Here is a 72,089-nt window from a genome sequence, read left to right as displayed (position 1 = left end):
ATTTTACCCTTGATTTTTAACAAAATATAGTTTAAGTACATGACTTTGATTAACGAAGTTCATAAGTAATAAAGACCTTAGTCAACTAATGACTAAGTTAAAGCATTTAAAAATTTGTTTAACATGTGTTTACAACCCATACACAAAGACTTCAAAAGATCTAAAACATTGCGGAAGCTTCAAAATGGAGTGTTCGGTTCTTCATTTAATCACTTGATCGCCACCCGTAAGATCTACCAAATTACCTATGATCAAAACCGTTAAAATCATTAGTTTTAACGTTGTTATATAATATAATCCCAAGGTTTAACATCACATTAGAAATAACAAAAATATAAAAGTTATTCTGGATCCACCGTAAATTACGGTATCACCGTAATTTACGGTGAGACCTGGAAATGTTTGGTCACCGTAACCCAGGAGACCCACGCCGTAACATATATGATCTTTACCGTAAATTACGGTACTACCGTAATTTACGGTAGTACCTGGAAATTCCATGTCTTGTTTGTTTTGTTCATTTCACTCAAACCCAACTCTTGGAATTTACTTTTCTAACAAACCACTACATCAAATTCTAGTAATTCAAATATGTTATATATTAAGCAATATCAAAGAACAATCCATCATATTCCGGAGCCTTAATCATGTTTTACTTGATTATTTGACCCGTTTGGCTCGTCTAAGGAATCCTCCTCTATGATGACTACCAACGAGTACCAACCTAATTTAATCAATCAATCAATATACGACTTCATCGCTTAATTCAAAACAACTCTTATTCAAAGATTCAATTATACATTAGAATCATCAAACCTAATAAATGTAACGGGTCAAGTTACATACCTTTAGTGCACTCCCTTCGAACGCAATTCGCCACCGGCTTGTCCACTTGGAGCTCCGGTATCCTTTCCTATTGAGTTCAACGGAAACACGTTTAGAACTCCTTTTAATTCACAATTCGCATATTTTGCCTAGATATCACAATCATACGGTTTAACTCAAATTTTCAAATTTAAGTCTTCTTTGAGGCATTTATGCGAACACCTAATGGGCAGAATCTTATATCATTCATATTTCAAGTTCATAGTTTGCTATTTAGCTAAACTTATTCATCAATAAAGCTTTCATGTAACTTTTAGACATCATAATTTCAGAAATTGCTTTCTATAACCAAATCACACTAGAATAATCCTTCTAAACCCTAGTGTTTACTAATTTTCCACAAAACCCATGAATCATTTTCATGGTGTTCATGAGAATTTCAGGAATTAGCCATAATTTCACATGTTGTTGTCTAGGTTTTTACTCCTAGACACTGTATCATCCCTAATCAAACCAAATAACCAACATGCATTCACAAATTTCAGAATTCCCAACTTCATGAGAATTTCAAGTAGGAGATTTTCAACAAATTTTACATACCTTATAACCCCCTTGCTATGAGGATCAATAATCTAAGCTCAGACTTCGATTTGGAACAAGTATTAGCCTTCAATTGATCAATTTTGTGAGGTTAGGGTTTTTGAGAGAGTGGGGATCGCCCCCTGTGGTTCTTGTACGATCAGGCACCCTCTTTTGGGGGTGTTTGGTTTATTTTTAATCAAGTTTCAGATTTTAACAACTAAGGTCCCTCTATTTTGTTCCACATGTAGTTTAGTAGCTTTTAATCACCTCATAAGCTATTTCTAGTCTATTAACTAACTAGGTTAAAAGTTTCTAGTTAGTAATTTTTTTTCCCGATTATTTATACTCTATAATTTCTCATATAACGTTTTATATTTTTCGGGGTGTTACAAATGCACTTCTTTATCAAGAACATATAAATCCTAACCTAAGATAAGGCATAATTGCACATAACCATTTCGCAAAGTCAAATTTTACCATCACTCGACAATTTACGAATTCAAAACAAATGCAAGACAATTATCAAAGGTTTCAAATACTAAATAACTTGTCACAAAATCAAACTAAACATAAATGTATAAACCCTAGAAAATCTTGCAACAATCTACACCGGGGTGAACCTGAGGAGACTAGCCGCTCATGGTTGAAGGAACGCGGTCACCGGATGATGATGCGAACACGAAGCCATGATCTTGAGTCTTGGAGGAATAATGAAGGTTAGAGTTAGGGTTTTTATGGTGAGTGTGGATGGATGAAGATGATGGTGGATGATGATGGTGGAATGGGTGAGGGTTAGAGATGGTGGAGGTTCGGTTAGGGTTAGAGAGGTTAGAGGTGAAGGAGATGACGTCCCCCACTCAAAAAATGTGTAACTCCGTTTCAAGACCCAAAAAATGGCTATATAACTCGTTCATAACATTCAAACCAACAAATCAGCATCATACATACAGAAGAGGAGTCGGCGACGGCCTGTGGTTCGTCAAAATGCTCCCGACAGCCTAAAAAGCTGTCTACGAACATATCCACCCGACGGGGTTTTCTGAAGGGCGTCGCCGACTAGCAAATAGGGCGTCAGTGACTACCTCTCTAAAACCTGTTTTTCTGATTTCTTTGTTTTGTGTTCCCGGTTGATCTCGTTCGCTCCCCGATGCTCCATAAAGCTCCCGAATAGCTCCTTAAACTCCGTTAGACCTAAAAAACACAATTCCAATCAAAAGTAGGCTACTCGAAACTAAAAGTTATGTAAAAACATAAACTTAAACATACTAGAACACCGGTTTTCGACCACGCATCACATCCCCACACTTGTCTTTTGCTTGCTCTCAAGCAAATTTGTTTTTCACTTTCACGTGGGTCGAACGAAAAACACACTTCCCATTCTTGAGACTTAAGCTAAGGTCTAATGTCATGCCCGGTTCACACTTTTTACAATTGTCGGAATAATTAGCGGTAAAGCGATTAATCACATAAATATGGTTACCCAAGATTAACCCACCTTGAAACTAACAAATAATACACATTCCTCATAGTGTTCTCTCCACTCGGTTTAAAAATTGGCTAATCAATGATGCATTAGCACTTTTGAAGTAATCACTCAAACCCGATTAGAACACGTACCCGTTTAGGCTTGCAACTCAATCATTCTCCACCACTGAACACAAATACTAAGCACAATTCAAAAGGTCTTTAAAAGGGGTGTAAAGGGGCTAGGCTAAGGGTGTGGAATAGGATATTTCAAAGTGGCTAAGTTGACGAAAACTCAATTTTTATTAGAAAACTAACTACTCTAACACGACTAACTATGAATCAATAAGCTAAGAGGCAAAAGCTTTCGACTTTTATTCAACAAACTATCACACATCTTTTTGTGCTTTTTCTCAACAATTTTCTGCTCTTTTTCATGATATTTTCTGAATTTTTGATTTTTTTTTTCAAATATAAACCGAAACTATACAAAACAAACTAGTCCTAAAATCGAATTTTCATCACACGGGTTAAAAATAAAAGGTTTAACGGTTAAAGGCTAAATGGGTTGGTCAAACGAAAGGTTTAGGCTCAAAGTTGGCGACTAAAGGATTGATTTTGGGTAATGATAAGATAAATGGTGTAAAGAGAAAATGTTTAACTAATGCCTTAATCATTCTTGTGCTCGTATTCGGTCTATGGTCCCAAACGCATCAAAAGTTGCAAGTTCTACAGTACGCGACTAATGGCCCACTCAAACAAAGATATATATATATATATATATATATATATATATATATATATATATATATATATATATATATATATATATATATATGATGTGTAAAATTGGCTCAAAATCTCACAACAAAGAAATATATATATCTATGATGTGTAAAAATGGCTCAAAGTCTCACGTACAAAGGATATGATATGTGATATGTGATATGCATAATATATTAGTTTCTTAAGTGGATTATTCCCAAATAACCACCCGCTAAATACCCGTCATGTTACTAATTCAAACTTGACCATGACAAAAGACCAAATGTGTTGTGCCATCCCTCATTGACTTAGTTACTTGTGCTTTTTAGATTGCTCAAACAAGGACATTTTGAAAAATTTTCCCCCATCCCCACACTTGAGGTCAACATTGTACTCAATGTGTAGTGTTTAAATGAACAGGTCAAAATATAACTTTTTTCTCCCCATCCCCACACTTGAGGTTAACATTGTCCTAAATGTGTAGGAATGAGAGCTTTTAAAATGCATAAGGGATGTGACACGACCAACCTCCCAAATTTCACGCCGGTCAATAATGTACAAAATACAATCCACTTATTTACTAACTAATAATCAAAGAAAAAGAAACGTATGCACCTGGCTTGTTCATTTTTCATGTGCTCCTCGATCCTTCATGCAAATGGTCGTCTACATGAACATGAAATTACCTACAAGTCTCAACAAACGTGTAGAAGCAAGCTTCTCACAAAAATCAACACCCGTTAGCTAATCCATTTTTACCTTTTTTATAAAAGATTTACCAAGTTATTCGTTATTTCACTTTGATTTTGTGGAAAAATATTTTACAACAACAAGAATCCTAACTCACTTTTGTAGGAATCATGACGGCATTTAGCACATGCACGCAAGCCCTTTAAACCTCCCGATGGCTTGTGAGGACGAGTAGGTTTCGTGAGGGTTATATAGGGAACACACCCACAACATTCATTTATCTAAGAAAACGGATAAAATAAAAATAAAACGAATAATAATACAAAAATACAACAGTCATACCTGATTTGCCTCTCATGGTGGTCTAAGTGAACATTTGCCTACCGAGTTTCCAACGTACGCTCGGTAGTTGGCATGTCGAATCCACTCTTTTTTTTCTTTTACTCGGCATACATATTGCACAATTTTGGGGTCGTTTCTTAACAAATTGTCCAATGTCTTGCAATGCCACCTTACGAACCCTTATCACCGGCCCCTCATCCCCAACATTGTTGGTTGGAGTAATAAACATGGGTAAAGGATAGAGATGAACTTGGGCTTCTTTCCGCTCTGACTCATTTTGCTGTGGTATGTCTTCAATTCGGTTCAAACATTCAGTTTCTTGCTCTGGAAGATCCATAACCTCTTCCACCGCATCACCATCAACGATGGTACCATTAGCCAACACCTCTTGGTCTCGTCTAAGTTGAGCCAGTTCTTCGGCTAGTTGACCCACTTGCTTTACCAATGCCTCGTGCGACTTGTCTCGCACCTCGAACTCCTTCTTTATATCAAGCTTTATCTTATTCTTTGAATCTTTTATTGCAATCATAATTGCATCAAGCTTGGAAATTATTGAATCTTGAGGCTCCTCGTATGCCAATTGAGGGTATTCATGATAGTAATCATCATACTCCTCCCATAACTTGAGAAATGTGGCAATTCGGGTTCATAGTTGTTGTAACCCCGCTCTTGCTCATAGTGGTAATCCATCTCTGAATAGTAGTATTCTTGATAATTTGGTGGTGGTGGTTTAACCTATGGATAATGTGAGGATGGACCTTTGAGATCTTCATAATCCGCCCTCCCATATCCGTACCATCCGATGAGGGAGTCTTTCCAATCCTTGTATGCTTGAACCTTCTCATATAGCACAGAGCATTCCTGCAATAGATGTTCTTGGCTCCCGCAACATTCACACGGGTCATCATCTACCCAATTCATAATAAAAGAAGGTGCCTGCAAAACATGTAAATGTACAGACAAGCTCGACTGCCCAAAGTATAATCCAAGAAATATAAGAAAGAAAACTAAATACTAAATCTAACTTTTTCTAAAAAAAACTACTCAATATGAACAAATCGAACAAGAAATGAAACACTAAGTGCACTAGCTCCCCGACAACGACGCCATTTTGACAGACCATGTTGTCCCGATCAGTCAAAAACCCAATTAACCTAGGTAGCTAGGGAAAGTCGAGTATCGTATCCATGAAGAACATGTGGTCAGTATCACACTACTTTGATTTATTTAAACTATTTACATAAATGTACAAAGTAATTAGGAAGCTTGCTAATTTTGTTTGTTTGTTTGGTTGGTTGAAAAAGGTGTCTGCGTAAACCGACAAGTTGCTATTAACTATAAAAGAATTGATTACGTTAATTATTGCAAAAAACTATATTACTTGATTGAAAGCAAGAATTGGGAACAATGATCACACCCGGTTCGATAATTGCAAAACCTAGGGTTTCTACACGTTTTAACATGATTCAATTGCATATAGTGATTAACAAATTTAGTATCACGTGGCTTAGGTGCCAAAAGCTATCAATGTCATAGACAACGGACCGCAATGCACTTCTTTACCAAGAACATGTAAATCCTAACCTAAGATAAGGCATAATTGCACATAACTATTTCGCAAAGTCAATTTTTATCATCACTCGACAATTTACGAATTCGAAATAAATGCAAGACAATTATCAAAGGTTTCAAATACTAAACAACTTGTCACAAAATCAAACTAAACATAAATGTATAAACCCTGGAAAATCTTACAACAATCTACATCGGGGTGAACCCGAGGAGACTAGCAGCTCATGGTTGAAGGAACGCAATCACCGGATGATGATGTGAACACGGAGCCATGATCTTGAGTCTTGGAGGAATGATGATGGTTAGAGTTAAGGTTTTGAAGGTGAGTGTAGATGGATGAAGATGATGGTGGAATGGGTGAGGGTTAGAGATGATGGAGGTTCGGTTAGGGTTAGAGAGGTTAGAGGAAGGTTAGAGGTGAAGGAGATGATGTCCCCCACTCAAAAAATGCGTAACTCCTTTTCAAGACCCAAAAACGGCTTTATAACTCGGTCATAACATTCAAACCAACAAATTAGCATCATACACACAGAAGAGGCGTCAGCGATGGCCCAGGATGGCGTCGGCGACGACCCGTGGTTCGTCAAAATACTCCCGACGGCCTAAAAAGCTGTCTGCGAACAAATCCACCCGACGGGGTTTTCTGGAGGGCGTCTCCGGCTAGCAAGTAGGGCATCAGCGACTACCTCTCTAAGACTTGTTTTTCTGATTTCTTTGTTTCGCATTCCTGGTTGATCTCGTTCGCTCCCCGATGCTCCGTAAAGCTCTCGAATAGCTCCTTAAACTCCGTTAGACCTACAAAACACAATTCCAATCAAAAGTAGGCTATTCAAAACTAAAAGTTATGTAAAACATAAACTTAAACATACTAGAACATCGGTTTTTAACCACGTGTTACTTGTTAGACCGGTGGGTACAAATATGAACGTGGTCAAGAATTGGGACCCGATAATTAAAAACTTCCTGCAACGTTTATCTCTTTGGAAGGTGAAGCACTTATTGTTTGGTAGGCGAATAACTCCTCTAAAATCAATGTTGTGCGCCTTGCTGACGTATTACTTCTAGCTATAACGTACATCGGTTCAAGTATTAAATAAATTAAAGGCGTTAAGAATGACTTTTTGGGGTGGGAATGATGAGAAATCTAAGCTACTTGCAGCGCAAAATGTGTCGTCTCCTATGGATTTTGGGGGTCTTGCTCTAGGTTCTCTTAGGGATACAAACATATCCATGCTCGGAAATGGTGGTGGCGTTTCAAGTTGGGCTATCCATAGTAGTTTAAGAGGGTGGAATCCTATTCTGGTAAAGCTTACTCAAAGGGTCCGTGGAAACAGGTTTTTTGTGTTGCGTAAGAGCTGAACCTATGTGACATCGATTTGGGAAGATGGTTAAAGGGGTGCTCGGGCATAGGCTGTGTATCATGTTTTCGGTCGAGGTCTTGATAGGTTGAGACTCTTTGCCAGCAAGGCTCATTGCCTTGTTTTCCTTAGAATGATATAAAAGCTGCCCTATTGCCGATTTATAAAATATGGAGAATGCTGTAGTTAGACTATGCTGGGATTAGAGACAAATGGGCATGTAGTAGGCGGAGGTTATGGAATTGAACAAGTTAATCCGGGTATTGAGGGATGTTAGGATTTCCGAGACCCCAGATCGATGAGGGTAGGTTCTAGTAGGGTTGTCCAAAAAGCTCCTGGCTCGGAGCTCGCTCGGATTTAGTTTGGAAAAAGCTCGCTCGATATGGCTCAGTTTGAAACGAAGCCGAGCCGGCTCGACTCGGTTAGAAAGTGAGCCTAGCTCAGCTCATAACGAGACGGATTTGCTCAGTTTGGCTCGCTTGGTAGCTCGGCTCGCCTTAGCTCACATTTATTATACTTGTAATAAATTTTATTTTTATATACATTATAATATATTACAAAAAAATGATTATTACTTACATATATTTTGGAGTATAACTTGATATCAATGGCATCTTTGACGGTTGATTATCATGCTAATGAACGGATTTTGTATTTCATTGAAATTTAAAACTTATTTTCAATTGTCGAACTTGATTTTGGCTTGTAGTGTATTAGGTTGAACTTATTTTTAATATGTTCTTTTGAACTAGTAAATAATACTTTTAGACTACTGAATTTTTAGAGCTATGCATTAGTTTTCTTTTTAGAATCAAGCCAAACCAAGTTGAGCTGAGCCAACTCGGTTTGAAACCAAGCCAAGCCAGAGCTTAGATTTTCAGCTCGGTTTCAAATTTGAGCTGGGTCGAGCCAGCTCGGTTTATAATCGACTGTGCCCAAGCTTGGCCTGACTCGGCTCGGCTCATGAACAACCCTAGACTCTAGAGGGGACGCGGCATTTCACGGTTAAAAGTATAAAAAGGAGGATGCACTTTTTTAATCGCGAGAAACCAGACTTTGTTTTTTTTTGGGGAGAGGGAATAATCGGGGCGAGTATTGTCACATGGCGCGCTGAGCTTGATAGGCTGCCCATGACCTCGACTCTGTCAAAGAGGAATATTTCATTGTAGTGTGGTTTGTGTACGTTTCGCAGGGGTCACAATTTTCAAAGTAAAATTTATTTGAGATTTTTGTTACAGTTTTAGAATCTATATATATTTTTGTGCCACTTAGGTTATAGCCTAGTGGTCAAGAGGAATTATCTCTTGTGGAAGGGTTCAATCCTTGGGAGATGTAAGTATTTAAGGGGGGAAAGTTATTCGTTAAATATATATATATATATATATATATATATATATATATATATATAGGGTAGGGTTCATGCGAGAACCACCTTTATTGCGAGAACCGCGAGAACCAACGTGAACAAGGGGCATTACAGTAAATACGTAATAAAAATTTAATCAGCTGCCTCCTCCTCCTCCTGGACTTCAAACATCAGATTAAACCATCTTTTATATTCAGTTCACATCCGGATCCAATCTCTACACAATTCGTCATCTCAGTTCACGTCACACTCTAAATCCCCCAAAATTCGTCATCTCGATCTTATAGTTCATCATGTATTCGTCATATATTCAAATTAGGGCTATAAAAAAAGAATCATCGATCATATATTCATCATATATCCGAAATTAGGGCAATAATAACATAATCATTGAAGATTATTGCACAAATCAGCTGCCTCCTCATCCTCCTGGACTTCAAACATCAGATTAAACCATCGTAACATGATGCTACACAGTTCTGTGAATTTGTAAGTTTATACAATTTGTTTTTGCACTTTCATATGTTAACATGATGCTTATTTGTCGATTTAGATCTTTTAAATTGTAGTTTCATATCTGAATTAGCGAAAATGGTTTGATGTATATGATGTTTAAGGGATTCGAGGTGATTATTGTGATACACCGACTTGTAATGTGGTAGGTATGTGTATGTTTTTTTTTGTATGTAGGTTTTGTTACTGAATGATTTTAAATATATTTGGTGGTAATACAGAATTTAAGTTGGTAATGGTTAGGTTGTTTGATTGAAGCAAACCTTACATGTTGATACTGTCAGTCATGTTAATGCACATGTGCATAGTTAATATGGTGATGATAAAGTTGACGCATAGGTTGTTAACAAGGTCGTTTATGTTGATGCACATGTGCATAGTTAATATAGTGATAATAAAGTTGATGCATAGTTTGTTAACAAGGTCATTTATGTTGATGCACATGTGCATAGTGTATATGGTGATGATAAAGTTAATGCTAATGCATATATTCAATGATAATTTATGTTTATTGATCTTATTTTTTATTATTTTATTATTTTTTGTTGGTGTTTTAGTTCATTGTGGAAGAAATTGTGTTCTTTTTATCATTGATGATTTGCTGTATGTATGAATTGTTGATTTGAAGTTGTTTCAGAAGTTAGGGCTTGGATTAGAGTTAGGAAACGATGAGTCGGTTCAAAGAGGAAGAGAGAAACGAGAAAGCCATAAGGAATCTGCTTAAACTTCCAGAGAATAGGATGTGTATTAACTGCAACAGTTTGGTAATTTTCCACTTGTTTCATTGCCTTTTTGTTGAGTCTTATTGTACTAGATCGGCATATATACAAAATTTTATTACCAATATTCCTAATATATCTCATGTTGTTTACTAAATAGGGACCACAATATGTATGCACACACTTCTGGACATTCGTTTGCACTACTTGCAGTGGAATCCAATAAGTACTTACATGTTTTTTAGAAACTAAGTGCATTAACTGTTACGTCGGCCGAAAGAAGCTTTTCTCAAATTATTTTTTTTTTCGGGAAAAAGGCCACAAGCTTCTAATTCGTCTTAGGCCACCAAAATGGTTGAGTCGAAACTGGTAATATGTTTACTGCACATGTGCATACATGAAATAATTGATGTAATATATGTAATGTATGCAGGAAAAAAATATTCGAAACTGCTCATGGATTGACAACAAGGACATATTTGATTAATACGTTGACCGATGAAAAATATCAGGGAAATGATAGACGAATAGGCGTTGAAAAAGGAGGAATGTTGGAAGATGGTAAGTAAATGGAAAGATAATCAGAAGGTGTGAGGTTGTGAACTAATGCGAATGTTATATGTAGGTAGTTTGTGGATATGCAATTCATAAAGACAATGTTTTTTGTTGTCTTGATGTCTTTTGATGATAATATGTGGGTAATTTTTACGATAACGGTTGATATAAGAATTTTGACGTTTACGATGACTTATATGGTGGCTGATGGGTTAAAAATATATTTGATTGTTCAAGTATATTTGTAATGTATAACGTATTACGGATGATCATATTTGTTAATATATGATGTATTATGTTGTTTGGTAGAGGAAATGTTGGTATTGCACATGTGCGAAGTTTGATATAACATATCATATTACGTATGTGGTACCCTGTTATGTATGGGGTACCACAATGCATATCAGTATATGTAAAGGAAAACGTATTATATGCAGTTAAGATATTCATGTATGCACATGTGCATTGCTCGAAACAATAACAATATGTAGTGAAACGTTAAACATGTATGCACATGTGCATTGTTCGAAACAATAACAATATGTAGTGAAACATTAAACATGTATGCACATGTGCATTGCTCGAAACAATAACCATGTGAATTGAAACAGTAAACATGTATGCACATGTGCAATTTTCAAAACAGTAACCATGTTGGTAATATATATTAGGTGGTCAATAATGAAATTACATACGCTTATGTCTAATAAGTAATTGATATCAAAGTATCATGATCGCAATCATAACCTATGAATACGTATACAGACAGTGCAAAATGATTATAAACAAAAAGAATAATGCTCAGAAACTGTTTATCATTATATATAGAATAATCAAGAATCGTTGAATTATTTATGACGCCTGGATGAACGTCTACGAGGTTGATCAGGTTCATATATATATATATATATATATATATATATGCAGGATCTTTAGCATCATCATCAACATCTTCGTCAGTATCATTGGAATCAATGTCATACCAACTGTTAAACGTAATGTTTATAATACGGATGTATTCAGCATCAACATCGGGTATCCAATATGGTGTGCCATTAGGTGTATAAATCGTAATTGTTCCTGTATAAAGAAAAAGAAAAGCATATAAAATTGTGACTAATATGGTATATGGTGTGTATACGCACAATGTATAAATGTTTAACATTTTTTTTGGTGATGAGTATGGGGTGTTGGTAATGTGATGCACATGTGCATAATTATGTACTGATGGTTAACAGTTTATATGGATGATTATGGATTGTTGGCAACATAATGCATATGTGCAGAATTATGCAATGTATGGAAATAAAAGTAATGCATGTAAAAAAACAGTGATTTGTTTAATGCTTATTAGTGATGAATATGGGGTGTTGGTAATGTGATATACATGTATATGTTGGCAATGCACATGTGCATAATGTATACGTTGCAATGTACAACAGGTGTGTTGAAAATGGAGTACATGTAGTTAAAACATAATGACATTAAAAACTATGCATCGATAATTTTAGATGGTATGGTTTCCATGTTGAAAACGGTGCGGACATTATGCAAACAAACAATAATTGATGAAGATAAAGAACGGTGCGGGCTTACCAATTGGGTTGACGTTACCTCAGTAGGTCTCAGGTGGAGGATGCACAAGAGGATCACCGTATACCTCTGAGGTTGAGGTAAGCAAAATCCTATAAAGAGAAAGTTTAACATCATATATAAACATGAATCTGAAATACCAAGATAATCCAAAGTTCTAAAATTACAGAACAATCTTTGAACCTTGCGCCAACTCTCTTTGCAAGACCAAGCATATTTAGCGTGCCAATCACGTTCGTCTTTATTGTCTGTCAAGAATTACACATTCATTAAGGTTCCGTTATAATCATTTTTTGGAGGCATTAAGTGAAATGGACATAACAAATTGTTGTAGTTACTAGATGCAATGAAGATGAGGATGGAACCTTTACAATAGAAAATCAGTGATCGGGGCATGCAAGATGGTATATCTGTTCGACCTCAACTAGCAATGGTTCTGTGACATCTGCAACAGTGTATATAATATGATTACTTTTTTAAGTAATAAAGATCTTGTATCAAGACAAAAATCGTATGATTTATGTATATATTTCAGAAATTATGTCATATGAAATACTTAAAACATAATGACCAAAATGGGCAAGAAGAACAGTACTACAACATGTAAATAAAAATTTACCATGACGAATAAGCTCGAATCTTGGATGACCAATCCACTTTCTCAGTTTGTCTTTCTAGCCAGTGAAATAATTATCAGCAACAATCACATGTGATAATAAGACATAGAAGTAATGAATGTAAACAAACAGTGATTTGTTTAATGCTTATTAGTGTTGAATATGGGATGTTGGTAATGAGATACACATTATATGTTGGCAATGCACATGTGCATGTTCATGTTAATGATGGTTAACAATTTACGGATAACGAGTATTGGTGTTAATAACATAACGCACATGTGCATGATCGTTGTATTGATCAAGCAGATAAACAAAAAAAATGAACAATTTATATAAACAATGATACAGGAACATAGAGTAGCCATGCAAATGTTAAATAAACAATGATATAATAACATAGAGTAATAAAGCATGTAATAAAAATAAACAATGAACAATGATAAATAAGCACTGATATAGGAACATAGAGTTATCAAGCATGTAAAAACTATTTTTGTATAATACCTTTAGTCTCATATCGTATAAATTGTAATTGTTGTTGGTCCAGATTTGTGGGTGCTGTAGCATTCGATGTTGAAGTATTGTCTTGAGTATTTAGCGGAAATTGAGTGTTACACAAGCTCTCATCATGATATCTACTCCTGTACTGATATCGTGAACAAATTATTGTTGATGATTATAGGGTAATGGTAACGTGCTGACATGTGCAGTATGTAGATGATTAGTGATGGTTATATGGTAATGGTAAAGTGTTGCACATGTGCAGGATGGTGTATTTATAGGGTAATGGTAAAGTGCTGCACATGTGCAAGATGGTGTATTTATACAAAAATCACGTCCGACACTCGAATTGCATCAACAATTCTCAATTCTCAGGAATCATCAGTTCTCAGTAGTTCGTCTTCATCCCGATTACATTATTTACAAAAAAAGTAATACAATAATTCACTTGTGCATAAACTCAGATTTAATTACTAAAAAAATAATAATACTACTAAATAATCAACAGCTTCTAACCTTTTTGTTTAACATTCACATATTCGTCTTCCGTTGCACATGTGCAGGATGGTGTATTTACACAAAAACCATGTCCGACACTCGAATTGCATCAACAATTCTCAGTTCACAGGCATCAGCAGTTCTCAGTAGTTCGTCTTCGTCCCGATTACATCAGTAGTTCGTCTTTGTCATATCGATAGCAACACACCATAAACCGTTCTTCATATCGATTTCACCATCTGATATTCAAAAATTCATCGTATAATTAAAATTAGTGCTCTAAAATTCGTATTATAATCGATATTATTGCAGTAAGAACGTAATCATAGACCATATATTCTTCATCCATTCGTAATCGAGTATTCCATTTGTAATTAGGGAAACACGATCAGAATCATCAGAAACATTTAGGAGTGTGGTGTGATTAGGGTTACAGGAGGAACAATGATGGGAGTAATGGTGGTGAGGAAGCACGACGGTGATTCTGGTCGCCGTGACCAACGTAGACGGTGGCGATTCTGGTCGCTGGAACTAACTTAGGGTTACACGACGGTGAGAAGTATGCGTGTTATTAGAAAAGTTTAATATAATTACAAAAATGCCATGTGTTCATACTGGTTCTCGCGGTTCTCACAATATAGGATGGTTCCTAACGGATCCTTCTATATATATATATATATAGTACAATGCCAATACTACACTGGTAAAATGCACAATCCCACTCACAAGTCCTATTATACACTCATTTATGGCTGGTAATTCTGACATGAACACGATAACACGACACGAACCTACGAAGTTAACAGGGTTCGTGTTTAACCTTAACAGATTTTGTTTTTATAACAGGTCGACACAATAAAACCTGTTAAAATTCGTGTCGTGTTCGTGTTTACCTATTTCGTGTTCGTGTCTTATCGTTTTCGTGTCTTAACAGGTCGTGTTAAGACTTAAGACTTAAGACCATTATACAATACATGTTAATGGCTAAATATCAAACATGTAGTAACAGGTTGTGTTCATGTCTTAACAGGTCGTTTCGTGTCTTAACAGGTTGTATGATAAGTTGGTAAAATTTCCTTGTCTTACCAGGTCTTTTCGTGTAACTTGTTTATTATCAGGTTCGTGTCCGTTTTACCTGTTTCGGATTAATGTCTTGTCGTGTTCGGGTCTTAATAGGTCGGGTTGACATGATATGCCCGTTCTACACTCATATAGTAGCTAATAAGGACGGATGGTCTGACTTAACTAGCCCACCATTTAACTAGCATAGTGTGGTTTAAAGCCCCTCCCCGAGTCATTTCCTAATATCGTTTTCAATTTAGTTTTAATTTATTTTAATTTTATTCCTTTATTTAAAAATACTAATAACCTTTAAAAATCCACACAAAAAATATATTAACATTCTAGAAATTAATTTTGCCAAACAAATTACAATAAAATAAACTCCAAATGCCCTTTCAATAGACCATCAATTCTTTACCACTCTGAATGCTCATTCGATATCTTTTATCGCTAACTCATGTATTTGTTTTATTTTAGGTTTTATCCATTCCCTATCAGACATTCAAACCCTCGAAAATCAACCGTCGACGCTCAAATCCTTCACCTGCAACCTGCCGACGCTCAAACCCTCCGCATCCTTTTACCGAAGAACCAATTTCGTAGTATTTGACGAATGAAGAATGAAATTGGGCATTCGAGTAAGTGTAAATGTCACACTTCAACTGATGGCGAAATCATCAGGGTGCGGCACTAGGCGAATCAGATTGCTCAAGAGAATCCATAACAACTAAATTGTGATAGTATTTAATGCGTTCATTATCCCATACTAATAAACAATTACAATCACATAAGCTGTCACGAATTTCATGTTCTCCCAAACAATACAAATCCGACAACCTAGATTTTAGGTGAGTTTCTAGACTTCCTAGCTTGATTTGATGTAGACTGCGACTAAACCTGCAACATACGTTAAAACAACGTCAATACAAAAGTATTGGCGAGTATACAAGTTTTGATAGCGTAGCGTAAAATAATTAAAAGTGCTGCGAATTACCAAATACATACATATAAGATAGATACTACCAGCTAAGTCATTCGAGCTGCGATTGCGACTGCTATTCATCCTAACTAGACCCCCGTTGAGTGCTATAGTACTATACTAGTTAAGGCGGGACCTCGCGAGTATAAGTCCTAACACATATGTAGCTAGCATCTCGTGTAAATATGCATAACAGTTATTCGCAAGTGATAAACAGTTGGTAAACAGTTTGATTGACTAATTCGTTTTGATAACTTTGATTGATAGGAACGTATGTTACACCCAAAATGCGATAAAAAGGGTTCGAGTATACTCACAGTCGGTGTTCAGCAAGTAAACACAACTTGGTTGGATTGAAGGGAGCGCGTCTGAGATTAGCCTGATTATAGATTGATAGCGTAAGCGTCGAACAGTGCGTTAAACGATGAGATGTGACTGAGCGTCGAATGGCAATCCGATCGAATGGCCGGTCGATCGGGTGGCAATCCGTTCGGATGGTCATCCAATCGGATGGCCATTCGATTGGATTGTCACCTCGTTTGGTATGGATGTGTTTGTGTATGATGGCTTGCCTTTTGAAGTTTTCGTTGTAGCATTCTGAAAATAGAGAAGCATCTCTACCCTTCAGGTCGATCGATCGAACGGCTGCTCGATCGGGTGACGATCCGATTAGTAGGACACTTAGAGAGAACAAGTTCACAGCAGTTTGTCACTCGATCGGATTGCAATCCGATTGGGTGGCAATCCGTTTGGAACTGGCTATGCATTGAATATGTTGAAAATTGTTTAGGTGATGAAGTTCAAAACATCACAGGGTCGGGTGGCGTTCGATCGGATGGCAATCCGATCGGACGACAATCTGTTCGATGTTCAAAACTCTTAGGAAGTTGAAATATAATTTAAGTGTGGGACCAAGTGCAAGCCAATAGGACGGCTGTCCGGTCGGGTGGCAATCCGATCGGACGGCAATCCGTCCCAACGACCGGATCTTCTTTGACACTTGACTGTTTTGAAAGTTTTGCGGTTTACTCGAGACGGTATGACAACATGCCAAACAACAGAACCTTATCAACGCCCAGGTGACCCGATCAGGCAGGAATCACCCTAGTCCGGTCGGTCAGCTGTTTGAGACGACGGTTCGTGTTTAACCCGAGATCGGTTGTCTCATAGATAGAATTCAGATCTTGAGCTGACACATCACTAAGAAAGAGTAGAGGATCAGATCGAGCTCCGATTCTATCGGTTTTGAGTGCATTGAGTGTAAAAGAGTTGAAAGAAAGTTGGAAATCCATCTTTCAATCCTTTTATCCATGATTATGTGTAGATCTATGCGAAAATGTTGTTTATTCTTGTGGAAATCCTTCAGATCTGAGTGGCTCTTGGTGGAATGAGGCCAATACCTGAAGTTCATAAGAACTCCATGTTGACATCATCCTGGAACACCTCAAATCCATTGATTTCATGGTTAAAAGTTAAGATTCAGAAGAGAAAATGATGAAGAAGTGCATGTAGATCATAGAAGTACAAGATTTGAGGTAGATACTTACAAGAATCGCGAGAAATCGAGAGAAAATAGCCCCAAAGCATGCTGGTCGAGTGAGAGCTGTCACATCACTTGAACAGTGACGTGACAAGGGCTATTTATAGTTGAAGAGGAGAAAGGGTGATGGAGTGCCATGGATCGCATGGCTTTCCGATCAGGTGGCTGTCCAATCAGGTGGCAATCCGATCGGGTGGCAATCCGATCGGGTGGCCATCCGATCGATCAGTCACTCGATCGGTGGTCTCCGGCGAGTTGCGTTTCGATGTTTCATTTCTATCGTTAAGCGTTGCGATAGTTTGGTCACACCTTTTCATACCTACATTCATATATTTAGTATAATTAGTCACATAGGGTCATATAAATGTCCACATTTCAAAGTTGCGATACAATAATCGGGTTTCTTTTCGAATATGCGTTACTCTGCGACGCATCCCGGCTATCGAGGAGGGTAGAATAGGTCCTCACTCAACGTCATCGTGAGCGTTAGTGCGTGTAATGAGATGTGTTATAGAGATAAAGTATGCGTAATATGCGAAAATACTGCGAAGTAGCGATGTATTCGATATAGTTACATTATGATCCGAATCTCTGGTGCTAGGCGTAACGAGCGTAACGAGCAGTAACAACGCACGAACGTGCGGGTTGTTACAGTCTCCCCTTCTTTAGGAAATTTCTTCCCGAAATTAATCCAAAGAAGGGTTGCGAGGGTCGATGCGAGTGGGAGTAGTGATTAAAATCGTCAAAAATAGGCGAGCTATCGGTTGAAATTCGACGAGCGAGAGCGTAGTGATGACGCGCGATGGTAGCGAGTAAGGCGATTCGCATAACAAAAGATGGCAACACACGAAAAGCGATTAAAAGTGTTTTGTATTGTCGAAAAGTTGATTAATTTGAAATGTTGGAGAAAACTTATTTATGAAAATCTTCCCACAGTGCGGTGTGAACTGCTTCGATGTTCGCACCAACTCCATGAGAGGATTTTTATTAGGTTACTAAAAGATTTTAGATTAAAACTCGTGTTACGAAATTTTCTCGTCATGCGGCATTAACTTGAGTCGATTGTCACACCAACGTTACAAGGAAATCTCGTTTTTGTACAAAGGTTTGATTAAATCTTCTTAGAAAAAGTTTGTAGGCAAAAAGCTTTGTTTACACAAAGGTTTTAAATAACATCAAAGATTTTAAATTTAAAGTCGGCCTCGCATGGCACTTTCTCACGAAAGTTCGACAATATGGCTAAAACACTTATATATAGGAAGTACCAGCGGCGTATCCACCATGTTTTAGCCATATGGCTTCCGTCTCGTGAGGCGGTATCATGTGTGTCGACATAGTACTGATAGATTTCGATTCCCTCTGTCCAAGCGAAAAATGGTCGGACCAAGTGTAAGAGAAGGATTGAGCAAACTGAGCGATGAATTCGTTTTTGAACTAAGTTTAGCGATACGAGCGAGTGCGATAAGCGATACCCGATATTTGATGGCGCAACACAGACATAAACATAGTAAGCGAAAACGACGACAATAAGCGAAAAGCGATAAGCGACGAGCGATAGCGACAATCGTCGAGCGATAAGCGACGATCGATGCGTTGCAAGCGATGGGAATATGCGATTTGATTAGATTAAACGACACAACAAGCCTTAACTGACATTTAGCCCCACATGGCCTTTTTCCGTGAAAATCTGCTGATATGGCTAAAACACTTATATATAGGAAGTACCAGCGACGTATCCACCATGTTTTAACCCTATCAATTTCGTGTCGTGAAGCGAGGTCATGTGTGCTAACATAACACAGATAAATAACGGTAGGCGATAGCGATGGCGATAAACGTTAAGCGATGCACAATGAGCGATGGAGCAATACACAAGCGATAGAGCGATATACAAGAGATAGAGTGATACACAAGCGATAGAGCGATACCCACGATATGCGATAGCGCGATGCACATAATAAGCCATTTAGTGAACACACTATAAGCGATTGAGATTGCGAGATAGACTCTAGCAATAATGCGTTTGCGAGCGTGTTGACTAATGAGAAGTCTAGCGATTACACGCTTTGAGTTGCGATTGAGATTGTTACGCCTTGCGATGTAGTGTAGTGTGTCGAAAATAGTATTATATAGTATACTTGGTCTAATAACGTTCAATTTGTATGGCACTTTCTTCACAAGACATTGGTTGGCATGGCGAAACACTTATATATAGGAAGTACCGGCGACGTATCCACCGTGCTTTCAACCACACGCCTCTGCCTCGTGTATAGGTGTCACACTGTGTTGACATGGTCAAGACGCTTATATATAGGAAGTACCAGTGGGGTATCCACCATGCTTAACCATGCTTTTAACGTTATCGCATCATTGAAACTCATTACGATCTCCGTGCATTGATCACAGTAATCCCGTGTGCACCCGTGATTAATTTGATCCTTGCACGTTTATCATACTTTATCTCAAGGACGCATAATAGGGGTAAAATGCATTATATAGTACATAGTGCTAGCATTTAGTCCTTGCGCGAGTGCGAGGGAGAGCGAGAGATAAATAGAGTCCACATTGCGTCGAGAAATAGAATAAGTTCCACAGATATAAAAGAAATTAACGGCGAAAATCGTATCATTACAACAACATCGGAAGCATAACTAATGTCATTGTGGAGGACTTCTGCGGAGGCTGCGATTGTTGCTGAAATTCCTCAAGTCTGCGGCCCCGTGCGGCTGTGCTGGGTAAGATGACCATACCAGTTGCAAGTTGCGCAAAAGTGACAGTTAGCTTCTGGCGGGTGATGATGCGTACTCATGAGACACAGGGGATGAGTTCCATTGTAGTCGCGCTTCGAGTGAACTGGAATCGCTTGAAGAGGTTCTGCTTGCGACAGTTCAGTTGTTGAAGAGTTTGGGCTCATGGTCTTTCGTTTGCGGCTGGGCTAAGCTTCCTGAAACGGTACATTGTCGTCAGTGGATTCGTTCGAGGACTCTCCTGAAGAATTGTCGGTAGAATTGTCGGAGGAATCGTCAGAAGAATCGATGACGATTGCTTGTTGAGCTTGTTTGACAGGATTCTTAGAGAAGGATCCGTCCAAGACTCGTTTGTCGTTGATTTCTGCGACTAAGCGGTAGGTTTCTTCGATGGTAGCGGGTCTTGCAGCTTCGAAAAAATCGCCCACACATTCAAGCAAGCCGCGAATGTACTTCGTGATGGCTTTTTCTGAAGTGCTGACTTGACTTGGGCAGATTATGCTAAGCTGTTTGAACCTTGCGGTGTAGCCAGTATTGTCACCTTCGACTTGCTTGATTTTCCAAAATTCGTCTTCGAGCTTCTGGACTTCGTGGGGAAGGTAGTACTCTTTCTTCATGAGCTCTTTCAGGTCATCCCAAGAGAGGGCGTAAGCTGCGGAGATCCCACGTTTGTTACGTTCGTCCGTCTACCAGTCGAGTGCTTGCGATTGAAAAACTCCCGTAGCGCATGTGGTACGAAAGTGCTCGGGGCACCCACTCTAACGAAGGGTCACCTCGATAGCATCAAACCACTGCAGCAACTGAGATACACCTCCTTCCCTTGTGAAAACCATCGGTTCACAGGCTTTGAAGTGCTTGTAGAGGAAAGCAGTTTGCGGCGCCTCCGTCTTGGAGTCTTCCGAAGTTCGAGAGTTGCTGAGGGAGTGCACTTGAGCGATAATTTGAGGAATGACCTTGGCCACTTCCTTGGCCATAAGCGAGGCAATCCTCTTCTCGGTGCTTCGTTTGACTCTTCTCCTAGCTGTTTGTCTCGAGGTAGAGTCGTTGGAAGACATCTAGACAGAGAGAGATTTGGAGTGAGATTCGATCATAATAGTTTTTGAGTTTCGCGATGCGATTGAGCGCGTTCAAAACTTGTTGCGAATAATATAATAGATATCACATAGGAGACACGAGATTCCTATGTTCTCACACAATTGATTCGTTTTGTACATATAAATAGTTGTAGTTTATACTTACACGCATACACGTCGGTGTAGAATATGCGAGGACGCGATGAAGGGGGAGAGAGCGAGAAATTAGGCATTAGTTTTGTTGTGAGCATTCGGTTTTCTTTTTAGATTCCGATGGCTGTGCGAGTTGTATGTTTACAAAAGCAGGGAGCGAAAATCGATAAATCGAGAAATCGATAAATCGAGAAATCGATAAAGCGCAAAGTTCTAAATTGTAGACACATAAGCGTAAATAAGTTCCAACAAGCGTAAATTCGGCGAGCCGTATGCTAGAGAAATAGATAGAGGGCCTCAGGTGTTTAGGCGTCGACTGCCCAAGATAACCCAACTAAACTCAACAAGTTCGTGCACGCGCGTTGCCCTAGAAGATTATGCTTCCACTGGGATGCAGCTCATGGCATTCGTCCTCCTAGTCATCGCGTGGCTCGAATCATCGTTATAGTTGAGTCCTTGGTGAGAGCTTTTGAAAATCATTTTATAGAGAGTGGAACGGTTTATTAAGATACGAGTTTCACCCCTGACTTAATTACTTCGCTCCTAGCTGTGGTTGTGCTCTTCGAATAAGTTCGAGAGTTCCACTAGATTTTGAAATGGAGACATTCGTTGAGCTATGGATGTCACTCCTAGCCCAACGGAAAGTTCTCGTGCTAGAAAAATGCGCTGAGTGAGCGATCTTATCGAGAGTTCTTGGTTTTCACGCCTGATCTCGACTGGACCACTCGGTTATGATCTGCGATTATTTTCGAAAACATGTGTATTGTGTTGGCCTTAGGAAAGGCTAAGTAACATTCCAGCCTTAGGAAAGGCTCTTCGTGTGAAGTTGTAGTATGCGGTGTTCACACAAAGTCGTAGTTTTAACGAATTCGAACGAGAGTATCAAGTAGGCCCGTGCAAATCCAACTGGGTTCGCATGAGTCGGCCCGTTGGTACCTAGACTATAGACTAGGTCGTTTCTAAGACACTGACCCGGACTAGGTCAAGTCTTGCCTAATTCCCTATAGTTATGGTTCTGATACCAATCTGTCACACCCAAACTGATGGCGGAATCATCGAGGCGCGGCACTAGGCGAATCAGATTCCTCAAGAGAATCCATAACAACTAAATTGCGATAGTATTTAATGCGTTCATTATCCCATACTAATAAACAATTACAATCACATAAGTTGTCACGAATTTCATGTTCTCCCAAACAATACAAATCCGACAACCTAGATTTTAGGTGAGTTTCTAGACTTCCTAGCTTGATTTGATGTAGACTGCGACTAAACCTGCAACATACGTTAAAACAACGTCAATACAAAAGTATTGGCGAGTATACAAGTGTTGATAGCGTAGCGTAAAATAATTAAAAGTGCTACGAATTACCAAATACATAAACGAGATACCTCAACATACATGCATATAAGACAGATACTACCAGCTAAGTCACTCGAGCTGCAATTGCGATTGCTATTCATCCTAACTAGACCCCGTCGGGTGCTATAGTACTATACTAGTTAAGGCGGGACCTCGCGAGTATAAGTCCTAACACATATGTAACTAGCATCCCGTGTAAATATGCATAACAGTTATTCGCAAGTGATAAACAGTTGGTAAACAGTTTGATTGAATAATTCGTTTTGATAACTTTGATTGATAGGAACGTATGTTACACCCAAAATGCGATAAAAAAGGTTCGAGTATACTCACAGTCGGTGTTCAGCAAGTAAACACAACTTAGTTGGATTGAAGGGAGCGCGTCTGAGATTAGCCTGATTACAGATTGATAGCATAAGTGTCGAACAGTGCGTTAAACGATGAGATGTGACTGACTGTCGGATGGCAATCCGATCGGATGGTCGGTCGATCGGGTGGCAATTCGTTCGGATGGTCATCCGATCGGATGGTCATCCGATCGGATGGTCATCCGATCGGATGGCCATTCGATTGGATTATCACCTCGTTTGGCATGGATGTGTTTGTGTATGATGGCTTGCCTTTTGAAGTTTTCGTTGTAGCATTCTGAAAACAGAGAAGCATCTCTACCCTTCAGGTCGATCGATCGAACGACGGCTCGATCGGGTGACGATCCGATTACTAGGACACTTAGTGAGAACAAGTTCACAGCAGTTTGTCACTTGATCGGATGGCAATCCGATCGGGTGGCAATCCGTTTGGAACTGGCTATGCATTGAATATGTTGAAAATTGTTTAGGTGATGAAGTTCAAAACATCACAGGGTCGGGTGGTCGTTCGATCGGATGGAAATCCGATCGGACGGCAATCAGTTCGATGTTCAAAACTCTTAGGAAGTTGAAATATAATTTAAGTGTGGGACCAAGTGCAAGCCAATCGGACGGCAGTCCGGTCGGGTTGGCTGTCCGGTCGGGTGGCAATCCGATCGGACGGCAATCCGTCCCCACGACCTAATCGTCTTTGACACTTGACTGTTTTGAAAGTTTTGCGGTTTTCTTGAGACGGTATGACAACGTGCCAAACAACAGAACCTTATCAACGCCCAGGTGACCCGATCGGGCAGGAATCACACTATTCCGGTCGGTCAGCTGTTTGAGACGACAGTTCGTGTTTAACCCGAGATCGGTTGTCTTGTAGATAGAATTCAGATCTTGAGATGACACATCACTAAGAAAGAGTAGAGGATCAGAAAGAGCTCCGATTCTATCGGTTTTGAGTGCATTGAGTGTAAAAGAGTTGAAAGAAAGTTGGAAATCCATCTTTCAATCCTTTTATCCATGATTATGTGTAGATCTATGCGAAAATGTTGTTTATTCTTGTGGAAATCATTCAGATATGAGTGGTTCTTGGTGGAATGAGGCCAACACTTGAAGTTCATAAGAACTCCATGATGACATCATCCAAGAACACCTCAAATCCAATGATTTCACGGTTGAAAGTTAAGATCCAGAAGAGAAAATGATGAAGAAGTGCGTGTAGATCATAGAAGTACAATATTTGAGGTAGAAACTTACGAGAATCGCGAGAAATCGAGAGAAAATAGCCCCAAAGAGTGCTGGTCGAGTGAGAGCTGTCACATCACTTAAATAGTGATGTGATAAGGGCTATTTATAGGTGAAGAGGAGAAAGGGTGATGGAGTGCCATGGATCGGATGGTTGTCCGATCGGGTGGCTGTCCGATCAGGTGGCAATCCGATCCGGTGGCAATCCGATCGGTTGGCCATCCGATCGATCAGTCACTCGATCGGTGGTCTCCGGCGAGTTGCGTTTCGATGTTTCGTTTCTATCGTTAAGTGTTGCGATAGTTTGGTCACACCTTTTCATACCCACATTCATATATTTAGTATAATTAGTCTCATAGTGTCGTATAAATATCCACATTTCAAAGTTGCGATACAATAATCGGGTTTCGTTTCAAATATGCGTTACTCTGCGACGCATCCCGGCTATCGAGGAGGGTAGAATAGGTCCTCACTCAACGTCATCGTGAGCGTTAGTGTGCGTGATGCGATGTGTTATAGCGATAAAGTATGCGTAATATGCGAAAATACTGCGAAGTAACGATGTATTCGATATAGTTACATTATGATCTGAATCTCTGGTGCTAGGCGTAACGAGTGTAACGAGCAGTAACAACGCACGAACGTGCGGGTTGTTACAGTCTCCCCTGCTTTAGGAAATTTCGTCCCGAAATTAATCCATAAGAAGGGTTGCGAGGGTCGATGCGAATGGGAGTAGCGATTAAAAGCGTCAAAAATAGGCGAGCGATCGGTTGAAATTCGACGAGCGAGAGCGTTGTGATGACGCGCGATGGCAGCGAGTAAGGCGATTCGCATAACAAAAGATGGCAACACACGAAAAGCGATCAAAAGTGTTTTGTATTCTCAAAAAGGTGATTAATTGGAAAGGTTGGAGAAAACTTATTTATGAAAATCTTCCCACAGTGCGTTGTGAACGGTTTCGATGTTCACACCAACGCCATGAGAGGATTTTATTAGGTTACTAAAAGATTTTAGATTCAAACTCGTGTTACGAAATTTTCTCGTCACGCGGCATTAACTTAAGTCGATTGTCACACCAACGTTACAAGGAAATCTCGTTTTTGTACAAAGGTTTGATTAAATCTTCTTAGAAAAAGTTTGTAGGCAAAAAGCTTTGTTTACACAAAGGTTTTAAATAACATCAAAGATTTTAAATTTAAAGTCGGCCTCGCATGGCACTTTCTCACGAAAGTTCGACAATATGGCTAAAACACTTATATATAGGAAGTACCAGCGGCGTATCCACCATGTTTTAGCCATATGGCTTCCGTCTCGTTAGGAGGTATCATGTGTGTCGACATAGTACTGATAGATTTCGATTCCCTCTGTCCAAGCGAAAAATGGTCGGACCAAGTGTAAGAGAAGGATTGAGCAAACTGAGCGATGAATTCGTTTTTGAACTAAGTTTAGCGATACGAGCGAGTGCGATAAGCGATACCCGATATTTGATGGCGCAACACAGACATAAACATAGTAAGCGAAAACGACGACAATAAGCGAAAAGCGATAAGCGACGAGCGATAGCGACAATCGTCGAGCGATAAGCGACGATCGATGCGTTGCAAGCGATGGGAATATGCGATTTGATTAGATTAAACGACACAACAAGCCTTAACTGACATTTAGCCCCACATGGCCTTTTTCCGTGAAAATCTGCTGATATGGCTAAAACACTTATATATAGGAAGTACCAGCGACGTATCCACCATGTTTTAACCCTATCAATTTCGTGTCGTGAAGCGAGGTCATGTGTGCTAACATAACACAGATAAATAACGGTAGGCGATAGCGATGGCGATAAACGTTAAGCGATGCACAATGAGCGATGGAGCAATACACAAGCGATAGAGCGATATACAAGAGATAGAGTGATACACAAGCGATAGAGCGATACCCACGATATGCGATAGCGCGATGCACATAATAAGCCATTTAGTGAACACACTATAAGCGATTGAGATTGCGAGATAGACTCTAGCAATAATGCGTTTGCGAGCGTGTTGACTAATGAGAAGTCTAGCGATTACACGCTTTGAGTTGCGATTGAGATTGTTACGCCTTGCGATGTAGTGTAGTGTGTCGAAAATAGTATTATATAGTATACTTGGTCTAATAACGTTCAATTTGTATGGCACTTTCTTCACAAGACATTGGTTGGCATGGCGAAACACTTATATATAGGAAGTACCGGCGACGTATCCACCGTGCTTTCAACCACACGCCTCTGCCTCGTGTATAGGTGTCACACTGTGTTGACATGGTCAAGACGCTTATATATAGGAAGTACCAGTGGGGTATCCACCATGCTTAACCATGCTTTTAACGTTATCGCATCATTGAAACTCATTACGATCTCCGTGCATTGATCACAGTAATCCCGTGTGCACCCGTGATTAATTTGATCCTTGCACGTTTATCATACTTTATCTCAAGGACGCATAATAGGGGTAAAATGCATTATATAGTACATAGTGCTAGCATTTAGTCCTTGCGCGAGTGCGAGGGAGAGCGAGAGATAAATAGAGTCCACATTGCGTCGAGAAATAGAATAAGTTCCACAGATATAAAAGAAATTAACGGCGAAAATCGTATCATTACAACAACATCGGAAGCATAACTAATGTCATTGTGGAGGACTTCTGCGGAGGCTGCGATTGTTGCTGAAATTCCTCAAGTCTGCGGCCCCGTGCGGCTGTGCTGGGTAAGATGACCATACCAGTTGCAAGTTGCGCAAAAGTGACAGTTAGCTTCTGGCGGGTGATGATACGTACTCATGAGACACAGGGGATGAGTTCCATTGTAGTCGCGCTTCGAGTGAACTGGAATCGCTTGAAGAGGTTCTGGTTGCGACAGTTCAGTTGTTGAAGAGTTTGGGCTCATGGTCTTTCGTTTGCGGCTGGGCTAAGCTTCCTGAAACGGTACATTGTCGTCAGTGGATTCGTTCGAGGACTCTCCTGAAGAATTGTCGGTAGAATTGTCGGAGGAATCGTCAGAAGAATCGATGACGATTGCTTGTTGAGCTTGTTTGACAGGATTCTTAGAGAAGGATCCGTCCAAGACTCGTTTGTCGTTGATTTCTGCGACTAAGCGGTAGGTTTCTTCGATGGTAGCGGGTCTTGCAGCTTCGAAAAAATCGCCCACACATTCAAGCAAGCCGCGAATGTACTTCGTGATGGCTTTTTCTGAAGTGCTGACTTGACTTGGGCAGATTATGCTAAGCTGTTTGAACCTTGCGGTGTAGCCAGTATTGTCACCTTCGACTTGCTTGATTTTCCAAAATTCGTCTTCGAGCTTCTGGACTTCGTGGGGAAGGTAGTACTCTTTCTTCATGAGCTCTTTCAGGTCATCCCAAGAGAGGGCGTAAGCTGCGGAGATCCCACGTTTGTTACGTTCGTCCGTCTACCAGTCGAGTGCTTGCGATTGAAAAACTCCCGTAGCGCATGTGGTACGAAAGTGCTCGGGGCACCCACTCTAACGAAGGGTCACCTCGATAGCATCAAACCACTGCAGCAACTGAGATACACCTCCTTCCCTTGTGAAAACCATCGGTTCACAGGCTTTGAAGTGCTTGTAGAGGAAAGCAGTTTGCGGCGCCTCCGTCTTGGAGTCTTCCGAAGTTCGAGAGTTGCTGAGGGAGTGCACTTGAGCGATAATTTGAGGAATGACCTTGGCCACTTCCTTGGCCATAAGCGAGGCAATCCTCTTCTCGGTGCTTCGTTTGACTCTTCTCCTAGCTGTTTGTCTCGAGGTAGAGTCGTTGGAAGACATCTAGACAGAGAGAGATTTGGAGTGAGATTCGATCATAATAGTTTTTGAGTTTCGCGATGCGATTGAGCGCGTTCAAAACTTGTTGCGAATAATATAATAGATATCACATAGGAGACACGAGATTCCTATGTTCTCACACAATTGATTCGTTTTGTACATATAAATAGTTGTAGTTTATACTTACACGCATACACGTCGGTGTAGAATATGCGAGGACGCGATGAAGGGGGAGAGAGCGAGAAATTAGGCATTAGTTTTGTTGTGAGCATTCGGTTTTCGTTTTAGATTCCGATGGCTGTGCGAGTTGTATGTTTACAAAAGCAGGGAGCGAAAATCGATAAATCGAGAAATCGATAAAGCGCAAAGTTCTAAATTGTAGACACATAAGCGTAAATAAGTTCCAACAAGCGTAAATTCGGCGAGCCGTATGCTAGAGAAATAGATAGAGGGCCTCAGGTGTTTAGGCGTCGACTGCCCAAGATAACCCAACTAAACTCAACAAGTTCGTGCACGCGCGTTGCCCTAGAAGATTATGCTTCCACTGGGATGCAGCTCATGGCATTCGTCCTCCTAGTCATCGCGTGGCTCGAATCATCGTTATAGTTGAGTCCTTGGTGAGAGCTTTTGAAAATCATTTTATAGAGAGTGGAACGGTTTATTAAGATACGAGTTTCACCCCTGACTTAATTACTTCGCTCCTAGCTGTGGTTGTGCTCTTCGAATAAGTTCGAGAGTTCCACTAGATTTTGAAATGGAGACATTCGTTGAGCTATGGATGTCACTCCTAGCCCAACGGAAAGTTCTCGTGCTAGAAAAATGCGCTGAGTGAGCGATCTTATCGAGAGTTCTTGGTTTTCACGCCTGATCTCGACTGGACCACTCGGTTATGATCTGCGATTATTTTCGAAAACATGTGTATTGTGTTGGCCTTAGGAAAGGCTAAGTAACATTCCAGCCTTAGGAAAGGCTCTTCGTGTGAAGTTGTAGTATGCGGTGTTCACACAAAGTCGTAGTTTTAACGAATTCGAACGAGAGTATCAAGTAGGCCCGTGCAAATCCAACTGGGTTCGCATGAGTCGGCCCGTTGGTACCTAGACTATAGACTAGGTCGTTTCTAAGACACTGACCCGGACTAGGTCAAGTCTTGCCTAATTCCCTATAGTTATGGTTCTGATACCAATCTGTCACACCCAAACTGATGGCGGAATCATCGAGGCGCGGCACTAGGCGAATCAGATTCCTCAAGAGAATCCATAACAACTAAATTGCGATAGTATTTAATGCGTTCATTATCCCATACTAATAAACAATTACAATCACATAAGTTGTCACGAATTTCATGTTCTCCCAAACAATACAAATCCGACAACCTAGATTTTAGGTGAGTTTCTAGACTTCCTAGCTTGATTTGATGTAGACTGCGACTAAACCTGCAACATACGTTAAAACAACGTCAATACAAAAGTATTGGCGAGTATACAAGTGTTGATAGCGTAGCGTAAAATAATTAAAAGTGCTACGAATTACCAAATACATAAACGAGATACCTCAACATACATGCATATAAGACAGATACTACCAGCTAAGTCACTCGAGCTGCAATTGCGATTGCTATTCATCCTAACTAGACCCCGTCGGGTGCTATAGTACTATACTAGTTAAGGCGGGACCTCGCGAGTATAAGTCCTAACACATATGTAACTAGCATCCCGTGTAAATATGCATAACAGTTATTCGCAAGTGATAAACAGTTGGTAAACAGTTTGATTGAATAATTCGTTTTGATAACTTTGATTGATAGGAACGTATGTTACACCCAAAATGCGATAAAAAAGGTTCGAGTATACTCACAGTCGGTGTTCAGCAAGTAAACACAACTTAGTTGGATTGAAGGGAGCGCGTCTGAGATTAGCCTGATTACAGATTGATAGCATAAGTGTCGAACAGTGCGTTAAACGATGAGATGTGACTGACTGTCGGATGGCAATCCGATCGGATGGTCGGTCGATCGGGTGGCAATTCGTTCGGATGGTCATCCGATCGGATGGTCATCCGATCGGATGGTCATCCGATCGGATGGCCATTCGATTGGATTATCACCTCGTTTGGCATGGATGTGTTTGTGTATGATGGCTTGCCTTTTGAAGTTTTCGTTGTAGCATTCTGAAAACAGAGAAGCATCTCTACCCTTCAGGTCGATCGATCGAACGACGGCTCGATCGGGTGACGATCCGATTACTAGGACACTTAGTGAGAACAAGTTCACAGCAGTTTGTCACTTGATCGGATGGCAATCCGATCGGGTGGCAATCCGTTTGGAACTGGCTATGCATTGAATATGTTGAAAATTGTTTAGGTGATGAAGTTCAAAACATCACAGGGTCGGGTGGTCGTTCGATCGGATGGAAATCCGATCGGACGGCAATCAGTTCGATGTTCAAAACTCTTAGGAAGTTGAAATATAATTTAAGTGTGGGACCAAGTGCAAGCCAATCGGACGGCAGTCCGGTCGGGTTGGCTGTCCGGTCGGGTGGCAATCCGATCGGACGGCAATCCGTCCCCACGACCTAATCGTCTTTGACACTTGACTGTTTTGAAAGTTTTGCGGTTTTCTTGAGACGGTATGACAACGTGCCAAACAACAGAACCTTATCAACGCCCAGGTGACCCGATCGGGCAGGAATCACACTATTCCGGTCGGTCAGCTGTTTGAGACGACAGTTCGTGTTTAACCCGAGATCGGTTGTCTTGTAGATAGAATTCAGATCTTGAGATGACACATCACTAAGAAAGAGTAGAGGATCAGAAAGAGCTCCGATTCTATCGGTTTTGAGTGCATTGAGTGTAAAAGAGTTGAAAGAAAGTTGGAAATCCATCTTTCAATCCTTTTATCCATGATTATGTGTAGATCTATGCGAAAATGTTGTTTATTCTTGTGGAAATCATTCAGATATGAGTGGTTCTTGGTGGAATGAGGCCAACACTTGAAGTTCATAAGAACTCCATGATGACATCATCCAAGAACACCTCAAATCCAATGATTTCACGGTTGAAAGTTAAGATTCAGAAGAGAAAATGATGAAGAAGTGCGTGTAGATCATAGAAGTACAATATTTGAGGTAGAAACTTACGAGAATCGCGAGAAATCGAGAGAAAATAGCCCCAAAGAGTGCTGGTCGAGTGAGAGCTGTCACATCACTTAAATAGTGATGTGATAAGGGCTATTTATAGGTGAAGAGGAGAAAGGGTGATGGAGTGCCATGGATCGGATGGTTGTCCGATCGGGTGGCTGTCCGATCAGGTGGCAATCCGATCCGGTGGCAATCCGATCGGTTGGCCATCCGATCGATCAGTCACTCGATCGGTGGTCTCCGGCGAGTTGCGTTTCGATGTTTCGTTTCTATCGTTAAGTGTTGCGATAGTTTGGTCACACCTTTTCATACCCACATTCATATATTTAGTATAATTAGTCTCATAGTGTCGTATAAATATCCACATTTCAAAGTTGCGATACAATAATCGGGTTTCGTTTCAAATATGCGTTACTCTGCGACGCATCCCGGCTATCGAGGAGGGTAGAATAGGTCCTCACTCAACGTCATCGTGAGCGTTAGTGTGCGTGATGCGATGTGTTATAGCGATAAAGTATGCGTAATATGCGAAAATACTGCGAAGTAACGATGTATTCGATATAGTTACATTATGATCTGAATCTCTGGTGCTAGGCGTAACGAGTGTAACGAGCAGTAACAACGCACGAACGTGCGGGTTGTTACAGTCTCCCCTGCTTTAGGAAATTTCGTCCCGAAATTAATCCATAAGAAGGGTTGCGAGGGTCGATGCGAATGGGAGTAGCGATTAAAAGCGTCAAAAATAGGCGAGCGATCGGTTGAAATTCGACGAGCGAGAGCGTTGTGATGACGCGCGATGGCAGCGAGTAAGGCGATTCGCATAACAAAAGATGGCAACACACGAAAAGCGATCAAAAGTGTTTTGTATTCTCAAAAAGGTGATTAATTGGAAAGGTTGGAGAAAACTTATTTATGAAAATCTTCCCACAGTGCGTTGTGAACGGTTTCGATGTTCACACCAACGCCATGAGAGGATTTTATTAGGTTACTAAAAGATTTTAGATTCAAACTCGTGTTATGAAATTTTCTCGTCACGCGGCATTAACTTAAGTCGATTGTCACACCAACGTTACAAGGAAATCTCGTTTTTGTACAAATGTTTGACTAAATCTTCTTAGAAAAAGTTTGTAGGCAAAAAGCTTTGTTTACACAAAGGTTTTAAATAACATCAAAGATTTTAAATTTAAAGTCGGCCCCGCATGGCACTTTCTCACGAAAGTTCGACAATATGGCTAAAACACTTATATATAGGAAGTACCAGCGGCGTATCCACCATGTTTTAGCCATATGGCTTCCGTCTCGTGAGGCGGTGTCATGTGTGTCGACATAGTACTGATTGATTTCGATTCCCTCGGTCCAAGCGAAAAATGGTCGGACCAAGTGTAAGAGAAGGATTGAGCAAACTGAGCGATGAAGTCGTTTTCGAACTCAGTTTAGCGATACGAGCGAGTGCGATAAGCGATAAGCGGTACGCGATATTTGATAGCGCAACACAGATTAAGCGAAGACGACGGCAATAAGCGAAAAGCGATAAGCGACGAGCGATAGCGACAATCGTCGAGCGATAAGCGACGGTCAATGCGTTGCAAGCGATGGGAATATGCGATTTGATTAGATTAAACGACACCACAAGCCTTAACTGACATTAAGCCCCACATGGTCTTTTTCCATGAAAATCTGCTGATATGGCTAAAACATTTATATATAGGAAGTACCAGCGGCGTATCCACCATGTTTTAACCCTATCAGTTTCATCTCGTGAAGCGAGGTTATGTGTGCTAACATAACACAGATAACATAAATAACGGTAGGCAATAACATTACGATGTGAGCTGTATTTTTTTGAATTTCTACGTTCTAAGACTTGTCATATTTAAGTCTATGATATTCAATGGTTGTCGATGATTGTTTAGTTATGTCAAACAGTGGCAATATTTACAACAAAGCCTATGTACACAGATTAAACTAAGTCCAAAGTTACATCAGATTTAAATAGATTCAAACAGTATAACAACACTAACAATATAGCATACACAAAATGATAAGAAACCAAGCCATAGAATATGTAAAATGAGTCAAAAAGTACCTCGTGGTAATTCAAAAGGGTGTCATACTTATACTAGATTACATGCAGTGCCGAACTAATGTGACAATGAATCATAATATATCAACATGTCTTCTGATTCTCGCTTTACGTTTCTTGATTTCGATAAGTTTGTCATGAATGTTGGACATCCAGTTTCATATCAGCGGAAGCATTACCGGTGTTCGAAGAATTGGTTTTCATTGTGTTATGATTAAACACACAAAACAAAGTATGAAATATGGGAACAAGAAGAAAACGATTCTGGACAATTCTTATGAAATGAAATTGTCTTGGTGACCAGAAAAGTTTGTCGGTTAATACATATATATATCTATGAGAATGACGGTTGTAGGAATTGGCGGGAATAACCGCTATATGAAACGGTGCCACCAATTCGTCATCTCGGTTCGATAATTAATTACGTAATAAACTAAAACATCCTAAAATACATAATAAACATACATAATTAAGTTTATAATCTAACATACTCCCCTAAACTTAATTATGTTTAGAAGCATGTATGAGGACACTCCGGGTCGTTTTGCCTGCATCTTCTTCATCCCTTCCCAGTCATTACCGGCGAACAAAGCATAGTGATGGATCGCCTCTTCATCTTGAATATCTCCGCCCCTTTTCCTTCTTCATGGCAGAGATCCGATGAACCTTTGTCTTGTTCCACCATTTCCTTATCTATCGCTTTTCCTTGCACAGCCCTGAACTTGTAATAATAGATTAATATGTCCAGATACATGGCATACAATGTCCTCATCAGTTCTCCGATATCATATTCATAACCCATATCGTTTTCCACTACTGCCCAGCGGTCGTTGGTCGACATAATCTTATACCCTGCATTACGTTTTTGTTTGTCTTTCATTCCTGATTCATCTTCCTTCGCACGAACGGTTCTTTTCTTAATATTCTTGTCTTCATGAACGGTTCCGGTCATCGGAACATCGTCTTGCATATCGCCTACGAAGACATACGAGTCTTCATCTTCTTCGTCATCGAGAATCCTACGGCCCTCATCATAATCGTCTTCAGCCCTTACATGGCTGGAACTTGGGACACTTACTTGTCCGTTCTTTAAATTCTGGGAATCCTTATCGATTCTGTTCGCTATTTCATCGTTCCTCTTACAGACGTAATTCATTGTTGGACCATCTTGTTCCAATCGCATCTTCCTTCGTCTTTCATTCATTTCATCCGAACAGTGTTTGCATCGCATTGTTTCTCGCTTCATTCTTGCAAACATTCGTGTGCGATCGGGGTTGAATTCGTCTCCGTCTCCGTACACTCTGTTTTGTTCTTCATCCGGTTGTGCCCGGAATCGTATAACATCGATCGATTTTCTTCGATTTCCCACCGTGGCTCTGATACCACTATGTTGGACATCCAGTTTCATATCAGCGGAAGCATTACCGGTGTTCGAAGAATTGGTTTTCATTGTGTTATGATTAAACACACAAAACAAAGTATGAAATATGGGAACAAGAAGAAAACGATTCTGGACAATTCTTATGAAATGAAATTGTCTTGGTGACCAGAAAAGTTTGTCGGTTAATACATATATATATCTATGAGAATGACGGTTGTAGGAATTGGCGGGAATAACCGCTATATGAAACGGTGCCACCAATTCGTCATCTCGGTTCGATAATTAATTACGTAATAAACTAAAACATCCTAAAATACATAATAAACATACATAATTAAGTTTATAATCTAACATGTTAGAAATATTAAACTATGTTATGTTTTATGTAATTAATTCGGATGATTCGGACATATAATTAGGTTAGCTTATTATGTTAGTTAATGATATGATTATCAACATTTGGAAGATAAGCGGGAATCCATTTCGAAATAACTGAATATTGGTTACCCGCCTTATCTTAACCGCCAAAATGTAATGTATAAATCAGTTTTGCCGGGAACGATAACCGGTATCAAGACATTCTTAATTTCCACTAAGAACTGTCCAATTCCTTTCTGTCATTCAATCATTGTTTTCAATCGATAATGCACATTCAGTTTGGTTCTCTTGTTTACGACAACATGGATTCTTCTTATAATCCAAACTTGTCGTCAACTTCCGCTGCCACTCGGTCATCTGACTTCCAACAAAGTGGTATCAGAGCGACGAAAGGGAAGATGCCGATGACTGATCTGAAACCAACGTCCAGTATGTTGCCTTGTCAACATTGCACGGATGAAATGAAGAACAATAATAAGCGTTTTCAGCGAGTAAAGACATGCTTTTACTGTCACCAACCGGGGCATCAAATTTACAAGTGTAATAAGAAAGAAACAGACGAAGCGATACAGTTAATCCGGCAAGCGGTGAATGCGGGCATACAGAATCAAAGAGGAGATTTCAGTAATCATCAAGAGATGATTGTAGTGGGTACCGAAGGCGGGCTATGGAGCGATATTTGGTACGTTAGTTCTGTATTTAAACACCATATGGCCGGAAATTTAAATGTGTTTAAACGAATTAAACACATAATCGGGGTTGATACACAAACCGGAGAAAATAATTTCTTATTCACACGTGGGGTTGGTTCGGTTGAAATCAAAACAGGAAATGAAACTATGAGAATTCAAAGCGTTTTCTATTCACCGGAATTAGATAGGAACATTTTGAGTATGGATCAATTAACCATGCAAGGTTTTACCGTTAACAAAAACGGTGACACTTGTAAGATCTATCCAATGTTCTCTACCCCGGTTGATAACTCTATGAACGAAACAAGTGGGTTAACAAGAGAAGAAGAAATAGGGTTACACGAGAAACAGAATATTATCGAAGAAAATGTACATGATAATGAGTTTAAAGAAAGGTATCTAAATTCATATTTCGAAGATCTGGATTTGTCCTCACACGAAACAGATTGGAGTATGATGATTGTCAAGAACATGGAATTTAATGAATTTGATGACTGCATTGCATTCATAAATTTATTAGATGATCGTGAATTTGTGATCAAGTATAAACATATGCTTGATTCAAAGTTTGAGGAATTAGTTAAATGGTTTTTATTTAACTATTTGGAAATCACGAGTCGACCGGTTCCACCAGTTGCTTTGCATAAGAGAAAGGTTAATCTGCTAAGCTTATTCTTGTTGGTAGCCGCGGATGGAGGATACAAAACAGTAACAACAGAAAACATGTGGCCTGCAATAGCGAAGGATATGGGTTTTAACTACGAAGACGGAGATTACATGAGAACTACATATGCCATGTATCTCGATATCTTGGAGTATTACTATAGTTTCAATCAATTTCAGAGGAAAATGCAGGATAAAGAGGTTGTTGCTGAAGAAGGCAGACTTACCGAAAGTCATCAGAGGGTATCTACCAATGCAGAAGGTGTTCAACAAGAGATTGCACAAGAAATTGCAGGAATGGGACAAGCAGCGCTGTTCACACGCATTGATGATGAAGATTGGAGCAAAGGGAAGAGGAGAAAACGCTTCAACTTTGACTATGCAAGGTGGGCTGTGGAAGAAGCAAATCAAAGTGTGCTGGATCGGTCTCGCAAACATAACCTAGTTTAAGGGGGGTTATGTTAGAAATATTAAACTATGTTATGTTTTATGTAATTAATTCGGATGATTCGGACATATAATTAGGTTAGCTTATTATGTTAGTTAATGATATGATTATCAACATTTGGAAGATAAGCGGGAATCCATTTCGAAATAACTGAATATTGGTTACCCGCCTTATCTTAACCGCCAAAATGTAATGTATAAATCAGTTTTGCCGGGAACGATAACCGGTATCAAGACATTCTTAATTTCCACTAAGAACTGTCCAATTCCTTTCTGTCATTCAATCATTGTTTTCAATCGATAATGCACATTCAGTTTGGTTCTCTTGTTTACGACAACATGGATTCTTCTTATAATCCAAACTTGTCGTCAACTTCCGCTGCCACTCGGTCATCTGACTTCCTCGTGAAGCGAGGTTATGTGTGCTAACATAACACAGATAACATAAATAACGGTAGGCAATAACATTACGATGTGAGCTGTATTTTTTTGAATTTCTACGTTCTAAGACTTGTCATATTTAAGTCTATGATATTCAATGGTTGTCGATGATTGTTTAGTTATGTCAAACAGTGGCAATATTTACAACAAACCCTATGTACACAGATTAAACTAAGTCCAAAGTTACATCAGATTTAAACAGATTCAAACAGTATAACAACACTAACAATATAGCATACACAAAATGATAAGAAACCAAGCCATAGAATATGTAAAATGAGTCAAAAAGTACCTCGTGGTAATTCAAAAGGGTGTCATACTTATACTAGATTACATGCAGTGCCGAACTAATGTGACAATGAATCATAATATATCAACATGTCTTCTGATTCTCGCTTTACGTTTCTTGATTTCGATAAGTTTGTCATGAATGCACCATGGGAAACTCAGAAAATGGCGTGGCTTACCCTCATCATAGCCAGCATCGTAACGGCCCCAGTACTGTGGATGGTATGTGACATGATACCATGCAGATGCTTTTGCATACACATTATCATCTTCTGTATCCCTATCTCCTCCGCCACTACTGAACCAGTTTCTAGTTTCCTTCCTTAATGACTTTACAGCTAAACCAACCGCTTCAGCATCATTCCTTCGGTCAAAAGATCTCGACATTTTCATGATACTACCAGTTAAAAGTTCCGCTTCAGTCTTGATCCCATAATAATCCATCAGACTACCCAATTTGTTATCGTAACGAGTCTTAAAATCAAATGCTTCATCAATGTAATCCTGAAAGCCAATCACTTCCATGTCAGCATCATAAGTCTGTCTAGCCACCTCTTTTGTGAAGGGAGTGACCGGGCAGTTTTGTGGGGCGATGTGTTTTACTTCCCGAAACAGTTTCCCAATTACGTTTTGTGACTCATAGGTTGTTTTGTCCGGTTTTTCCATGAAATCTGGATACTCTTTGGGCCGGAGATTTGAGGGCATTACTGCTGGAACACCGGTTTTTGGAAAGTCTACAGCAATTGAGAAGAGCTTCGCAAGCTCTACACAAGGTTCAGCCATTGCTTTAGTAGGTTCCCGGTCTGCGAAGACTGTGTGGGCATTTGAAATTTTTCCTAAACTGTCATTGACTATGTAGTTTGTGAAATACTCCTCGACTTCCTAGAATAGATAAAATAGAATCAAGATCAAATGAGATTAAAGAAATAAGTTTCTATCCCTAAGGGTGGATAATCCTGACACGAGACCAACACGAATATATTCAAGTTTTTGGTTGGCTAGTAAACAAACAAACAAACGTACCCACTAAAATCTCACTCATAGCAAGCTATTGGTAGGGTTGGGGGTGGGTAGAATGGGGCAAACTTTTCCTCTATCCCATAGCAAGCTCCCGGTGAGACTTAGCTTGGCCAATCTTAACCCATTTAATTTAATATTTAATTTTTTGTATGTGTTGACTTGTGTTATAAATAATGGGTTGTGTTTGGATTGTACTAAAACTAAACAGGCTGACCAGACACCAGTTTAAAATTAGAAGTTAGAAAGATGGAAAATATATAATTTATAGGTTCAACCCGCCAACCAGTTTATAGGTTCAATCCACCAACCCATTTAAGACCCCCATAACCCGTTTACAATTTTATCCCAACCGGTCAACCTGTTTTGACTTGCAAACTCGTTTGACCATTCCGATAAATAAGTTACATGTGTTGTCTTTGGGTTACATGTTTTCAAGCATGTTTGTATTAGGGTTGATATCTTTGACACGAATAAAATCTCACGTTATGGTTCATCAATTTTAACTCTCCAACCCAAACGTGCCAACTACTTAGCTTGTCGACCCACACAATCGCCATCCCTATTATCAATCTTCTGAAGTAGTAAAGGCATAGTGGGTAACGGTTCAAAACTAAAAGTACTCTTTAGGAAGTATTTGACTAGTTTGACCCAGTCTTTTTAGCATATATTTTACCTTTTTACTTGTTTGATCCATTATGGACATTATATAACCCAAATCGACCTGTTCAGAAATATGTGACATTTACCAATGCATTTATACCTCTATAGTAACATCATGATCGAGTTGCGTAGATCGAGCTGGGGTATAATCCATTGGTTCGAGCAGGATAGGTGGAATAAGATCAGGGTCCCAACAGACAAAGTATATATCTCCATCCAAATCGCTTCCTGAACATTCGTTTGGATGAGGCCTATAGTGTAAAAAATATGTATGTTAGCACAAGCCAAGCCAAACATGATCATACAAAATCACCACAGTAGATTCTGTAAATAAAATTAAATAAGAAAGATATTTGCAATATATTTACCTTTTTCCTTTCTGTGGAAAAACAACACAATCCACCATATGGTGTAATGCTGGAACATTAACAGCCTTCAAGACCCGTACATCACCGGGATGCAAACATGGGTTTTTAGCAACCACCACATACCCCTTAACAATTCGGGACCTATACGAGCCAATTCCGTTATAATCACCATCCAATGGCCTTCTTCCTGCACTAGAATATTGAACAAAAACTTCACCATATTGAAGTGTTCGGGTTTCATCCAAACATCCCATCATTGATCTTCCTTTAGGAACAAAAATCTTCGTTTTAGTTCTCAATTCTAGTAACTTTGTTGCACGAAAAACTTGCAGCATCATTGAAAGAAACGGTTCAGCATTCGGCTTATATCCACACGAAAGCATACCCTTCATGACGTTGGTGTTTTCTCCTGGTGACATTAAATCTATTGCCTCTCCTGCCTTCGTTGGCTCCACTAGAATGGCATCTAGTAAGGATACTGCTTCTCTTTGCATCTTTTCAAAGATGTGATCAGAAACCCCGAGGGTAGAAAGAAGGGTGATGAACTGGCGGTTCAAATAGCACGGCTGATATTTGCTAACCGCGAGAATATCCAACTTTGTGTTGTCAGATTCAAATTTTAACATGCTTTTCCTCAAGGATAATTTCATGAACGAGTTAGGGTCCACAGCCACGACACCTTTGTATCCGCCATATCGAATTTGAAAAGCTGATGGAATAAAATCATAGCCACATTTTCTCGAAACCCTTTCAGCAAGTTCCGCAGATATTTTTCCAATTCCATCAGAAAAAACATATGTAGTATCATTTCTTACAATTTTTATATCAGAAATTTCTTCAACTTCATACCGTGCAACACTTAAACTTTCTTTTGATGAACCAAAGCATTGACCAAGTCTAGCAGCATATTTTGCAACATTTCTAATGCTACTAAAATCACCCATCCAATTTCTTATTTCAGCAGCATTTACTCTTCCAGTTGATGCAAACATCCATGCGGAATTATCCCGTAACTGGCTCGATGAGAAAGCAAGAAATTCAAACTTCTTATTGCCAATTACTATCCCATTCTTAAGAATTGACAAAATTCTCCTATAAATTTCGGTTCTGCTTACCCCATTATGACCTACTCTTGGGGATAAATCTGTTGAATAAAGTTTCTCTAATTCTTCATCAACAAACGAAACACGAAGAAAATTATCAATATAATCTGCATAGTGGCGTAGAACCCGATTGGACATAATGACCTCTGGCCCCCAGAAGTACACCTTTGATGGTGTAATTTGAACTCTCCTTACGTATACAAGACCATTCTCCAATGAGATAGCAGGCGACCTTAACCTTTTGTTTTTTCGATATTCTTCGATTATTAACCTAACCGGATCATAACAACAAACTTTTGACAAATAAAGTTTCTCCATGACATATTCAATTGATTCAATGTCACGTCTTCGAGGATCCAACAACGCATAGAAATCAGCATTAAGGACAGGTCCCGGAATGCAACCATGTTGAACCAAGGCGCAGATCTTAAAAACTATATTAAACGGCAGATTATAATAACCTTCGTTGGGACCCACAATCGGAACTAGCTCTATATTTTTAGAAAAACTACGACCAGTCACCAAGTTAAATGGATGGTTACTTTCTTCATAATATGGAAAATAGCAACCAAGATCTGGTAGTTCAACATCATGTGGAAGTTCTATGCATAGATGAGATGATTGTCCAATGGCAAAAGATGGAGTGAAGTCTATTGCCCTAACCCACTGATCATCAGAAAGTTCCGTATTAAAGTTATAAAGGCTGTCTTCAAGTTTTCGATAAATTCGTGGAGCACCATATAGCTGCAAAATAAAAGATGATCATAAATGAAACATCAAAATGGGGACTAAAATCTAAAAGGACAAAAATAAAAGAAACACATTTGAATCGAGATTACTGAGACAACTTAAATTGGATCACGTTATGTATTAATCAAACTTCTAATGTTTTCAAATAATGTTTTTATTCTTTCACCAAAACCACAATACTAATACTGTCAAGTACATAGTAGTTCAATCGAACTAACCTGAATTACAAGAAACCTTGCACCAACGCCACGTGGGCAATGTAGCTGAACTTGCCAAATATTTTCATACGAGAGTTGCAGCTTGTAACTCGTCATGAACTCCGAAACACCAAAGTATAACTTTCTTAATCGAAATCCAAATTTCACCGATGCATTTTCCATTTTACAGAGCACCGACAAACTCGTTTTTGACACCTGGCAACCAAAATGAAGAGTTGCACCTTCCATTTCAAAAGCAAATTGCCTAGGCTTCTGTACAAGATCAATATCCTTTTTCCAAGCCTTTAAATAAGATCTACCATACCATAACTGCCTACTGTTAGCCAGGTTTAATATACATTCCATATCATCTTTTGTTGTAAATTGGACTCTAGCATAAGCTCTATCCCCTGGCTTCTTTTGTCTAACCTCTAAAGCCTCAATACTCCCTACTACACCAATATATCCCTCCAAGACTGTTTTAACTACATCTGCAGATACTAAATTGGGGAATCCGTAAACATCAACCGTCTTACCCATCCAACCGAGCTGTTTTCAACTGCAATTTCACATCATACATCATATAAATTAATTGAAGCAAAAATGTTTACATATCTATAAATTTCCAATTAAGTCGCAAATTTTATTCAAATAGGCAATATTCAATTTTGTGGTCATCTAATTAGAAGAAAATTTTTGACATTAATATCATTTTACTACTAATGTGTTTATTCTATATATAAAATTATAATCACTGCAAACCAAGAACAGATAAATAGATTGTTTTGATAGGAACCTAACAATATAAAAAACCTGTTACCTCCTTCAATGATATATATTCCCAATTTTGTAAATAAATCCAAGTAATTATTTGTCAAAAACTTTAAGCAATTATCATAAATTAAAAATGGAACCTCCCTCATTTAGATAAAACTAAATTTTGTTGTTACTGACACTAAGATCACATTATCTCCACAAATAACCAAAAAAAGCTTTTGGTAAATTTCAAAGTAATTTTGTAAACTTAACCTTCTAGTGATATTAGCAAAGCATGAAGCTTCTGCAACAGAATCTAAAGAAAATTACCAGATACCGAAGATAATTGAGATGATGATTGGTGATGGTGAACAGTTTGTGCTATATGTGTGGACGGTTACGGGGAATATATCGTCATTGGCAACTCTAACCGTCACAAGATTCTATCTGCTTTGTAGAGAGATCATGGTACCTCAGTAATGCGTCGGCCCACTAGAGTAGAAAGCTTGGGCTTGTTTTTAAACTTAATAATAACTTATTTAAATTTGGCTCCATTTAAATGTTTAGTGAGTAGCTAAAAATTAGATTAGCTAACTATAAATAATTCATTAAATTAGATTAATTTATTTTTAGCTATTAATTAATACATTTGCCAATATGGTTGGTAATGGGGTTTTTCACTAAGACTAAGGGGTATGGAGAGCCTCATCCCCAAGGGGATGGGCCGCCACGTCAGCGCCACGTAGGAGTGGCTTGGAGAGGATGGACCTAGGGGGGTGGGGGATGAACCCCTTTGTGTATATATATGTATGTATGTATAGGTATATGTGAGAGAAGGAAGGAGGAGGGAGGATCGGCTACCCCGGCTGTGGGGTGCTGGTTGTGCCGAGCCGAGCCCCAGGGGGCGGTGTGGGGGACCGGCGCCGGGCCTCAGCCGGCCCCCATACCCTTTAGTCTAAGAGTCTGACTGGTATGAGGTAACGGAATGGACGAGCGAATGGAATAGACGAGATAATGGAATGGACGGGGGAATGCAATAGATCATTACCATTCTATGTCTTGTTTGGTTACCATATGGTAATGGAATGAATTATTATTGTGTATTGTTTGGTAGCTAAGAAAAACGAATGAATAAAATCGACAGCGAGTGGTGGTGGTCTATGGTAGTGATTGTGGGTGGTTATAGGTGGCGGTGGTAGGTGGTGGCGCCGTGGCGGAGGCGGCGATGGGTGGTGGTGGCGGAGACGAGTGGTGGTGGAGGCGGCGGCGACCGGGGGCCCAACGGGGGTGGCGGTGGCAGCGGTCGTCGGTGGTGGTTGGTGGCGATGGCGATGGTGGTTGGGGGTGGCAGTGGTTGTGGTGTCCACGGTGGTGGTGGGTGGTGGTGGCAAGTGGCGTTGGTGTCGGTGGTAGTTGGTGGCGGTGGTGGGTGGCAACGACGGCTGTAGTGGCTGTTGGGGTGGCGGCAGAGGCGGTGACGGGTTGCGGCGATGGTGGTTGGTGGTGGGTGGTGGAGGCAAGTGGCATTGACGGCGGTGGTTGGTGGCGGTGGTTGGTGGCAGCAGTGGGTGTCAACGGCGGCGGGTGGTGGCAGCGGCGGCGGTGACTGTCGAGGTGGTGACGGGTTACGGGTGGAGGCGGCCATGGCGTCGGTGGTGGGTGGTGGCGAAGGTGGTGGGTTGTGGTGTTGTTGATGTATGGTGTAAGAGGGGATGGAATGGAAAAAAACATGGGGAGTGGATGGAATGATTTTGAGAGAATGGAATGCCATATAGAATGAGTGATTTCATTCCATTGACCAACCAAATACTCTTTTATTCATTCCATCGTAATGATCCATTTCATTACCCTTCTCATTCCTGCATACCAAACACTACCTAAGTGATTTCCTTTTGGGGCATTGACGGATCTAGACTAAAATTTTAAGGGTAAAGTTCATTTTTTTTTTGTTATCATACTTCATACAATGTAAACGTAACAAAAATAGAAACACGATAATAAAAACGTTTCCGACCACTAGAATAGTTTTTCCATTTAAAATAGACCAATATTTTTAACCGTAGGTCACTAATAAAACTTCCCCGACAAGTAAATTAGACCAATTTTTACCATACTTTATTAAACCATTTTACATTAAAATATCTCTGACCATTAGAATAGCTTATCTTTTAAAGTCATAACCTTGTGGGTCAAAAACCTATTTATTAGGGGTGTAAACGAGTCGGGCCAAGCCCGACTAGGCTCGAGTTCGGTTCGTCATATTTTTTATGAAGCTCGAGCTCAGCTCGGTTCGAGCCTACTTATTTGAGCTCAAGCTCGGCTCACGGGTAAAACCCAAAGCTCGAGGTCGGCTCGACAACCTCAAACGGGATAAAAGCTCTGCCCGAGTTCGCTTCAATATCGCTTAAAAGAGGCAAAGCTTGGATCGTCAATGTTATAATCACTATTATATTATTATTATTACATACAAAAAAACCTTAAATTTTGTTTGGGCTCGTCTAGTCTGGCGTGCCTAAACGAGCTTTGTATTTCAGGCTCGAGCTCGGACCCGAAAACTAAACGAGCTCTGTTTCAGACTTGAGCCGGGGCTCGTTAAAGCTCGGCTCGTTCGAGCTTATAATTGAGCGGCTCATAGGTAACTCTCGAGCCTTTTGGCTTGTTTACATCCCTACTGTTTATCAAGGTACGCTCTTCCTAACGCGTTATATGTATGTTAACAATTAAAAACGATCAAAGTTCATTCTAAAATATATACATTAAAGAAACCATAAATAAAAGTGAAAAATGTGTATGCTCTACAACAAAGAGGTGTTGTCAAAAAGTTGTTCCTATCTTATACTCTATATTAGAAAATACAGCAAGACAAAAATAATGAATAAAAGTAAAAAATGTGGGAATAGTGGAAGCCTATAAATAAATTAACTTTAAACTAAGTTTTTGACTTTATAGTCATCTTCTTCAAGAAAAGAACCCGTGTTAACGCTTGTCGACCGGAAAATGAAATAAGCCACCATGATGCCATCTATTTTTATTGATCTCTCTCTTTCACTTTAACTATTTTATACGAGGAGGGGTAGCACAATATTTTTTCAAGGGTAGCGGAATATAGAAAAAGTCGAAATTGGGGTAGCGGGGGCTACCTGGCAAGTACGCCCCTGTCCTGGGGAGATCTCAAGTTCAATCCCTACTAAGTGCAAATTATGTAAATATGGGTGAGCACCACCAGGAGGGTCGAAATTGGGGTGAGAGATTAAACAACATATGTTAGCCCTTTAGAGAAAGCTGGAAAGTTGATTTGTCGTTCAAAAAAAAAAATAGTAGTACACTTGAACTTTCCTTTTAAAAACACCATAGCTTAAATAATAAGACTCGTGGATTCAGGTGGCACCTAAGGCTATCTTCATTGGTGACCTGATGTTAGGTTGGTCACCAATAAGACAAAAGTTTGAGTAATTAAAAAAATTAGAAAAGAAATTCATACCAACTAAAGTTGACAACCAGAGGTTGGTGGAGCAACCTTGGTGTTGGTGGAGCAACCTTGGTTGCAATCCAAACTAATACCCCTAATATATAATTAATCAAATAACTTATAATATTTAAACTTTGAAGAAAAACTAAATACATGGTATTTCTTAATTTTTTTTGTAAACATCCCGATATATTTTTTTTTTTAAAAACCGAGTTCGTTCAAGAACTTATATTTTTAGGTTGTGATGGGTTATGAATGTGTGTTAAAAATTGAGTAGGGTTGGGTTGTTTAGGTGGAAGAAAGAGATATTAATTTTTTAATAAAAGGTTAGGTTGGATCATGAACATAGTCTAAGAATTTTACGCATACAAAATTATAGGGCTAATTATTAAGGTTAAACAATAAGATCCTTCACTCCCCTTCATTTTGGAGGACTTTGATTGGCCACCAATACTACAAAATATGTACACACTTTGGAGTCCCTTTCACATCCATTGCTCTTTCAATAGCCTTTTTGGCATTCTCAGAGGATGTTAGAGGCTTTATCAAGTTGATGCGAGGTGGCTTTAATCCACAACTAATAGCCTAAGAGAAATAACATAAAATATCACAATTTATACTTTAACTACTTCCCTCTCAAACTCTTACACTCTGTTCCCGAGTTAACTTAATGAGGGATAAGAAAAGAAAGCAAAAGTGAGAAAGGAAAGGACGAGAAAGGAAAAATAAAGATGTCTTTCCCACCGTTTCCTCCCAAATCGGAAGGAAAGAAAAATTAAAGAATTTAGCCTAGTTTTCCTGTCACTTCCTTTCTTTTCCTTCCTTAAATGAAACTCGGGAACACGACATGTTTTATTTTCCTTTCTTTTCCTTCCTTAAATGAAACTCTGGAACACAAAATATTTTTGCTTTCTTTTTGTTTCCTTTCCTTTCCTTCGGTTAGTAAACTCTGGAACACAGTGTTAAAGCGTGAATTATTATACGTATAAGAGCATCCCATGTAGAGGTATTTTTAAGGTTGTGTGTCATCTTGCACTTGCCCCATTAATCACATTGATTCTCTCTCTCACTCTGCTCACTAAACATAAAAGCACCACTCCCCCCCTCCCCAAGCCTCTCACAACACCCTCAAATTTTGTTTCTACACAAGAACATAACCTACCTACCCCTCTCTCTCTCTCTCTCTCTCTCTCTCTCTCTCTCTCTCTCTCTCTCTCTCTCTCTCTCTCTCTTCTTCACATCATACCCTCTCACTTCCATCTCACCCTCTCTCTCCTAGAAACACTCCTAAAACATCTATTGTGAATACTCTAAGAATATTATCTAGTATATTTAGTTACATAGATAGTCCCTATACAGTAACAAATTTGAGTACTACGGGATTTTAGTTGCATGTATGGGGCTCATGGTTTTAATCTGTAATAAGTTTGGGTATTAACACTAACTTCTCATACTTAGTCCGTTTAAAATCACCAAAATGCCATTAGAATTAAAAAAACAAAAAAGAATAAAGTATTTTAAGGATTTTAAGAAATCTGCCAAAGGTAGGTTTGATGAGAGGGAGGTCGAAAACGTATATACCAAAAAAATTCTATAAAACGGGGGGTCGAAAACGTATATACCCAAAAATTTCTAAACGAAAACTATATACTCTCCACTACTAAGCGAAAAGTTCAAAGGGTCGGCCGCTCCCTCCCGCCCCCACTATGTTGCGCCACTATGCATTATATAATGTTGCATGTGCATAATACATAAATGTAGAAACTCCTATATAGTTTTTTCATTCTGAAAGTTGTCTACACTATTTCCATTCCTTATAAATGTAGACCTGTTGGATTTAGTTTTTTTTTTTTTCATTCTGTGGTTTGAGTTACTTGAGGTTCTTACATGTTTTTTATATTATTGACTATTATTCTTTCTAATATACTCGTATACCTTCAAGAAACTATACACACGTCAAAGATTCTATCTTTTTTTTGTGGGTAGATATAGCAATCGACAAACATTTAACATTTAGCTTAGTTCTTAGTCTTTGTTCAATGCTCAATATACAAAAACACAAAAATATAGTAAGTTTGTTTTTATAGTTCTGTTGAAATTAGTGATACCTTTGAGTAGGATATTAGATGTGTGACAAACCTCACCAAATCAGGTATCCGTACGAATTAATTAATATTTAATTAATGCTTAATTACTGTGCTTGCTTACAGTTGTGAATAAACTGCTACATGATTTCTGAAATATACATAACCATGCATCATACTTTATTTGCTATCACTCCATTATTTACACAGAACTATAGTGACAAACTTGATGCACAAAAAGCACAGTAGCACAATAAACGGATAACCCAGTAAACATGCTGACATAGCCAGCATCAGACAGACACTGTCTCTAAGGCCACTATGAGCCGGGAATAGATTGCTACACTAGTAGGAAGTGTAGGGAAATGAGGATTGTAGAACTGCGCAGGGCCGGCCCATGGGCCAGTGAAGTCAAGTTAGGGCTTTAGGCCCCCAACATGATAGGGCCTCCAGCTTTAAAGAAGTTATATAGGGTGTTTGCGATATTGGGCTTACAAATAAGGAAGTGGGCTGGGTTTTGAGACCTGATAATCATGTCTAAATAGGAAGCGGATGTTATTTCTTGCAATTAAAAAAAACTTAAATTAGGTTAGATGAATTGTCGGTTGGCATGTGTGGTTTTAGGTGGTTGTGAATAGTAATTCTAAATTTGTTCTTGAGTATGACATTCAAAATCGAGAAATCAAAGATCAAAGGTGGAACTTGGAAGGCTTGATTTTCGCATTCTTTTTTCTTGCTGATAAGTTGTTCTTTCTATCAGAGCCTTGAACTTTTGTAGGTAAACTTGTAGGCCCTAATCTTTTCTAAGGAAATTTTTTGTTTTTGTTCTTTCTGGTGTGAATTTGTGAAACCTTTTTTAATTCTTTTTTGCAATTTGTGATTACTTGAATCTCTTTTCAGTTTGTTGATACTTAGATTTTTTTATACTATGATTAGTTTTCTTGGGAATTTTATGCTCACACAACAACTTATAACTTAAAAACAAAAAAATTAGAGAAAAATGCTCGGATAGTCCCTGTGGTTTGCAAGTTTTTCACCTTTAGTCCCTAACTTTCTAAAATTACAGCTATGGGTCCCCAACTTTTGCAATTTTATTCTCGGATAGTCACTGACACGGATGAAGGTTAACTTTTGGTGTTAAATGGGTGTGAAATGACCAAAACACCCTTACTAATAAATAAAACATAAAAATATAATTAATTTTTTTAAAACCCTACCCTACCCCCACCCCACTCCATTTCTTTCCCAACCAACCACTGTTATGAGCCCAAAGAAAACTATGGAACTCAAAACCAGTGGCAACTCGAAACCGTGGAGGTGATTGTGACACGAAACAGTGAATCTCGAAAAACTCAGTTAACTTGAAATCATTTTGTCGAAATCACAGACTCGAAACCTCAGGAGAGATAGGACAGATAGTTTTCAATAATTTTGATTTGGGGAAGATTGAAGAACAGTGGGGAAGGAGAAGAACAGTGGTTAGGAAAGAGATGGGATGGGGGTGGGGGTGGGGGTGGGGTAGGGTTTTAAATAATTAATTATATTTTTATGTTTTATTTATTAGTAAGGGTGTTTTGGTCATTTCACACCCATTTAACACCAAAAGTTAATCTCCATCTGTGTCAGGGACTATCCGAGAAAGAAATTGCAAAAGATAGGGACTATAGCTGTAATGTTAGAAAGTTAAGAACTAAAGGTGAAAAACTAGCAAACCACAGGGACTATCCGAGCATTTTTCTCAAAAAATTAACTCCAACAACTATAAAGTTTTGGTTTATTATTGTCTGGCTCAAATCCAGATAAAGGAGGAGGTTTATATTAAAAAGTTCTTTTAAAGGCCCCCTATCTTTTAGTTTGCTTGGGGCCTTCAATAAGGTTGAGCCGGCGCTGGAACTGCGTCACTAGGTATTAGTTATAGTGACCGGATGTGCCTAAAACGTGTTTTAAACACAAAATCCTGCACTTTAATGCAAAATTCAGGATTTAAGCTAACTAGTAAAGTGCAAAAACATGGAAAAATAATACTAGACACTTTCCAAAGTGTCGGGATTCATTGTGTCACTAAAAATAATATCAAAGACACTTTAAATGCTTATTTAGCACTTTAACGGATCGGTATCCAACCGAACAACCAGACTTTACCCGGAACATAAAAATATTGTCAATGACATTGTTTTTCCTTTTCTGAGCCAGTTAGGGTCCCCGAACACCCGTCACAAAACACTACACACTAGTAACTAGTTTAATCACCTAATTAAACTAACTAAACTCTAACTATATAGTTCAAAACAAACCATGCCCCCCCCCCCTTACAACCGAATCGGTCCCCCAAGGGGACACACTCTTACAAATGTGATTATTTTATTCATGGCTTGTCTAATATCTTCCATACACTTTACCTAAGGGGTATTTAGAAGACATGGATTATAAGTATGTTTAGAAGTTAACCATTTCATTCAAACCCCACCAACAAAATTTCACTCACTCTCTCCCTCTTGCCATTGATCTCGGCCGAAACCATAGCCAACATCCCACCATCATTCAACTTCAATCTTGCTAAACCACACACATACAAGTGTGCTAGAGTTCATACAAGGAGGCTCGGTGCTTACGGAATCACAAGGACCTCTCTACATCGCTATTAACCACCTAGTTTTCGCTTTGATTCTTCCCTAGCCTTGAGCTAGTTGTAAGTGATTCTAAACACTCTCTTGATCTTGCCTAAAGTGGTTAATAAGAAATTTAACGGATAAAAATCTTGAACACTTAAGATCAAAACTTAAAGTCTTGTTAGAATGATGAACTTGATGGATAAAAAGAAACTAATGGTGTAAAACTCATGAATCTTGTTTTGTTATGGTTATTTTATGTTGTTGGTTGCTAGTAGTGGAACGGATCGTCATCTAACCACGCTAGATCATGTTCATGGAACATGAACTAGCATTATGTTCAGTAGGAAAGTTACTAGATGACGAACCCTTTAATACATGAACATGAACTTGTGTAAAAATAGTTTTTCTTGTAAAATGAAGTTCTAAACTAGTAGATCTAAAGATCTACAAGTGGTATTTTCGAAGAACCAAGTGTTAGATGCAATCTCGTTTAAAAGCCGGATCTTTCTTGAAACAAAGGCATTTTTGTGAACAACCAAGTGTGTAAACACTTGTGTGACAAAAGGTTTTAACAAAGAAATACTTTCGTAATCCTTGGACTAGAAGTTGTAAACTTGCATTTTCTTTATAAATAAGATTTCCGAGAAACTGATTTTACTTTTAAAGATGGAAAGATCTACTAAAAATGTTAGAAGATTACTATATACTTTTACACAACTTACAAGTTCATGTGTTTGCGATTTATACTTGTTTTGACTAGTTTAGTGTTTGAATATTGTTTGTTGATGATGGGAAAATCGTTGATTGAATTTTGAAAAGAAAATGATACGCTAGAAAGCGTGGCCACCTCCAGTTACAGAGGAAACTCTGGCGAAATTTTTCCAGAAATATAACACTTGGAAATATTTTTGTAACAAGTGTTGTGAACGTATTTTTTTTTACTTATTTTCCAAATAAAAATTCGCCATGATTTTTATTACAAAACTTCCAAGTGTCGGAGGTGGAATTTTCATAAATAGAACTTGCTAAATATATATTTAGAATATATATTTTCATAGTAACACTTGTGTGGATTTTATAATTATTTTGTGAACTACATAAATATTATTTTTAGGGTAAAAATAATATTACTGGAATACACTGAGCAGTAACGACTCCAAAATAATACTACCGCTCTCACAATAAATATTTAAGTTACACCGGTATTATTATTACCACACAAACTCTAAAAATGTAACTTATGTATTTTCGGAAAAATACTCGTAAGTGTGTATTTTGATAAAGGTATTATTTTGGAAACTATAAGAAGTAAAATATAATATTTTTGGGAAAAATATGTATATTTTGAAGATAGGATATTTTGGACAAATAAATTAAAATATATTTTATTAAGTGAGACTTAATAATATATTTTGGAATTACAAAACGCGCATGTATTAAAACCCCCATCCTTGGGAAGGAATATAAGTAATACATAATTACGAAGTGCAAATACGAAATAGTTACCTAACTGTTTCCCAAAAACTTAAACCTTAAGCCAAGGCACGGCCGTCCGTCTAATAGAAGTTAGTACGTGTAGGTCGTCACGCAGCGGGTTGACTGGGAGATTACTGTTTCGAGACGCACTTCTGTGAGTTCATATCCCCCTTTCTCTTAACTGTTTTCAATTTTTATACTTCGGGGGTGATATACATGTTACTATGATTACAAATACTTTTTACATGGTATGGTTAGCGTAAGGAGGGTTACTACTTAGATCATGTGAGTGGGTAGGCGGGAACTGGAGGCCATTAATCCTCATGGTAGGACCGAGGGTCTTTAGCGGTAGATCTATCTGGGTGTAGCGAGCCCAGCCCCAGGCCCAACAGTACGGACCTCGGGGTGACTTGGTACCCGACGCAAAAATCTGCTAGGTTTGAGTCTTCCTACTGCACTTCACACATATCAATGGCCTTGCAAACCATTGGTGATCTCTTTATTTCCTTATTTGCTACATACCAGGGATTTTCATATTACAAAGGTTTTACATACTCACTACACATGAACTCGCTCAACATTTTTGTTGATTTTTCCAACTTACATGTATTTCAGGAAACTAGGGATCTGGCACGGTATGCTACGTTTTCACGCTGCGTAAGAGTTATGGGGTCATCCAAGTTTAGGAGTTGTGGCTTTTACCTGGATGAGTCACAGTTCTTAAACTACGTTTATTTCATGTTTGTGGTTGTGTCTTTTGAACAAGACTTTATTTAGTTGTGTTGTATTATCATTGCATGTGTCGACATTTTAAAACTACGTTGTGGTACTTTTATTTTAAAACATGAATCAATGGATGATCTGCATGGTTTTACTTTCATATAGCTTTGTTGTGATTAAGCTATGGTATTAAGAAGTCACACCAAATTAACCCACGCTTCCGCAAAGCCAGGGTGTGACAGCTTGGTATCAGAGCCTTGATCATAGCGAACTAGGATTCCTTCTCGAGTCTAGACTATGATCACTAGGGCTCTCACGAAAACATTTTTACATTGCATCCACTAAGTCCAGATCCTGAGAACAAAATATTATTTTTACAAACAAAAGTTGAGCATATTTTATTCGTTAGTTATGGCTCAGTCTGAGTGGCTGAGGGAGTGGTCTAGTGGGACTAGCAGGCTCAGTCAGGGAGGCTGAGGGAGTGGTCTAGTGGGACTAGGGAGTCAGTCTGGGAGGCTGGAAGATTAGTCTAGTGGGACTAGGGAGTCAGTCTGTGAGGCTGGGAGATTAATCTAGTGGGACTAGGAGGTTCGGTCTGAGAGACTAGGAGATTCAGTCTGAGAGGCTGGGAGGTTAGACTAGTGGGACTAGGAAGAAATGCTTGCTTATATATTGGTGACTAACATGTTTATTTGATTATATGATTGATTGTTTGTGCATATGTGTGCTTGTGTTACAGACGCCATGCCTTCATCTGGTACTGGAGAGTCAGATACTACGGACCCTATGCCTATAGTATCAGACGACATAGTTTCATCAGAGCACGAGGTGTATACTTCAGATACTACCAGCACGGACGACGATGACTTCCAGCCCTTTGCGCTGCCGGATGTCGTAATAGAGCCTGCTGATGGCCATCTTGCCGGGGATCTGCAACTCGCGGTGATCCCTGCTCCTGTACCTCTTGCAGCTTATCCCATTGTTGAAATGCCCCTCGACGTAGTCGCTGACGACGACGTCGACTTGTTTGATGAGAACCCACTCGAGGATGACTTTGAGGGCGAGGCCCATATTGCTGCTGGTGATATTCTACCTCTTGCTGATGCTCCTGCGGAGGAGGCACCCGTTCATTCACCAGTCCCAGACTCATTTAAGTTTGTGGCATCTGCACCTTCACACGCGTAGGGAGTGCAGCACCATTCGCATGACACAGACCCTGATATGGCATTGTCCGCTGCACCTGCCCCTGCCCCTAGCTTTGAGTTCGATCATGATATTGATGATGATTCGGATCCTGTTTTTCCACCTGGCTTTGATCCCGATCATGACATTGAGTTTATTCACTTAGACCAGCCCATGGAGGATCCTGTAGCCCCCGCTGATCCCTTGTTTGTTGATCCAGCTGACTTTGACATGGAGTTTGATGATCCGGAGCCTGCTGTGGCCCCTGAGCCAGTTGTTGCTCCTGACCCCGCGTTTGAGCATGACCCTGAGCATGCCGATGCACCTGCTGTTGCTCCTTTGGTTGATGATTTACCTGTTGATGATCATCCTGTTGTTGTTCCACAGTTGGTGGATGATCATGTTGCTATTGATGCTCATGTTGATGCTCCTCATGTTGCTGACATTCCTGCTGATCCGGTTGTCGCACCACATCCCGATCCCATGCCAGCGATGTTCGACCGTGCACCTTTCGCGACCCACATCGATCCACGATATGCTCACTCCCACAACGGGTGGATAGACGATGATGATGATTTCCCACCTTTCGTGGTACCTGTTACACCACCTGTAGCCCCTGTTTTAGCCCCTGTCTCAGTTCCTGTTGATGTTCCCTTGATTCCCACACATACTACAGATGTTCACCGCACCGACCTACCTGTTACATTTCTTCAGGACATACCTCCACCACGTCCTGGGGAGGGTTCATCTCGTCAGCCATTTGGTCATGTACCTTTCGTGTTAAGAGGAGATCAGTTTGTACCCCAGATTCCTCATCCTACTTTTGTTCCCCCTGTTATCCCATCTGCTGTACCATCCTTCGCTCCATCTAGTGAGCCGTTCCTCTGGACTTCGCCACCCATTATGCCGCCATCTGATCCTTATCATCCTTACCACGTGGGTTATTCTACAGAGGATATTCTCAAATCTTTCATGATACAGCAGGAGGCGCTGACCCGTCGCGTGCAGGAGCTCGAGAGAGCTCAGCGACTCCCGTGCCAGTGCCAGACTCCACCTGCAGTATCTCACCCTCCATGTCCACTTTCACCCGATTCTGCTGCTCGCTTTTGGACTCCTGAGTAGCAGATAGCTTACTTGTTGCGCTCTCATCGAGCTATGGAGGAGGATTGGCTTCACATGCGACCTTTGCTCTTTTCTCATTTCCCCCCTCCTCCATCGCCATCAGCTTAGGCCATTTTGTACGACACAGGTAGACTGTTGATGAGAGGACCGCGATTGCACAGCTTTTGGGAGACTGCATTTTGATTATGACTTTTGTTGTTTTGTATATTGGATGTTGTTGACACTGGTTAGATATTTTGGACTAGGGCGATGTGGCCCTTAGTCATGGATATTGTATGATGATACAGTTGTGTACTTGTAAACCTTACATTGTGGTCTCGATTTATGACAGTGCAATCGCAGTATTCTCATCATATGTGATGTTTGATTTATTGTTTATGTTCTATAACATGAGATGTTATGTGTTGATATATTTGCTATGTACGCACCATTTACTTATTATGACCTGACTAACGTGAAACATCTTTTTAGAAGATGCCTCCAAGACGCCAGACGTGTATGCCTGCCAACGAGGCAGAACTTCAAGGAATCATTGCTGCCGCCATTGCGTAGTATGCAGCCTCACAAGGAGGAACCAGCGGAAGTAATTCAAACAACAACGGCAATAACAATCCGCCTCATGGTAATGTTAAGTCGTTGAGACATACTACGATACATTTGGATATCTTTAGCACGTCTGCTAATGCCATTTGTATATTCTAACTTATGTGCAGGGTGCACTTACAAGCAGTTCCTTGACTGCAAGCCTGTAAACTTTGACGGCACCGGAGGTGCTGTTGCTTTTGTAAGATGGGCCGAGAAGACGGAATTTGTTCTCCGAATGAGCAAGTGCGCTCTAGACCAACAAGTAACCTACATTTCTGGGCTATTCTTGGACGGAGCCCTGTCCTGGTGGAATTTACAAGTAAAACTCTTGGTGAAGTCGCAGCTTACGCGATGACATGGAATGAACTGAAAGAGCTCATGCGAAGGAAGTATTGTTCACGCGCTGAAATTCAAAAGTTGGAGACTGAATTTTGGCATCTGAAGATGGAAGGACCCAAAATCGCGGAGTATGTTCAAAGGTTTCACGACCTGTCTCATGTGGTACCTTACATGGTTACACCAGAATTCAAATGCATCAAGCGCTTCATTTGGGGTTTAGCTCCTCAGATCATGAGTATGGTCACTACATCCAAGCCTGCGACAATCACAGAGGCCATCGATCTGAGCGTGGCTCTTAGTGAGGAAGCCGTCCGCTTAAACAAATTTTCGAATATTGAGCAGAAAAAGAAAGAGACTCACGTAGAGTCATCTGGCGAGAACAAAAGGAAGTTCTCGAAATTCAAACAAGGAACAAGCGGTGTTAACAAGAAAGGAGAATCAAGCACACCGGCCCAAGCTGCAACCGATGCTGGAAAGAAAGGGAAGGGTTATATGGGTACACACCCCAAGTGTAACACCTGCCAGCGTCACCATTCTGGCCGATGTGGGCCAAAAGTATGCGAAGCTTATGGAAAAGTTGGGCATTTGAAGGATAACTACTGGGCTAATGCTGGCCGGGGAGGCCAAGGAGGTTTTGGTAATCGGAACAATAACCGTGGTGGTAATGGAAATCGTGCACAAGGAAATAACGGAGGAAATGGAAACCGAGGCAACAATGCGAATCAAGCGGGTACTGTGAACCGAAATCAAAACAACAATCAAGCTGGGAATGGAGGTGGTAATGGGCAGAAACTTGGCTGTTTTAACTGTGGTGACATTGGGCATTCTAAGAGAAACTGCCCGGAATTGAACCAAGCACGGGGAAGGGTCTTTAATATCGAAGCGAGGGAAGCGCGCCAGGATCCCAATGTTGTTACTGGTACGTTCCCTATAAACCAACGCTTTGCATCCGTTTTATTTGATACTGGTGCCGATTATAGCTTCGTGTCGTTAGAATTTAAGAATATGCTTGGGTTAGCCGCTAGTAAATTAGATATCCCATACTGGATTGAATTGGCTAATGGAAAGTTGGTTGAAGCTAATGAAGTTGTCAGAGGTTGTATGATCGAGTTGGGAGAGCATGAGTTTGCTTTGGATCTACTGCCAGTCAAGTTGGGAAGCTTCGACGTGGTAGTAGGGATGGATTGGTTATCGAGTAACAAGGCAGAGATTGTTTGTCACGAAAAGGTCGTTCGCATCCCAACAGAAGATGGGGAAATGATTGTGGTTCATGGAGAAAAGCGCGATACACCTTTAAGAATCATCAGCTGCCTGAAAGCCCGAAAGTGTTTACAAAAGGGATGTGCTGCCTTCCTGGCACACATCGTGGATAAGAAAGCTGCAGAACCGAAGATCGAAGACATCCCTGTCGTGAGGGAATATCCGGAAGTCTTTCCAGAGGACTTGCCAGGATTGCCACCCCAAAGGCAAGTGGAGTTCCATATTGAATTGGTCCCAGGCGCCGCGCCTGTGGCTAAGGCACCCTATAGACTTGCACCTTCAGAGATGCAGGAGTTGTCGACATAACTTCAAGAGTTGTTAGACAAGGGATTCATCAGACCAAGCTTCTCACCTTGGGGAGCACCAGTTCTGTTTGTTAAGAAGAAGGACGATGTTTTCGTATGTGCATTGACTACCGGGAGTTGAATAAGTTGACGATCAAGAATAGATACCCTCTGCCAAGGATTGATGATCTATTCGACCAACTGCAAGGTTCAAGCTTTTACTCTAAGATCGATCTGCGATCAGGTTACCATCAGCTAAGGATACAAGAGGAAAGTATCCCAAAGACAGCTTTTAGAACTCATTATGGACATTATGAGTTCCTTGTTATGCCGTTTGGATTAACGAACGCACCTGCAGTTTTTATGGATTTAATGAACCGAGTCTGCAAGCCGTATCTCGACAAGTTCGTGATTGTGTTTATCGATGATATTTTGATTTATTCAAAGAAGAAGAATGAATACGAATAGCATTTAAGAGCTATTCTGGAGTTGCTGAAGAAGGAACAGTTGTATGCCAAATTCTCGAAGTGCGAGTTTTGGCTATGTGAAGTCCAATTCCTTGGACATGTGGTTAACGGGGACGGAATCCACGTGGTCCCCACCAAGATTGAGGCGATAAAGAATTGGGAGACTCCAAGGACGCCAACCGAGATTCGACAATTCTTGGGTTTGGCTGGCTACTATCAAAGGTTCATTGAGGATTTTTCAAAAATCGCTCAACCACTGACACTCCTCACGCAGAAAGATAAGAAGTTTGATTGGGGAATCAAACAGGAAGAAGCGTTTCATTTGTTAAAAGACAAGCTCTGCAATGCGCCAATCTTAGCACTACCAGAGGGAAGAGAGGATTTTGTGGTATATTGTGACGCCTCGCGTCAAGGATTGGGTTGCGTGTTGATGCCGCGCCAGAAAGTTATAGCTTACGCATCGCGCCAACTGAAGGTACATGAAAAGAACTATACCACACACGACTTGGAGCTAGGCGCAGTGATATTTGCATTGAAGATCTGGAGACATTATCTATATGGTACGAAATGTACAATCTTCACAGATCACAAGAGTCTGCAGCACATATTCAACCAGAAAGAGCTGAATATGAGACAAAGACGTTGGGTCAAGTTGTTGAACGATTACGACTACGAGATCAAGTACCATCCAGGGAAGGCGAATGTGGTCACCGATGCCCTAAGTCGAAAAGAGAGGATCAAGCCCATAAGGGTTAGGGCTTTGGAGATGATTATTCAGACAGACCTTTCTCTGCGCATTCGTGCCGCGCAGAAAGAAGCTCTTAAGGAAAGGAACCTTGAAGAAGAATATCTCCGTGGGATGGAGAAGCAGTTAATACCAAACGAGGAAGGAACATTATGCTTCATGAAAAGGATTTGGGTTCCTCTGTTTGGTGGGTTGAGAAAAGTTATTTTTGATGAGGCACACAAATCGCGGTACTCTATCCATCCAGGAGCGGATAAGATGTACCAAGATCTTAAAGATTATTATTGGTGGCCTAGGATGAAAGGAGATGTTGCTGTTTATGTGAGTAAGTGTTTGACGTGCGCCAAAGTAAAAGCGGAATACCAGAAGCCTTCAAGACTTCTGCAACAACCTGAGATTCCCAAGTGGAAATGGGAACAAATTTCAATGGATTTTATAATGAAGTTGCTAAGAACGCCAAGAGGTCATGACACTATTTGGGTAATAGTGGACCGATTAACGAAATCTGCGCACTTCTTACCCATCAGAGAGAAAGATAACACGAGCAAATTGGCCGAAATATACATGAGAGAAATCGTTGCACGTCATGGAGTGCCTCTCTCGATCATCTCTGATAGAGACGGAAGGTTTGTGTCAAGGATTTGGCAGTCTTTCCAAGAAGCTTTTGGCTCGCAATTGAATTTAAGCACTGCATTTCACCCACAGACTGATGGCCAGAGCGAGAGAACCATTCAGACTTTGGAAGATATGTTGAGAGCATGTGTTATGGATTTGGGTGGTAGATGGGATAAACATTTGCCATTGGTCGAGTTTTCATACAACAACAGCTACCACACCAGCATTGGAGCCGCGCCATTTGAAGCTCTATATGGCCGCAAGTGCTGATCACCGCTCTGTTGGTCCGATGCAGATGAAAGACAATTGGTTGGTCCTGATGTGGTCCAGGAAAACACAGATAAGATTGCACAGATCCGAGATCGCATCAAGGCGGCTCGCGATCGACAAAAATGCTACGCGGATAGAAGAAGGAAACCTCTAGAGTTTGAGGTAGGTGACATGGTATTGTTGAAGGTATCACCTGGAAGGGTGTGGCACGCTTCGGGAAGTGTGGAAAGTTGAATCCGCGGTATATTGGTACATTCAAGATTCTAGAAAGAATTGGGTTAGTAGCATACAAGTTGGCTTTACCTGCCGAGCTGAACGGTGTTCACGATACATTTCATGTATCAAATCTGAAAAAGAGTCCAACGCAAGATACTGTTGTCATTCCCGCAGACGAGATTCATATTGACGACATGCTCCATTTTGTCGAAGAACCCGTTGAGGTTACAGATTGGAAGGTAAACAAAACCCGTTGGAGCAGTGTCAAACTCGTCAAGGTTCGTTGGAATGCAAGACATGGTCCAGAATACACCTGGGAGCGTGAGGACCGAATGAAAGAAAAGTACCCCCACTTATTTCCCAAGACCCCTGCAACTAGAAGCAGAACCTGAAATTTCAGGACGAAATTTTTCTAACGGGGGAGAATGTGACAACCCTAACCAAATCAGGTATCCGTACAAATTAATTAATATTTAATTAATGCTTAATTACTGTGCTTGCTTACAGTTGTGAATAAACTGCTACATGATTTCTGAAATATACATAACCATGCATCATACTTTCTTTGTTGTCACTCCATTATTTACACAGAACTATAGTGACAAACTTGATGCACAAAAAGCACAGTAGCACAATAAACGGATAACCCAGTAAACATGCTGACATAGCCAGCACCAGACAGACACTGTCTCTAAGGCCAGTATGAGCCGGAAATAGATTGCTACACTAGTAGGAAGTGTAGGGAAATAAAGATTGTAGAACTGCGTCACTAGGTATTAGTTATAGTGACCGGGTGTGCCTAAAACGTGTTTTAAACACAAAATCCTGCACTTTAATGCAAAATTCAGCATTTAAGCTAACTAGTAAAGTGCAAAAACATGGAAAAATAATACTAGACACTTTCCAAAGTGTCGCGAATTCATTGTGTCACTAAAAATAATATCAAAGACACTTTAAATGCTTATTTAGCACTTTAACGGATCAGTATCCAACCGAACAACCGGACTTTACCCGGAACATAAAAATATTGTCAATGACATTGTTTTTCCTTTTCTGAGCCAGTTAGGGTCCCCTAACACCCGTCACAAAACACTACACACTAGTAACAAGTTTAATCACCTAATTAAACTAACTAAACTCTAACTATATAGTTCAAAACAAACCATGCCCCCCTACAACCGAATCGGTCCCCCAAGGGGACACACTCTTACAAATGTGATTATTTTATTCATGGCTTGTCTAATATCTTCCATACACTTTACCTAAGGGGTATTTAGAAGACATGGATTATAAGTATGTTTAGAAGTTAACCATTTCATTCAAAACCCACCAACAAAATTTCACTCACTCTCTCCCTCTTGCCATTGATCTCGGCCGAAACCATAGCCAACATCCCACCATCATTCAACTTCAATCTTGCTAAACCACACACATACAAGTGTGCTAGAGTTCATACAAGGAGGCTCGGTGCTTACGGAATCACAAAGACCTCTCTACATCGCTATAAACCACCTAGTTTTCGCTTTGATTCTTCCCTAGCCTTGAGCTAGTTGTAAGTGATTCTAAACACTCTCTTGATCTTGCCTAAAGTGGTTAATAAGAAATTTAACGGATAAAAATCTTGAACACTTAAGATCAAAACTTAAAGTCTGGTTAGAATGATGAACTTGATGGATAAAAAGAAACTAATGGTGTAAAACTCATGAATCGTGTTTTGTTATGGTTATTTTATGTTGTTGGTTGCTAGTAGTGGAACGGATCGTCATCTAACCACGCTAGATCATGTTCATGGAACATGAACTAGCATTATGTTAAGTAGGAAAGTTACTAGATGACGAACCCTTTCATACATGAACATGAACTTCTGTAAAAATAGTTTTTCTTGTAAAATGGAGTTCTAAACTAGTAGATCTAAAGATCTACAAGTGGTATTTTCGAAGAACGAAGTGTTAGATGCAATCTCGTTTCAAAGCCGGATCTTTCTTGAAACAAAGGCATTTTTGTGAACAACCAAGTGTGTAAACACTTGTGTGACAAAAGGTTTTAACAAAGAAATACTTTCGTAATCCTTGGAGTAGAAGTTGTAAACTTGCATTTTCTTTAAAAATAAGATTTCCGAGAAACTGATTTTACTTTTAAAGATGGAAAGATCTACTAAAAATGTTAGAAGATTACTACATACTTTTACACAACTTACAAGTTCATGTGTTTGCGATTTATACTTGTTTTGACTAGTTTAGTGTTTGAATATTGTTTGTTGATGTTGGGAAAATTGTTGATTGAATTTTCAAAAGAAAATGATACGGTAGAAAGCGTGGCCACCTCCAGTTACAGAGGAAACTCTGGCGAAAATTTTCCAGAAATATAACACTTGGAAATATTTTTGTAACAAGTGTTGTGAACGTATTTTTTTTTACTTATTTTCCAAATAAAAATTCGCCATGATTTTTATTACAAAACTTCCAAGTGTCGGGGGTGGAATTTTCATAAATAGAACTTGCTAAATATATATTTAGAATTTATATTTTCATAGTAACACTTGTGTGGATTTTATGATTATTTTGTGAACTACATAAATATTATTTTTAGGGTAAAAATAATATTACTGGAATACACTGAGCAGTAACGACTCCAAAATAATACTACCGCTCTCACAATAAATATTTAAGTTACACCGGTATTATTATTACCACACAAACTCTAAAAATGTAACTTATGTATTTTCGGAAAAATACTCGTAAGTGTGTATTTTGATAAAGGTATTATTTTGGAAACTATACGAAGTAAAATATAATATTTTTGGGAAAAATATGTATATTTTGAAGATAGAATATTTTAGACAAATAAATTAAAATTTATTTTATTAAGTGAGACTTAATAATATATTTTGGAATTACAAAACGCGCATGTATTAAAACCCCCATCCTTGGGAAGGAATATAAATAATACATAATTACGAAGTGCAAATACGAAATAGTTGCCTAACTATTTCCCAAAAACTTAAACCTTAAGCCAAGGCACGGCCGTCCGTCTAATAGAAGTTAGTACGTGTAGGTCGTCACGCAGCGGGTTGACTGGGAGATTACTGTATCGAGACGCACTTCTGTGAGTTCATGTCCCCCTTTTCTCTTAACTGTTTTCAGTTTTTATACTTCGGGGGTGATATATATGTTACTATGATTACGAATACTTTTTACATGGTATGGTTAGCGTAAGGAGGGTTACTACTTAGATCGTGTGAGTGGGTAGGCGGGAACTGGAGGCCATTAATCCTCATGGTAGGACCGAGGGTCTTTAGCGGTAGATCTATCTGGGTGTAGCAAGCTGATATCTCTCTGCTGAACGGAAGTTCTGACCTGAGATCCCTCAGTTCTCGCATTTTTCCCCTAATTTATGTACAGATATCATTGTAGTATTCTTGCCTGTAAGACTGAATATTGGGATTCTGGATACGGGAGTATATTCAAGAGGTGGGACACATGAATCGAACTAAGTTCATAAAACACTTAAATAGTATCCTGAATAGATTGAAAATTGTATGAAAACTTAAGTGGACAACAATATCGTCAATCAACGTGAATCGTTTAGAACTTAAAACGATTAGAAGCTTAACGGTGCTTGTGATGTGTCTCAAAACTGATATGATCCTCTTACACAAACTCACAAAAATATGTTTGTATATATTTCATTTCGGCATTTAATTTTCTGTCTTTGCATTTATGTTTCTTATGTTGAAAAATCCAAAAAGATTTTCGACAACTGATGTTGGAGAGCTGATTTTCAAAATCTCAAAGGCTAAACATGATGAACAGACAGGTTGGTTAATGGTTTGAAATGTTTAAGATAATTCATTAATTTGAATTAGAAATTGGAATGTTTCAAATTTTATCAGTTTTAAATGTGAAAATTCTCAAATGTTTAGTTGATTCATTAAGTTGAATCACAACTTTATATTGTTTGTTATAATTGTGTGTTTGAGATATGCAGATTTCTGAATCTGTTGATACGGAAAGCTAGGCGTCGATCCCAAAAGCACGGAAGCTTGACGAAAGGGGGAGCCTGAAGAGTCTGAAGAAAAAGAGCAACGGAAGCTGAAGACAGATCCACCGGGATTCTGTTCAAGCAAGAGGAACTCAAGAGAGAGAGAAAGACAAGTTGCTACGAGTTTCACTACGAGATTGACTACGGCAATATCCAAGGGGGAGATTGTTGATGCATTTATTGTCTATCGCCTTCGTCAATCCGAGTCGTAGTGAGAAGCCGGAAGAAATCAAGCGCATAATGTCATATTTAGTTAGAAATGGCAAGGTGGCAAACTTGTAATTAATGAGAACTTTCATTAAGTTGCCTTGACCATATAAATAGGAGGTTATGTCATGATTTTAGTAAGATTTGGTGGAAAAGATTTTTGGGAGAATTAGGAGAAGACTTGGAAGATTCTAGAGAGAGAAAGTCTAGAGAGAGAAAGTTGTGTAAACGTGATTCTTGTACCGAAATTGTCATATTTCTCAATGGAATCACGTTAGTAGTACGTTATTGTGTGTTCGGTCACGTACGTTCACGGATTCCGCACGTGAAACGTTCGTTACGCAATCGAACGGCGTCAAAACCGGTCCTACACAACAGTACGGACCTCGGGGTGACTTGGTATCCGATGCAAAAATCTGCTAGGTTTGAGTCTTCCTACTGCACTTCACACATATCAATGGCCTTGCAAACCATTGGTGATCTCTTTATTTCCTTATTTGCTACATACCATGGATTTTCATATTACAAAGGTTTTACATACTCACTACACATGAACTCGCTCAACATTTTTGTTGATTTTTCTAACTTACATGTATTTCAGGAAACTAGGGATCTGGCACGGTATGCTACGTTTTCACATTGCGTAAGAGTTATGGGGTCATCCAAGTTTAGGAGTTGTGGCTTTTACCTGGACGAGTCACAGTTCTTAAACTACGTTTATTTCATGTTTGTGGTTGTTTCTTTTGAACAAGACTTTATTTAGTTGTGTTGTATTATCGTTGCATGTGTTGACATTTTAAAACTATGTTGTGGTACTTTTATTTTAAAACATGAATCAATGGATGATCTGCATGGTTTTACTTTCATATAGCTTTGTTGTGATTAAGTTATGGTATTAAGAAGTCACACCAAATTAACCCACGCTTCCACAAAGCCAGGGTGTGACAAGATGTGCTCCAAGAACTGTATTTCCATTTCTATTTGTTAAATTCAATATAGCTTGAATAATGGTTAACCTGAAGATCCCTCTATATGATACATGAAGATATATGATTAAAAAGTTAACCTGAATTTTAAAAGAGTCAAAAGGTTTACTGTATTCAACTCCACTTTGATTCGTATGAAATTTATGTTCAATATTTTTCAGTTACAATTAATAACTCATGCTGTTCACGTTGTTTGGTCTTTAATTAAATGGTAAAGTATGAAAAAATTGGCTATAAGTTGACTTCTAATTACTTTTTTCATGCTACAGGATGTGGAAGTGAGTATAGATGTAATAAGCGTTGATGCATCATCAAGAGCCAAGTCACTTGAAATTGAACTTGATGAGGCTTTGCGGGAAAGTAACACGTATAATGCCCAGGTTGAGAGGTATTAACTATTAACCCAAGAATTTATATGACACTTGTGAAAATCATGTGCACATTTGCAAGTTTGACCCGTTTACTTATAAATGGGTCAATTTGGGCTATGTTTTATATCTAACGGAACAAATGGGTAAATTCAACATAAATAGACGAGTAAACTGCCATTTTGGTCCTGAGGTTTGGGCAGTTTTGCCACTTTAGTCCAAATCTCAAACCTTTTACATCTGGGTCTTGTGGTTTCAATTTTATTGCCATTTTGGTCCAAAAATGAAATCAGGTCTTGTTTGTGTTATAAAACCCTGCTATTTTGTCCTTTTCCTCAGGGGCAAAATGGTCATTTCATTTTCATAAATAAATACCAACAGACATCACCTTTCCTCTGCATTCTTCATTCTTGAAGAAACCTTAATCTACAACACCTCCACAGCCGCACCCCATCTCTCTCTGTCTCTCCGGCACCTTGTCTTGCCGACAACGAACACCCACAACCATCCCTCAATCTCCTCTTCTCCTTTTCAACTCAAATACACCACACTACCCCCATTCCGCCTCGATTTAATGGCCGGCCACCCATGTGGTGGTACTGCTCTTGGCGGCGGCGGTACTGTTCCCGACTAATTTTCTCCGGTAAACCTCACAACACTCTCTTTTCTTTTGAATTTTTTTAAGATCCGAGTGTATCGGCAGTTAATGTGTGCGTTTTTCTATGTTGAAGTTGAGATGATGATGAAGAAGGTGGTGGCTGGCGACGGCATGGCCACCGGAGCTACGGGTCGACGACATCAGGCAGTTGCAGTTGTGGTTACAATGGAACACATAATCTGGATTCAGTGAAGTGTGAATAGGATGAAATAGACCACAAAATGTTGGTTTAGTGTCTTTAGACTTTAGAGATCTTCCAAATCACTATACAAAAGGATTGATTCCCACTTTATGAATATTATGTTTGTTTGATTTTTTTTCGGTGGATTGATTCTCACTATACATAGGTTTGGCGATGGTGGTGATGGTGATGGTGGTAGTGATGGTGAGGCTATGTAGATAGAGATGGATGGTTGAGTCGGCTGGTATTTATTTATAAAAATAAAATGACCATTTTGCCCCTGAGGAAAAGGACAAAATAGCAGGGTTTTATAAGACAAACAAGACCTGATTTCATTTTTAGACCAAAATGACAATAAAAGTTAAACCACAGGGACCTAGATGTAAAAGGTTTGAGATTTGGACTAAAGTGGCAAAACTGCCCAAACCTCAGGGACCAAAATGGCATTTTACTCTAAATATATATAAAAGAAATGAGTCAAAAGTCACCCAAAGTATGTTTTATTTAAATTTGGAGATTAATATTAAAAACTATCATTTTCATTATCATTTTGGCAAAATAACAGTTATATATTGAAAACAAATTCAAAATCACAACATCATCATCATCATCATTATCATACTCACTAAATCCCATCAATACCAAAGCTAAGATAGGGTCTGAGGAGGGTAGATGTAGACAGCCTTACCTCTACCCTGTAGGAACAGAGAGGCTGCTTCCAGTGAGACCCCTGGTGTCACACCCCCAAAATCCACACGCGGAGTATCACCGCATGGAGGCGTGACATGACCAAGATCAAGCCACCAATCATATTGAACATGTAAGTAATAAGTAAAAGTAAATGTAATTCAACCAAACCAATATGAAAGGTGTTCAAAACATAAGTGCAATATCAATGTTTAGCGAAAGCATAAAAATAAACCCAACATAAGTATGAATATGTAATGTTGAAGTGTTTAATCAAAGCATTCACGATCCTTGTCCACAACGACCGCGCCTCCCAGTGCAAGCTCCATGTATACCTAACGACCTGCAAGGCATGTAACAGAGAGTCAACAACTAGTTGAGCGAGTTCACAGTGGGTTGTTTAGTAATAGTGTTCATTTCGTAAGACGTTTGTTTGTTTAGTAACCCATGTATCGTTTATAATTACATCGCGGCCCTCCAGGCATGTTTGCGAAGATTAGTGGGGGTTTCCCATGTATTGTAGACTAGTTTTATTTGTATCGCGGCCCTCCAGGCATGTGTACGAAGTTTAGTATCAGTATCGCGGCCATTCCAGGCATGTGTGCAAAGATCAGTATCAGTATCGCGGCCATTACAGGCATGTGTGCGAAGAGTAGTGGGGGCTTCCCCATGTATCACTAGTCTAGCAGTATCTATAAGTGACCTTTCCCAACCGAGGTCAGTAACTCATAATTCCCAATCACAACGTAAGTACAGATAATCATCCAATCCCATTCCCTACCCCGGGAATCCCATGCCTTGCTAAGAGTGTGAACTCACCTTGGTTTGCTCGGTTTGTTATTGTGCTTCTAGTGTTAATTAATGGTTAGGTCCGTTACACACGACCTAAGGAACATTGCACATAAACTCAATGTAAGTGTTTACGTTCAAATAAGGTTTACAATTCCTTGGTGTCCAAACAACTGTGTTCCGTGTGATAATTGTTTACAGATTGACATGACATAGATTGCACAAACATACAGTAACATACAGTAACATAGAGTAATATACAGTAACACAGTGGCATGCCAGGTGTTCTTCACACAGGGTTTTGAACTTAGCATTATAAGTAAACTCGGATCCCTAGTGTTAACATTAAGCTCTAATACTGGTGTTTACAATAAACTCGGGCACTTATATTTACATCAAACTCGGACTACGCACACACATATCAAACTCGGACATCTAGTCCTTGGGTGAAACTCGGACCAAACAACAACAAGAACTCGGACCAAACAATCAACAAAGCTCAGACCAAACATCAATAACAAAACTCAGACCAAACATCAATAACAAAACTCGGATCAAGCATTCCATCTAAAACTCGGACCTAGTCTTCAATCAAAAACTCGGACCATGTCTTCAATCAAAACCCGGACCATGTGTTCAATACAAAACTCGGACCATGTGTTTAATACAAAACTCAGACCATGTGTTTACTTACAAAACTCGGGCTTGTGACTTCACAAAACCCTGACACTTAACTCCGAGTTAACAACATGCGTGATTTCCAAAACCAATTTACAGTTTTCAATGGAACAGTTACATTGCAAGTTACGATCAAAAACCCTAATTTTCATACATTGGCAATGCTGTAATCTAATCAACAATCAACACCTCTAACATATCAGGCATCTTAATGTCAGGCAAGTGATTACACAACTATTCACAAACCATTTCACAATAATCAGGATGATCAATAAACACATAACCATTGTTTGGAGAACTAGGGTTTGCATGAATCAAATAACCAATGATTAACAACAAATAATCATTAAACGTTTACCTTAGATTGATTCTAGATGGATTGGGAAATCAAGATTGATGCGAGAGAACTTGTGTAGCCAAGAATGATGAGAGAAATGGTTGTAGAGAGAATGATTTGAACTGCCGTAGAATGATTTGTGAGGAAGGTTTTAGGGTTAGGAGTTATTAAGGTTTCACTAACTACTCTACTCACCCCTAAGTATCATCTTTTACATAAAACACACACACCACATATAATTTACAGTGAAGGCACAAAGTTCTCATGTAAGTCAAATAATGTATAAAATAATGCATAGTTCCATGCAATGCTAAAGATTGTGTGACCAACTTAATTGTGTTAAGTTAAAGCATTAACCTGAAGTTACGGGTTGTCACATTATCCCCAACTTGAAAGAAATTTCGTCCCGAAATTTAGTATGCGGTTACTGAGGAAGCTAGTTAAGTTGTATCGTTTATTGGTTTCCCTGGGGTGTCACATCATCCCCCTGTTGATTTGGAATTTCATCCCGAAATTCTGTAGTAGCTTCAGCCTCAGTAGTGGTTGCACGGTTTCCGAATAACTGGGAATACTTGAGTTTCATTTGGTCTTCTCGTTCCCAGGTGAACTCTGGGCCACGACGGGAGTTCCAACGAACTCGTACAAGAGGTATTCTAGTGTTCTTGAGGACCTTAACATCCCGGTCTGTGATTTCAACAGGTTCCTCGACGAAAAGCAACTGTTCGTCGATAGTGAGTTCCTTCAAAGGAACTATGAGGGTCTCATCTGATAGACACTTCTTCAGATTCGACACGTGGAAAACGTTATGAACTGCACCGAGTTCTGCTGGTAAGTTCAGTTTGTAGGCCACCTTGCCTATTCTTTCAATGATTTCGAACGGTCCAACTTGGAACTCGAGCGGTTTTCTACGTTTATCAGCGTAGCTTTTCTGACGGTCACGAGCTGCCGCCATGCGTTGTCGTATCTGTGCAATCCATTCAGTAGCATCAACTACCATTTCTGGACCTGTGATCTGACTATCACCCACCTTTGCCCAACAAAGAGGTGATCGGCATTTACCTCCGTATAATGCCTCGAATGGAGCGGCTTGTATGCTGGTGTGGTAACTGTTGTTGTACGAAAACTCCACTAACGGGAGATGTTTTTCCCAGCTGTTGCCGAAGTCGATAACACATGCCCGAAGCATGTCTTCTAGAGTCTGGATAGTGCGCTCAGACTGCCCATCCGTCTGAGGGTGGTAAGCTGTGCTCATGTCTAAGCGGGAGCCAAAAGATTTGTGCATTGCTTGCCATAGTTCTGAAGTAAATCGTGCATCACGATCTGAGATAATAGAGGTTGGCACTCCATGCCTCGAAACAACATCTTTCAAGTAAATGTCTGCTAACGTAGAGAACTTGTCAGTTTCCTTGATAGCCAAGAAGTGAGCAGACTTTGTGAGTCGATCCAAGATCACCCAAATAGTATCGTTCCCACGCTGGGATCTAGGCAGGCCAGTAACAAAATCCATGGAAATTTCCTCCCATTTCCATTGTGGTATCTTTGGTTGCTGAAGTAGGCCTGATGGTTTCTGGTATTCCGTCTTGACCCTCGTGCAGGTCAAACACTTGCCGACGTAAGTTGCTATGTGGGCCTTCATGCTAGGCCACCAGTACGTAGTTCTAAGATCGTGGTACATTTTATCCGAACCTGGATGTACCGAGTAACGGGACTTATGAGCTTCATCCATTACCAGCTCGCGTAAGTTGCCATAATGTGGAACCCAAATGCGTCCTGTTACGTAGTAGGCACCGTCTTCCCTTTGTTCTAACCGTTGCCTTGAGCCGCGTAGGGCTTCAGCCCTGACGTTTTCTGGTTTCAATGCTTCTACCTGAGCATCTCGTATCTGTGCAGGAAGACTAGACTGAATAGTAAGTTGTAATGCTCGCACGTGTCTAGGCGTAGTGTCTTTCCGACTAAGGGCGTCAGCCACAACATTGGCTTTGCCTAGATGGTATTTGATAGCGCATTCGTAATCATTAAGTAGCTCGACCCATCGACGTTGCCGCATGTTCAATTCCTTCTGCTTGAAGATATGCTCGAGACTCCTATGATCGGTGTAGATAGTGCACTTGGTACCGTACAGGTAGTGTCGCCATATCTTAAGCGCGAAAACAACAGCTCCAAGTTCTAAATCATGTGTAGTGTAGTTCCGCTCGTGAACTTTAAGTTGGCGCGAGGCGTAAGCAATGACTTTATCCCTTTGCATCAATACACAACAAGGACCTTGAATCGACGCATCGCAGTAGACCACAAAATCGTCTGTGCCCTCTGGCAATGAGAGAATAGGTGCGCTGCACAGCCTATCCTTTAGGTGTTGAAAAGCTGTTTCTTGTGTATTACCCCAACGATAGGTAACACCTTTCTGTGTCAGTAATGTAAGCGGCTGTGCGATCTTTGAGAAGTCTTTGGTGAACCGTCTGTAATAACCCGCCAAACCCAAGAATTGGCGTATTTCCGTTGGTGTACGCGGTGCAGGCCAGTTCCTGATCGAGTCTACCTTGGATGGATCGACATGAATCCCATCCTTGTTTACCACATGGCCCAAAAAGTGAACTTCATGAAGCCAGAAGTCGCATTTTGAAAACTTGGCGTACAGTTGTTCCTTTCGAAGAAGTTCCAAGATAAGTCGTAGATGCTGCTCGTGTTCCTCCTGACTCTTGGAGTAGATCAGGATGTCGTCGATGAAAACAATCACAAACTTGTCTAAATAAGGCTTGCACACCCTGTTCATAAGATCCATGAAAACCGCAGGCGCGTTTGTTAGCCCGAACGGCATGACTAGAAACTCGTAGTGGCCGTAGCGAGTTCTGAATGCTGTTTTGGAGACGTCCTCATCCCGGACTCTCAGTTGATGGTATCCTGACCTCATATCAATCTTTGAGTAGTAGCTCGACCCTTGCAACTGGTCGAACAAGTCATCTATACGTGGTAGAGGATAGCGGTTCTTCACTGTCACCTTGTTTAGTTCGCGGTAATCTATGCACATCCTGAAAGTTCCATCTTTCTTCTTCTTCACAAATAGTACT

At 39.8% G+C, this 72,089-nt stretch overlaps 2 protein-coding genes across 3 annotated transcripts; both read right to left on the bottom strand.

The window, feature by feature from the left end:
- Window positions 1–33,446: 33,446 nt before the first annotated feature.
- On the bottom strand, window positions 33,447–43,143 carry LOC110869964 (probable RNA-dependent RNA polymerase 1). Of its 2 annotated transcripts, XM_035976265.1 has the most exons (6): window positions 42,977–43,143; window positions 41,912–42,449; window positions 39,841–41,687; window positions 39,573–39,723; window positions 37,937–38,674; window positions 33,447–33,645 (listed from the first exon to the last, which is right to left on the bottom strand). In XM_035976265.1, the coding sequence occupies exons 2-6, from the start codon at window positions 42,428–42,430 to the stop codon at window positions 33,577–33,579; spliced, it is 3,324 nt and encodes a 1,107-aa protein (XP_035832158.1). In that variant the 5' UTR covers window positions 42,431–42,449; window positions 42,977–43,143; the 3' UTR covers window positions 33,447–33,576. The 2 variants fall into 2 exon arrangements, with proteins under 2 accessions (XP_035832158.1, XP_021974855.2); XM_022119163.2 differs by lacking the exon at window positions 33,447–33,645 and having other exon boundaries at window positions 37,677–38,674.
- Window positions 43,144–43,826: 683 nt separating this feature from the next.
- Window positions 43,827–44,291, bottom strand: LOC110869963 (formin-like protein 14). Its single transcript, XM_022119162.1, has one exon. It carries the CDS (start codon window positions 44,289–44,291, stop codon window positions 43,827–43,829), a length of 465 nt encoding a protein of 154 aa, XP_021974854.1.
- Between the last annotated feature and the right edge of the window lie 27,798 nt (window positions 44,292–72,089).

The sequence above is a fragment of the Helianthus annuus genome, chromosome 8 (genome assembly GCF_002127325.2).
Source record: "Helianthus annuus cultivar XRQ/B chromosome 8, HanXRQr2.0-SUNRISE, whole genome shotgun sequence".
NCBI lineage: Eukaryota > Viridiplantae > Streptophyta > Magnoliopsida > Asterales > Asteraceae > Helianthus > Helianthus annuus.
This window is presented reverse-complemented; position numbering and strand designations above follow the sequence as displayed.

What these genes read in the sequence shown, in the direction of transcription:
- LOC110869964 (XM_035976265.1), bottom strand. Translation starts at nt 42,430, where the DNA reads ATGGGTAAGACGGTTGATGTTTACGGATTCCCCAATTTAGTATCTGCA. An exon ending in CAAGGTTTCTTGTAATTCAG is followed by an intron (nt 41,688 to 41,911) that starts GTTAGTTCGATT and finishes TTTATTTTGCAG; the next exon opens with CTATATGGTGCTCCACGAAT. An exon ending in ATCATGATGTTACTATAGAG is followed by an intron (nt 38,675 to 39,572) that starts GTATAAATGCAT and finishes TATCTATTCTAG; the next exon opens with GAAGTCGAGGAGTATTTCAC.
- LOC110869963 (XM_022119162.1), bottom strand. Translation starts at nt 44,291, where the DNA reads ATGGCCGCCTCCACCCGTAACCCGTCACCACCTCGACAGTCACCGCCG.